This window comes from Pleurodeles waltl, chromosome 4_2, assembly GCF_031143425.1.
Source record: "Pleurodeles waltl isolate 20211129_DDA chromosome 4_2, aPleWal1.hap1.20221129, whole genome shotgun sequence".
In the NCBI taxonomy this organism is placed as follows: domain Eukaryota; kingdom Metazoa; phylum Chordata; class Amphibia; order Caudata; family Salamandridae; genus Pleurodeles; species Pleurodeles waltl.
Window position 1 is genome coordinate 860,685,854 of NC_090443.1, and position 72,089 is coordinate 860,757,942.

Sequence of the window (72,089 nt, forward strand, 5' to 3'; positions counted from 1 at the left end):
AAAGCCAAAACAATCGGACTCCTCCTGAACCAGTCGAAGGTACATCAAAAGAAAATCCTGTAGAACAGAGAGAAGTTACAAGTCCAACACTGAAAAGAGCATTAACAAAAGGTCCACTGAAAGGAGATAAGTGGCCAAAATCACAAGCCAAGAGGAGAGAAGCAATTACAGTGACAACAACTGAAGAAGAAATAGACACAACAAGAAAAGAAGATTTGAGTGATGGAGATCGAAGATTGAGGAGAAAGTGAATTGCAAATAGAAGGTACGCAGGTCCTGAATGAGTGTATGCAACAACAAGTGAATGGCAGAGTGAAATTTTGTCTTTTTGTTTTAATTAAGAAATGCCAGTTCAATATTTTGGCACGTGAAGAAGATCAAGAAACTGAACTTTGTAAAGCTGTAAGCTGAGAAAAAAGAAAAAGAGACTCTTGAAGGTAACCGGAAGAGACTTTCAGATAACCTGATTTGACAAGCTGTTAAACCGATTTTGACAAATTGCGGATTTTGACAAGCTACCTATTTTGGACAAAGGTCCTGAAAGAAAGTCTGAAAGCTGTAAATAGCTGCTAAAGAAGACTGAACATTTTGTTTTGCTTTTTCCTGCATAGCTGTAATTTTTCTCTTCTACTTTCAATTTCTTCATAGATTATGAGTAACCAAAATCAGGAGGTTAAGAAAAATAGGTGCTGTAGATACAAAGGTATTGGTTTGGCGATTGCGTGCATGATACAGTGTTTGGTACTGATTGTGAGTACAACTTTTCTTAACAAGATTGAGGCAAACCATACCTCTGCATTAGAGACAACTACTACACTTACAGAATTAGAGAGGTTTAGAATAGATGAGGAATACCTACATATAGATAGCACCCAAGGAGATCTTTTTTCGAAGGTTTTCTATTGCTTTTTGTGTGAGTATGTTGAGACAATGAATGTGAGAGAATGTTATGTGTGCATGCAGATTCCTTCATCAGAAGAGGAAGGAATTACTTACTATAGTTTACCTTTTACGTATGGAATAAGTTTTACTAACAAGATTATACAACCAGGAATGCATTCAGTATTTTTAGTCAAATCATGATTTAGGGGGTCATTACAACATTGGTGGTAAAAGCCGCTTACCGTCGTGCAGAAGACCGCAGATACACCGCCGCGGCCATGGAAATCCGCCACAGCTATTATGACCCACATCTCGGAATCAGCCGAAATTCAGACACCCACACAAGTCCGCCACACCAAAGGTCAGTGATAAACTGGCGAAAACAAAACCTCCACCGTCACGCCAACAGAAACACACCCATGCTATCACGACCCACGAATCCACGCAGTGGTCTTTCAACCGCGGTATTCCATTGGCGGTACACACTGCCGCACTCAAAATACACACACATCTCCAAAACACCACCACATTGGACAATTCGAAATACACACACCTGATACACATACAAACACCACTCCCACACAATCAATACAATATAAAACACACACCCACATCACCCACAAACCCCTACGACCAAAAATTTTGACGAAGGCTAGAGAGACAGCACAGCATAGACAACCCCACCACACAGAGGCACACAACACCATCACCCACACTACATCCACACACAAAAAACCACACACCACTACATATCACCACACTTATCACCACACACACACCACCCCACACATCACTTACACCACCCCATGGCACTGCAAAGACACCCCAGGTTCTTGGAGGAGGAGCTCAGGGTCATGGTGGAGGAAATCGTACGGGTAGAGCCACAGCTATTTGGATCACAGGTGCAGCACACCTCCATAGCTAGGAAGATGGAGCTATGGTGAAGAATAGTCGACAGGGTCAACGCAGTGGGAGAGCACCCAAGAAATCGGGACGACATCAGGAAGAGGTGGAACGACCTACGGGGGAAGGTGCGTTCCGTGGTCTCCAGGCACAACATTGCGGTACAGCGGGCTGGCGGCGGACCCCCACCTCCTCACCCACAACTAACAACATGGGATGAGCAGGTCTTGACCATTATACATCCTGAGGGCCTCAGAGGAGTCGGTGGAGGAATGGACTCTGGTAAGTCAAATCTTAACTATCATATCCCCCACCCTACCTGCATGCTATCACAGACCCCCACCTTCACCCCCTCCCCTATCACTCCAACTCCTCACATATGTACTACTAACACAAACCACTCATCCCAACACCAAGCCCTGCATGACACAACAAAGCATGGACACCCATCACTAAAGCATGCCCACTGCACATACCCATAAAACCCCCCCAACCATCATCACACAAGTCCCCACATAGGAATGCTACCACTGGGGTACAGAGTCACCCACCCATTGCACACCATGACACACACAGATGCAAAAATCATGCTTTTACACCCCTGCAGGACCACTACCCAACGTCACCAGACAGGAGGGTCCAGACATCTCCACCCCACCAACAGAAGAGGCCCACAGTGATGACAGCAGCTCTGGCCAACTGGATCTAGATGACCAGCCCGGACCATTGTGGGCCTTGGGACAGTCGGTTCCCCACACCCAGTCACAGGCCACCACAGACCTTTCACCCTCTGGTAACACCAGCACAGCACCCACCCAGTGGGCCTATACCTCCGTAACAGGACACGTCAATCAGCTGTGTGTCCACCACTACAGGGAACCCAGGATAACCCACCACCACAACAACAACAGGGACCTGGGGGCAGTGGTAGTGGGCACAAGGTCCAGGGAACGGAGGCCCAGGAACACAGGGGAACTGGGAGGGCTGCTGTGTGACAGGGGGCGGACAGGCCAAGGGAACCCACTCTCCACGAGGCCCTTTCCTCCATCATGGGAGCCTACCACCACTCCCAGGAAACGATGGCGACGGTTCTGGCCAAGTTTCAGGAGACCCAGCCCCTGCAGGAGGAACAGTATTTGGGCTTCAGGGAGGAACTCAGAACCATCAGCTCCGCCCTGGGCACCATCGTAGGGGTGCTGAAGGAGATACTGGACACCAGGAGGGACACTGTGGCACTCCAAGGGGCCCCTGACACTAGCATGGACGATGAACTGCCCACCACCTCTGCCGGCGCTAGTGGACAGGACGCCCCGCCACAGGACCACCACACCAGCACCCCACCCCCTGCAGACGGAGAACCACCCGGCAAGCGGTCCCTGAGATCCAGGAACAGGACAGAGCACGATGGCAAGACCCCACCAAGAAATGAGACCACCCTGATTGTCATCCCACTGTCCCACTTTGTAACCCTGTCCATATTGGAACTGCCCCAGCTCAACTTCCTATGCCCATATGGGCAGTGCACCTGTGAGACTAATAGACTGGACTCTGCCATGACATTCCTCCACCATCACCCCTCACCATTTTACCAACCCCCTCCAATATTTAGCACTGCAATAAACACCCTTGAAGCACAAAACAATCTGGAGTCAGTCTGTGATTTTGAAAATGTATATTAGCAATGACGGTGACAAAATCCGTTCTCAAATGTAATGGCAACATACCTATGTCACACATCTCAACTCCATGAGGAATCTAAGCAGATGACACACGTTGGTAAACACACCTGTGAAACCATAAGGGAAATGTACAACTCAGTTACCATATACAGGTTGAAATTGACAGACAGGATAGAGGTAGAAGTGGGAAAGTACTTAAAGTAGGCAGGAAGGTGTTCTCACCTGTGTGTCATTGGAAATATTGCTGGATAACTGAGTCCCTCTTGTCAATGTCTTCTTCCTCTGCTTCCTCCTCATCACTGTCCACAGGCTCCACAGCTGCCACAACACCGTCATCTGGACCATCCTCCTGCAGAAAAGGCACCTGGCGTTGCAAAGCCAGATTGTGAAGCATGCAGCAGGAGATGATGATCTGGCACACCTTCCTTGGTGAGTAGAATAGGGAACCACCTGTCATATGGAGGCTCCTGAACCTGGCCTTCAGGAGTCCGAAGGTGCGTTCGATCACCCTCCTAGTCCGCCCATGGGCCTCATTGTAGCGTTCCTCTGCTCTGGTCCTGGGATTCCTCACTGGGGTCAGTAGCCATGACAGGTTGGGGTAACCAGAGTCCCCTAATAGCCACACCCGGTGCCTCTGGAATTGATCCATCACATAAGGGATGCTGCTATTCCGCAGGATGTAGTCGTCATGCACAGAGCCAGGGAACATAGCATTTACCTGGGAGATGTACTGGTCTGCCAAACATACCATCTGTACATTCATCGAATGATAACTCTTCCGGTTCCTGTACACCTGTTCACTCCTGTGGGGGGGGACCAGAGCTACATGGGTCCCATCAATGGTACCTATGATGTTAGGGATATGTCCAAGGGCATAGAAGTCACCTTTCACTGTAGCCAAATCCTCCACCTGAGGGAAAACAATGTAGCTCCGCATATGTTTCAGCAGGGCAGACAACACTCTGGACAACACGTTTGAAAACATAGGCTGGGACATCCCTGATGCCATGGCCACTGTTGTTTGAAAAGACCCACTTGCAAGGAAATGGAGCACTGATAGCACCTGCACTTGAGGGGGGATCCCTGTGAGATGGCGGACAGCTGAAATCAGGTCAGGCTCCAACTGGGTACATAGTTCCTGGATTGTGGCACGGTCAAACCTGTAGGTGATGATTAAATGTCGCTCCTCCATTGTCAACAGGTCCACCAGCGGTCGGTACACCGGAGGATTCCGCCATCTTCTCACATGTCCCAGCTGACGGTGCCTAGGAAGGACAACAGTGACCACAGAGTCAAACAACTCAGAGGTATGTACCCACAGTCTACACAGAACACGAAAATGAATCCAAAAAGTTGTCTGTATGTGTGTTGAGTCCAGGCCTAAGTATGTGTGACGCAGTTGAAAATGAAGCCATGTGGGCCCCTGAAATGGGGGCTGCCTGACCTCTAAACTGGGACAATGGGATGTGAGGTAACTGCGCTGGCGTTGTACACCGTTGCGGTAGGCGGACGAAGACCGCGGCGCAATGCTGCATTGGTTAACATTGGACCCTATGGGTCCCAGGAGCCAATGATGAAGTGCGCCGGTGGTGATGATACACACCGCCGCGGACGTCACCGCCATTTTCTATCTGTTCAATCACTCAATACCTGATCTTCGACAGGAGAGGACCTACACTGCTGTGACCTCGGTCTGGAAGAGACAATGGCTTGTGCGTCTGGGGAAAGGGCCCCTGCCTTCACTGCACAGGAGTAGGAGAAGCACGTGGACGGGGTCCTCCCCCAGTACACACTACTCTACGGTCATCCAGACCAACAGGTGAGTACACAGGGAGCTAGTTTTATGGGCTATGCCTGTGTGGAGAGGGCTGGTTGTAAGAAGGAAGGGGCCACAGTTCTGCGTGCATGAAGGACTGTGAATGCATGTGCCACATGGCAAGGGTAGGAATGTGGGCCACTCGCTTTGACGGTGCAGTTGGTAATGACCTCTCTTCTTCCCCTGTACATGTCATGTAGGTCAGAGCCCACCAGAAGAAGGATATTTGGCGTGCCATCGCCAAGGACGTCCGGACCCTGGGGGTCCACCAGAGACGGAGCACCCACTGCAGTAAAAGATGGGAGGACATTCGCCGCTGGAGCAAGAAGACGGCGGAGGCTCAGCTGGTGATGGCCTCCCAACGTGGGAGGGGTGCCTGTCGCACCATGGCCCCCCTGATGGTCAGGATCCTGGGGGGGGCCTACCCTGAGTTGGATGGGCACTTGAGGGCATCACAGCAGACACAAGGGGGTGAGTACCACATCATTATGCGGACTTTGCGCGCAGTGAAGGTGTCTGAGTGGGGGAGGAGGGCTGTGGGTTTCCCTAGGCCAGGGCGAGTTCCGTAGGCTAGGCCCCTCCGTAATGCAGGCCATGTGGCACTCCACCCCACCTCTGTAGAGTGCCAAGTACAGGTATACATGCCCCTGTGTCATCTATGTGTGCTGATGTCCACCATAGCCATGTAGGCCATATCCCAGGAACTGCATCTGTAGAGGCCAACAGCGTGGCGTAGTGCAGGGGGCTGCTGTGTCTGTATTGTCCGCCAACGGTAGCGGTGAGCCATGCACTCAACCTGTCTTTCTTCTGTTGTCATCCCCCCTTTTTGTGCTCTCCCTGTTCTTGTGTGCATCAGCATCATCAGGTGGAGGTACAGTGGCACCGGAGCACGTGGGAGCTGCATCCCACATGGCCATGGAGGGCCGCACCACGAACTCTGAATACACCAGTGGGACCGGGGGACGAGGGGAGCTTCACGGCGGTCACAGGATCAGCAACCAGCGACACGGACTCATCCTCTGATGGGAGCTCCCTTGTGGTGGCAGCAAAATCTGTGCCTCCCACTTCTACAGGTACAGCCGCCACCCCCCCTACCAGCACCGTCCTCCCAGCAGCCCCTCAGCCTTCGCCCCGTACCCGCTCACCCAGGAGGGTGGGCATCACCTTCGCCCCAGGCACCTCAGCCCCTGCCCATGTCACCTCTGCTGCCCTCAGTGAGGAGGCCATTAACCTCCTCAGGTCACTCACTGTTGGGCAGTCTACCATTTTGAATGCCATCCAGGGTGTAGAAAGGGAAATGCAACACACAAATGCATTCCTGGAGGGCATTCATTCTGGTCAGGCTGCCCTTCATCGAACCCTGCAATCTCTGGCCTCAGCACTGATGTCAGCCATTGTCCCTGTGTCTAGCCTTCCACTTCCAACTTCCTCCACCCAGACCCAATCCCCTGTACCCCAGCCTATCCCAAGCACACCTTCAGACCAGCCGGCACACACGTCAACACACAAGGGAAGCTCAGGCAAACATAAGCACCACTCATCCCACAGGCACTGACGCAAGCATCACACACATACAAACATACCAACATCCACTGCCTCCACTGTGTCCCCCTCCTCGTCGGCTCCCTCCCAGTGTCGTCTACACTCTCACCTGCATGCACTACCACTACAGCCACTAGGTCCCGCACCAGCACGCCCACCACCACACCCCGCTCACCTGCACTCACCACCCCCACTACCATTTACACGTCCCCTGTGTCCTCTCCCAGTGTGTCTGTGACGCCCCCTCCCAAAGTACACAAACGCAGGCACACACCCACCCAACAGCCATCCACCTCACGACAGCCTCCAGCGCATGCACCTGCACCCAAAGCCACAAAAGTTACACCTCCTACAACCACCTCCTCTTCCTCCACTCCCAGACCCCCTCCAGCTACCCGTACCAGTGTTCCTGAGAAACTTTTCCTGAGCAAGCCTGACCTCTTTCCCACCACCCCCCCTCCAATTCATAGGTCCCGTACTAGCACCTCAGCCAAAAAATCGCCGGTACCAGTGGTGCCTGTTAGAGGTATGTGGAGTGCACCGGGCACAAGGGCAGCCAGTGTGACACGGAGCCACAGCACAGCCAGTCCCCCCCTGTGAAGCACCAGAAGTTGGACAGTGCCCGGCGGGAGTGGAGGAAGGCTCCAGCCGGCAAAGCCGCTCACAAGGGTCCCGGGGGGAGTGTCCACTCAGCTGTGACTCCTCCCAAGTTGGGGAAGGGGCAGAAGAAATTGCCAAAGTCTGGGAAGAGCAGCACGGCGGAGAAGACCGCCATCATCCCCGCTGCCCAGGAGGCCACCGGCAGCCCCATCGTCACTGGCCAGGAGGCCACAGGCAGCCCCATCGTCACTGGCCAGGAGGCCACCGCCAGAGTCAGTGCCCAGGAGGGCAGCCCCATCGTCACTGGCCAGGAGGCCACCGCCAGAGTCAGTGCCCACGATGGCAGCCCCATCGTCACTGGCCAGGAGGCCACCGCCAGAGTCAGTGCCCAGGATGGCAGCACCATCGTCACTGGCCAGGAGGCCACCGCCAGAGTCAGTGCCCAGGAGGGCCCCGGCAGCCACAGCCCTGCTGGGCAATGAAGGACCGCCAGCCCCAGCCCAGCTGGGCAATGAAGGACCGCCATGGCAAGCACCGCTGAACAGGGCAAGCACCGCTGAACAGGGCAAAGACCGCTGAACAGGGCAAAGAACGCTGAACAGGGCAAAGACCACCATGGCAAGCACCGCTGAACAGGGCAAAGACCGCTGAACAGGGCAAAGACCGCCATGGCAAGCACCGCTGAACAGGGCAAAGACCGCTGAACAGGGCAAAGACCGCCATGGCAAGCACCGCTGAACAGGGCAAAGACTGCTGAACAAGGCAAAGACCGCTGAACAGGGCAAAGACCGCCATGCACCGCTGAACAGGGCAAAGACCACTGAACAGGGCAAAGACCGCGATGGCAAGCACCGCTGAACAGGTCAGTCCTGCAAAGTCAAGCACCGCTAGCCCATGTGCGGCAGTGACGGAACTGGGACCGTCACGGGGAGAGTGATGCACTGTGGGAACCAGTCCCCCTCCAGAACCAGTGGAGAACAGCATCCACTCCGTCTGTCCTTAACAGGATGAAGCACTCTGGGCACCAGTCTCCCTCCAGAACCAGTGGAGAACAGCATCCACTCCGTCTGTCCCTAACAGGATGAAGCACTCTGGGCACCAGTCCCCCTCCAGAACCAGTGGAGACTGTTATCCACTTGAGAGACTGTGGCTTTGCACTCCCCAGGATTGAACAGTGGGTAAACCAACCACTGTAGAGACTTGAGAGACTGTGGCTTTGCACTCCCCAGGATTGAACAGTGGGCAAACCAACCTCTGTAGAGACTTGAGAGACTGTGGCTTTGCACTCCCCAGGATACATCAATGGGCATGGAGCCCCCTCGTGGATCTGGCGTGGTGCACTCATCCGGCTGAGGTACCCCCCCTTCCCTTCCCCCTGAGGTGCCTGTTGTATTTCTATCTGATGCCCCAGCAGTGTTCTCTCCGTTTTGATCAGGTATCTGATGCGGGCCTCGCCAATGCATTTTGGGCCCAGTGGTCCACAGACATTGAATGGTACATTACCTGCAGTACTAATCGTGATGTATATTTTGTTGACTATGTATATTTATCTGTATATATTTGGTTACTGTCTTTTGATATATTACATTGGTTGCACTCATTTTGTTTTGTCTTTGCATTCTTCCGGGGGGTTTGGGGGTTGTTACTGTAATGTTTGGATATGCATTGGTATGTGTTGTAGTGGGTGAGGGTTGGGGTGGGGGTGGGGGTGTTGCGTGTGTGTGTCCCTGACTTTTGCCTCCCCCTCCCCTATGTCGTAGGTGCAGTACTCACCGTTGTCTTCGGCGCCGGTATTGATGATGGTCATACAGGAACAGGAAGACTATATCGCAGGGAGTATTAGGAGTTCCGGTTCCATGGTATCGTCATTCCTCGTGGAGCGTGTAGAGGTGAGCGTTTTCCCTTTGAAATGGCTGTTTCCGCCGTGTTTTTATCCGCGGTGAATCCGCCCCGGAAAAGGTGGCGGATTGGTAGGTTGTGATACTGTGGGTGGTACTTTGTCTTCCGCCTGTCTGTTGGCGGTGACCGCTGCGCTGTTTGTCTGTCCCACTGTGGCGGTCGGAGTGTTAAAGTGGCTGTCTTTGTTGGCGGTTTCCGCCACGGTCATAATTCCCTTTTTTTTTTCGCTGGCCTGTTTGCGGTCTTACCGCCGCTTTAACACCGTCCGCCAGGGTTGTAATGACCACCTTAGTGTTCTCGTTTGTTCCGATAATAAAGTACCTGAGTAGAGTAGCTAAGGAAAATAATATAGAATTAGTGAGAGGATTCTTTGAACCTATATTGACATTTGGCACAGCTTATGCTCACAGAAACAACCTCATATGCTTGTTTGCATCTATAGAAAAGAGTTTCTTAGATCAGACTGATGGCAGGAGAAAAGCATGAAAGGAAAGGTTAGAGAAGGGCTTAGAGAAACTGACCTTTAGAAATTATCATGCATTTAGAGAAATAAAGGCGCAAGGGAAAATAGCTTTGGATGAACACCACATAGGGAAACTTTGAAGGCCGAAATCTAGAACTGACACACTGTTTGTGGGAACGAGTGAATGTAGACATATTTTTGTTTCACAGTGAATGGACGTTCATGTTAAATGGACAAGACCCAGCAATTCCAGAAGTTTATTATATTTGTGGACCAAATGTGTATTACCGTCTTTCAAGAGGATGGTATGGGACATATTACTTGGGGATAGTGTTCTTAAAGATCTACCAACTTGAGAACCTGAATAAAGTACCTAAAATTACTGAATTACATCATGATAGACAAAAACGAGAATCTTATTCTGGCATAGTTGGAGATATATTTGGAGCAATGATTCCTAAAGTGGGAGTTATTCTGAATTCAGTGAAAATTCAAAAGTTGTCTACTATTGTGGATAACATGCTGATAGGTTTTCAGGACCCATGATCCTAATGGATACAGAAATGGCTGAGGTAAGATCTATGACTCTTCAGAATCGCCTTGCGTTAGACATCCTTTTAGCAAAGGAGGGTGGAGTTTGTAAGATGCTGAACTCGCAACATTGTTGCACATTTATAACTAACAATAGTGAAGAAATTAGAGGCCTTATTGAGAATCTGACTAACAATGGCACTGATTTCAGAGTTGAAAGAACCTGGAGTTTGGGAAAAGGTTGGCAAAGGTTTTGCTTCTGTGGGAAATTGGCTGGGCAACCTAGGGAAAGGGCTACTTTTAAAAATAATACAGGTCATTTTGATTGTTGAGATTTGTATAATTGGAGGATAGGGAATTTAGAAATTGTATCATGTGATTAAAATGAGGAAATTGAGAAATGATCAGAGGAAGGAAGAAATTAAAATGGAAATGTTTTTTAGGGAAAATTCAAAAAGAGATAGAAGAAATAAAAGTTGTAGCAAAAGCAAATTTTAGATGAACACAAATTTGTATGAAATGATGCAAGGTGTGATGACATATTTATTTATCAGAGTAGGTACTGTGAATGATGAATTTATTACTAATGATTTTTATTTACTACAGGTTAAGAATTTGCATAGAATTAGACTAATAGAGAAAATAATGTGCGACTTGGAAAAAGTGCCCACTTGAGTGGCCTGCAAAATGCGTAATGCTTTTAGTGAATGCATATTATTAATTAGTTGAAGTGCATGTGTCGAGGAAATCGAAGTAGTGTGTTACATTAATGATTTCATGTTATGTATTTGCTTTATACATTAGAAACCTTAAGTTAGCGAGGTTTGGGCCTAGTCTGCACAACCTCATATTAACCCCTTTGTTGCCAGGCCTTTTCCCCTCCTTTTTGGCTATTTGGGGAAGTTTGCACTTAGGCCCTCATAACTTTTTCTCCACATAAGCTACCCATGCCAAATTTGCGTCCTTTTTTCCAACATCCTAGGGATTCTGGAGGTACCCAGACTTTGTGGGTTTCCCTGAAGGAGACCAAGAAATTAGCCAAAATACAGCGAAAATTTAGTTTTTTTCCAAAAAATGGGAAAAAAGGACTGCAGAAGAAGGCTTGTGGTTTTTTCCCTGAGAATGGCATCAACAAAGGGTTTCCGGTGCTAACATCACCATTTTCCCAGCTTTCAGGAACAGGCAGACTTGAATCACAAAACCCAATTTTTCAACCCAATTTTGTCATTTTAATGGGACATACCCCATTTTTACTATTTGTTGTGCTTTCAGCCTCCTTCCAGTTAGCGACAGAAATGGGTGTGAAACCAATGCTGGATCCCAGAAAGCTAAACAGTTCTGGAAAGTAGACAAAAGTCAGAATTCAGCAAGGGGTCATTTGGGTAGATCCTACAAGGGTTTCCTACAGAAAATAACAGCTGAAATAAAGAAATATTGAAATTGAGGTGAAAAAACAGCAATTTTTCTCCACGCTTTACTCTTTATTTTTTCTTGCAATGTCATATTCTCAAAAGCAATATACAGTTACGTCTGCTGGACTCTTCTGGTTGCGGGGATATATAGGGTTTGTAGGTTCATTAGGAACTCTAGGTACCCAGAGCCAATAAAGGAGCTGCACCTTGCAACAGGTTTTCATTGTATGCCAGGCACACAGCAATTAATTTGGTGAAATATAAAAAGTGAGAAATAGGTATCAAGAAAACCTTTTTATTTCCAAAATGGGCACAAGATAAGGTGTTGAGAAGCAGTGGTTATTTGCACATCTCTGAATTCCAGGGTGCCCATACTAGCATGTGAATTACAGGGCATTTCTCAAATAGATGTCTTTTTTACACACTGTCTTACATTTGGAAGGAAAAAATGTAGAGAAAGACAAGGGGCAATACCACTTGTTTTGCTATTCTGTGTTCCCCCAAGTCTCCAGATAAAAATGGTACCTCATTTGCGTTGGTAGGCCTAATGCTCGCGACAGGAAATGCAACATGGACACATCACATTTTTACATTGAAATCTGATGTGTTTCTTGCAAAGTGCCTAGCTGTAGATTTTGGCATCTAGCTCAGCCAGCACCTACCAAACCTGTGCATTTTTTAAAACTAGAGACCTAGGGGAATCCAAGATGGGGTGACTTGTGGGGCTTTCACCAGGTTCTGTTACCCAGAATCCTTTGCAAACCTCAAAATGTGGCCAAAAAAATACTTTTTCCTCACATTTTGGTGATAGAAAGTTCTGGAATCTGAGAGGAGACACAAATGTCCTTCCACCCAGCGTTCCCCCAAGTCTCCCGGAAAAAAGGTACCTCACTTGTGTGGGTAGCCCCAAAACACAAAGTGGACACATCACATTTTCCCAAAGAAAACAGACCTATTTTTTGCAGAGTGCCTAGCTGTGGATTTTGGCCTCTAGCTCAGCCGGCACCTAGGAAAAGCTACCAAACCTGTGCATTTTTGAAAACTAGACACCTAGGGGAATCCAAGATGCAGTGACTTGTGGGGCTCTCACCAGGTTCTGTTACCCAGAATCCCATGCAAACCTCAAAATGTGGCCAAAAAACACTTTTTCCTCACATTTCGGTGACAGAAAGTTCGGGAATCTCAGAGGAGCCACAAATCTCCTTCCACCCAGCATTCCCCCAAGTCTCCAGATAAAAATGGTTCCTCACTTGTGTGGGTAGGCCTAGTGCTTGTGACAGGATATGCCCCAAAACACAACGTGGACACATCACATTTTCCCAAAGAAAACATACCTGTTTTTTTGCAAAGTGCCCAGCTGTGGATTTTGGCCTCTAGCTTAGCCGGCACCTAGGGGATCCTACCAAACCTGCACATTTTTGAAAACTAGACACCTAGGGGAATCCAAGATGGGGTGACTTGTGGGGCTCTCACCAGGTTCTGTTACCCAGAATCCTTTGCAAACCTCAAAATGTGGCCAAAAAAGCACTTTTTCCTCACATTTCGGTGACAGAAAGTTCTGGAATCTGAGAGGAGCCACAAATTTCCTTCCACCCAGTGTTCCCCCAAGTCTCCCGATAAAAATGGTACCTCACTTGTGTAGGTGGGCCAAATGCTTGTGACAGGGAAGAGCCAAAAACATGTTGAAATTGAGGGGGAACCAAAGAGGGTCCAAAAGGGTAGTTTGAAAAAAAAAAAATTTAGGCTTACAAGTGCAGCAGAATTTTTATCAGCATAGATGAGACAATGCTGGGTGGTAGGAATTTTGTGGATTCCTGCAGATTCCGGAAGGTTCAATCTCAAAAATGTGGGAAAAATGTGTGATTTCCAGCAAAGTTGGAGGTTTGCAGGGCATTGTGGGTAAGAAAATGGTGCATGATTCAAATCAACGGGATACAGAGGCGCCGCGTGTTGATATGAACGCAGCCCTCTAATTATTTGATTTATTTATCGATAGTTGCTTTACCCGCCACGGTGCTTCAGTATTCAACAAACTTTTGTTATGGCCTAATAAGGATACCCAGATTAATTTGATGAGTTGGATCTACTAGCTTTTTTATGAAACTTTATAGAAGCCCTGATGAAGTCTTTGAGAGTGATTATCTCATAGGACGAAACACGTGTTGGCTGTTGTTGTATTTAAGATTTTGGTTCCAAGGACGGCTATTCTATCTTTGCTGGACTTCGTATCTCAAGATTAAATTGAGTGATTTTTCTCACGAATCCCGGGCCGACTGATAATTTGCTACTATTTGAACGAAACGGCAAGCTTGGACTATAAACATATATGAAAGATTTAGTTTTGATTCATGAGTGCCCTGACATCTGTTTTTCACACACATACACACACACCAATCCCTGGTGCCTAAGTGGTTTCTGCCCCACGGGGGCAGATCGGCCTAACAGAAATAGGCTGATCTGCCCCCAAGGGGAGGAGAAATGGCCTAAAATAAATTTGCCCCCCCAGGGGAGCAACCCTTACCTAAGGGGTCGCTCCCCTTGTGTGAAATTGACATAAAAAAATAAAGATCCCTGGTGTCTGGTGGTTTCTGCCTCCCTTGGGGGCAGATTGGAGCAGCAAAAATCGGCCGATCTGCCCCTAAAGGGGGCAGAAATGGCCTAAATACAATTTGCCCTGCCCAGGGGAGCGACCCTTGACTAAGGGGTTGCTCCCCGTCTGTAAAACAACAACAACAAAAAATCCCTGATCGGCGTAATTAAAATAGGCTGATCTGCCCACCGGGGGGCAGAAATGTCCTAAAATAAATTTGCCCCCCAGGGGTACGACCCTTGCCTAAGGGGTCGCTCCCAGTCTGTAAAAAAAAAACAAAAAAAAAACCCTGGTGCCTAGTGGTTTATCGGCCTAATTAAAATAGGCTGACCTGGCCTAAAATAAATTTGCCCCCCAGGAGAGTGACCCTCGCCTAAGGGGTCGCTCCCCTTGCGTGAAATTCGAGTTAGTAAAAAAAACTCCCTGGCGTCTAGTGTTTTCTGCCCCCCTTGGGGGCATATTGGAATCATAAAAATAAGCCATTCTGCCCCCTAGGTGAGCGACCCTTGCGTTAGGGGTCACTCCCCACCTCTAAAAAAAACACACAAAAAAACAACAAAAAAAAAATAAAAATGATCCCTGCCGCCTAGAGGTTTCTGCCCCCCCCCCCCCCGGGGGCGGAAAAGGCCTTGAAAAAAAATGCCCCCCTGGGGAGCGACCCTTGCCCAAGCGGTCGCTCCCCTTATGCCAATTTAAAAAAAATAATATCCCTGGTGTCTAGTGGGCATTTTTGCAGCCGGATTGCTTCCTGATCTGGCTGCTAAAATGCTCTGAGAGACTTCAAAGGGAAGGAAATTCCTTTCCTTCCCTTTGAAGCCTCTCAGGCCCCCATCACATGATCAGAAGAGAAATGCTTTTCCATTTCTCTCCCGATCGCGCTGGAAGCTCAGAGGCAGCCTCTGTGAGGTCAGCGCACGATCGCGTGCTGAAGTCACAGGGGGGACCACGGGGGGCCAGGGGGTGTCGGGGTGAAAAGGGAAGGGCTTCCCCTTCCATCCCTGCCTTGGGGGGTGGGAGGGAACCCCACGGAGGGAGCGCTAGCGCTCCCTCCGGGCCGAGGACGTAATGGTTACGTCCTCGGCACAGGAGCACTGTGCCGCAAGACGTAACCATTACGTCCGCTGCACAGAAGTGGTTAAGCTGCAATGTCTGAATAAAAATCGTGGGAATGTATGTCCAGAGAAATAGTGATGTATTGTTAACACTGTGTTGAACAAACGTTTAGCAGATGTCCTTAACTGTCTCATGAGAACTGCTTGCTAGAATGTCTTGTGCTAGAAGTTGCAACTTTGTAAAGTTTGATGCGTCAGACAGCGGTATTTCCCAGAAGTCAACAATGGATTCACTGACTGGAGTACGGATTGCTACAAGAAAGTTACCTGACGAGTCTAACGATGGAAAGAGAAGAGGAGCTAGTCATCAATGCGTGAAAGACAGTTTAGATATATCTTAGATTTGGGGTTTAATTTATATTGGATTAACTTTAGACATATGATTTTCTGACCAGTGGTAACGTGGGAAGTTTGTTAGGAGATTTTAAGTTAGCCCGACTGCACAGAGGAGAAGCAGTGCTTTTTCTATTCTGTTTTTGCCTGTAGAGGTTCTGTTGCAGGAGCTGAACAGTTCCTGATAACTTTATTTATAACTTTGACTTTACTGCTTAATTGTTAACAGTAGATGCTGACCCTTAGAGATTGCTTCTTAAATGGTCCAGATTACTTAGAGTCCCCTGTTTCTGAGTCATTCCCTTTCATTGCCCATTGCTGAAGCTAACCAGATGGATGTCCAACTGACGAAGGAAATCACAGTTTGCTGATCTATCTGAGGAGAGTTATAACAAAATGTTATTGTCTTGGTTTGTAGATTTGTGTTCTTTGTTTCTAGGTACCAACTGCTATTTCGATAGAGCCATAGTTAGATGTGTTCCAAATTGACTTTGACTCATTTGTTTTGCATGAAGTCCAAACATGCTACTCTAATCAGAAGGTTAGTTAGGGAGACCCAGGAAATGTTAACATATTTCAATTAATAAAGAATTGATATTGTTCATATGCTGAATCTAGATGTATTTTATTTCTATCACACAGTTGTTTCTGTTATTATTTTGTACTGTGATTCTTGAATGTTTAACAGTGAATGCACTAATTAAATTAAGAATCTTTAGAAGATTTGGTCAACCGTTGTTATTTGTGTATGTTTATCAATTGGTTTTGAGACAAATTTACGTGATATTAGCATTGTTAATCTAGGGAAATAAACATTTCACATTTTACTAAAAGGTGTGGTTATTTATGGCCAAATGAGTCATGGTATGCAAAGATTATTGATTCCAAAAGTATATGATGATATTTATTGATAAAGGTGTTGTATTTTCAGTAAACTTATGACTTATGGTAGAATCACTCTAAGCGTAGTCAAAAGGTCCGTCGAACCTCTAACATGTACCCTTATAAATGAAACTGACCAAATAAGGACTGACACGCTAACACTTCTGAGAGGGATAAAGTGTTGTGTTTAGCTGTCAGGTGCCTCCAGTGGACGTCCCATTGAAAAGAGGAAAGAGAGCCACCTGGAGACAGGTGCTGTTCCACACTGCACTCTCTTTCAGTGGGATCTCTACTCTCCTTTCAAATGAAGGCTTTGTTGCTGCATGCACAGTGAAAGGATGACTAGCAGCTTGATATAGCAGGTACACCTTTCACCAATGCGCTCTCCTCAGTGCAGGCACACTTGTCTCAGCTGCCCTTGGGACAGCGCATTTGCTATAATGAAGTCCACTGTCCTGGTCTGGGCAGGTGCACTCTACTAAAGGTGTGCAATGCGCAAACAGGAACACTGAACTCTCTGTGTAATAAAGGCATTGGAAGGCATGTTCAGTTGATGAATTTCATAGCTCTCTGTATCTCCAGCCATTCATTCGTTAAGTATTAGTTTGTGGCTTTCTGATCACGAAAGGGCAAAATAAGCAAGTACCCCATATGTAGAGCAGGACCAGTTGTTACACAAAACAGAAATACACTCATATATCATGTAAGAAAAATATTTATTAATTTCAATTTGAGTCACATTCAAACTCATCAGACATCTTCCAGCCCACCAACATACGAGAAGTGGTGGAAGAGAATGCTCAAAATCATTGAAGTTAAGGCAACTCTGGGGATTCCTCAACTGAGCTGACTCTACTCAGCCACCAGGGTCAAGATAACTCTGATATCATTGGGCCAGATAACATACAGCCATGCTAAGATATTGGGCCTTATTATAACCTTGACAAAGGGGTTTCCTCCATCACAAATGTGACCGATATCGCGTCCGCCCTATTATGATCTCCACTGAATATAATGGGATCATAATACGGCGAGCGGGATATCCGCCACATTTGTGATGGAGAAAACCCCCTCTGTCAGTGTTGTAATAAGGTCCATAATCTGTTTGAATCAAGTTTTAGGGATAGGACTGTTGTGAACCTTCAATGTTTGTAATGTAACCTCTTTTATATTGCCTAGCAATGCTTTTTTGAACTGTATTTTCTGATCATAAAAAATAATAATAATAAAGAAATCTCACATGTAGAATTCTCTCCCTTAAACAGTCCTGCTGCCAAATGGCAAAGTTAGAAACAGGTGTCACACCAGCACCAATCCATTTTCCACAAATGTTCTGAATACTGCCTTAAGAGCCTGGGTACATGACTTCACAACAGGTTCCAAAGATGTAATGGCTTCTCTCTCTCCTGTGAGTAAGGATAAAGGCTGGATACTCCAGTTAATTATCATAGTACAAGCAAGGATTAGCATTACATGTTATACCAGATACTTTATGGATGCATTTCAGGTAAAACCACATTTCAGCTAAAGGATATTTTGAAAAACTGCAATTGTACATTTATTTTGATTAAGAAGATGAATATCTGTATCACCTTTTGGTGCTTTATTTAAACTTTCATTTATGCTGGCATTCAAATATTATCTCAATTCAATTGATCAATCTGGGTCATTGCCCACACACATTTATTGATAAATAAGGCTATTTGATTAGTTAAGGTAACAACACGGGGAGTTGCATATAGTCGACTATTTGTGGGTACAGTGAAATTGAACTAGACCAGTGAAAACTTGCATTTCTATATGATGACTGTTAGACTTGGAATCATTGGTGTGGTCTCCCCTAACTTTTTGCCTCTGTTTACCAGGTTGTTGATGTGTGCTGGACTCTATTTTTGCTGTTTTTGTTACTCTGGGCACTTTACCACTGCTATCCAGTGCTAAAGTGCAAGTGCTCCTGTATAAAATGTGTATGTAATTGGCTTTCCATGATTGGCATATTTGATTTACTGGTAAGTCCCTACTACAGTGCACTAGAGGTGCCTCAGGTCTGTAAATCAAATACTAGTGGGCCTGCAGCACTGGTTATGCCACACACAATAGTAGCCCTGTAAACATGACTCAGACCTGCCACTGGAGTGTCTTTATGTGCAGATTTTAACTGCCAATTTGACTTGGCAAGTGTACCCTCGTGCCAGGCCTAAACGTTCCCTTTTCTTACATGTAAGACACCCCTAAGGTAGGCCCCCGGTAGCCCCAAGGGCAGGGTGCAGTGTATGGTTAAGGTAGGACATATAGGGGGTCATTCTGACCTCGGCGGTAAAAGGCCCTTACCGCCGGTCAGAAGTCCGCCATTCTACCGCCGCGGCCGCGGTAAACCGCCACGGTCATTCTGACCACCAACTGTGAAACCGCCAACAATCCGACATCCAAGGAAGGCCGCCTCATCAGCGGGCCGCGGAAAACTGGAGATGACCAAACCTCCACCGTCACGCCAACACAAACACGCCCATGCCATTCTGACCCACCAATCCACGCGGCGGTCTTTCAACCGCGGTATTCCATTGGCGGTACACACCGCCGCGCTCAAAATACACACACAGCTCCAAAACACAGCCACATTGGACAATTTGAAATACACACACCTGAGACACATACAAACAACACTCCCATACATCCAATCAACTATAAAACACACAGCCACATCACCCACAAACCCCCACAAGTTGGAAATCGGAGAGAAGGCGAGAGAGATACAGATAGAGAGAGCGAGCACAGCAATAGAAAACCCCAACACACACAGGAACCCAACTGCATCACCCACACCACATCTACGCACACATCATCACATATCACCACGCACATCACCACAAACACCACCCCACACCTCATCCACACCACCCCATGGCACCCCAAAGACACCCCAGGTTCTCGGACCAAGAACTCCAGGTCATGGTGGAGGAAATTATAAGGGTTGAGCCCCAGCTCTTCGGCACACAGGTGCAGCACACCACTATAGCAAGGAAGGCTGAGCTATGGCAAAGGATCGTAGACAGGGTCAACGCTGTGGGACAGCATCCCAGAAATCGGGAAGATATCAGAAAGCAATGGAACGACCTACAGGGGAAGGTGCGCTCGATGGTGTCGCGACACAACATCGCTGTGCAGAAGACTGGCGGCGGACCCCCACCCACTCCACCCCAATTCACAGCATGGGAGCAAGAGGTGGTAAACATCCTGCATCCTGATGGCCTCGCTGGAGTACACGGAGGAATGGACTCTGGTAAGTCAAATCTCAACTACTTCACCCCCCCCAACCACCAGCATGCCAACCCCCCCCCCCTTACCCTCAATCTCAACCCCCCAGCACACAACCTCCCTGCCAATGTCTCACCAGCACAACCCACCCTAAACAACACCAACCCCTGAATGCCAAAACAAACCATAGACAGCCACCACCAAAGCATGACCATTGCACATACCCATACACCCCCCCCCACCACCCTCACAACACCTCCCACAAGGGAATGCCAGCACTGGGGGACAAGGGCACTCAAAATGCACGCCATGGCACACACCGAAACAATAACCATACTCCTTTACCCCTGCAGGGCCCGAACGCCAACACACCGCCACGGAGGGTCCAGATTTGTCCATCCCACCCCCAGAACAGGCCCCCAGCGAGGACAGCAGCTCTGTCGACCTAGAACCTGATGACCAGCCCGGACCATCGGGGACCTCTGGACAGTCGGTTCCCCACACACAGACACAGGCCACAGCAGACCCAACCCCCTCTGGGAACACAAGCACAGCTCCCACCCAGCGGGCCCATGCCTCTGTCTCGCGGACGCGTCAATCAGCGGTGTGTCCGCCACTACAGGGCACCCAGGCTGACCCAACACCCCAACAACAACAGGGACCTGGGGGCAGTGGTAGTGGGCACACCTTCCAGGGGACAGAGGCCCGGGGAAACAGGGCAACTGGGAGGGCTGCTGTGCGACAGGGGGGGGGAGGACAGGCCCAGGGAACCGACTCTCCAAGAGGCCCTCACCACCATCATGGGAGCATACCATCACTCCCAGGAGACGATGGCGACGGTACTGGCCAGGTTCACCGAGATACAGGCACAGCAGGAGGAACGGTACATGGGGTTCAGCAATGAACTCCGGAACATCGCTACCGCTATGGGGACCATAGTCCAGGCCCTCAACCGTATAGAAACCACATTGCGGGACCATGTGGCACCACAAAGGGCCCCTGTCACTAGCCAGGAACAGCCTACCACCTCTGCCGGCGCTAGTGGTCAGGAGGCCCCCACAGAACGACGGGCCACCAGAACCCCACCTCCTGCTGAAGAACAACCACCCGCAAGAGGAACCTGAGATCTCAAAGGAAGACAGAGTAGGATGCCAAGACCCCCGCCAGCCTAATATCCCCCCGGATGTCATTCCACTGTCCCACAGTGTCACCCTGTCCAACCTTGAACTGCCCCTGCTCCATCCTTCCACAGGCATATGGACAATGCACCTGTGCGACCGAGAACTGGACTCTGCCATGGACATAACTCCACCCTCACCCATCACCGTTTTAATATCATGTACCAATATCTAGCACTAAAAATAAATCACTCATTGCACTGAAATCATTCTGGAGTCAGCCTGTATTATTTACAAATGTATAACACATTACTTATCAATAATGTTCTGTTATTTATGTGATTACAACATACCGATGTCAATAAGCATTAGTCCATGGGCTAACCAAGCAGAAGTCACGCAGTGGGTCATACAGCACTGAAAAGGGAAGGGAAAATCAAACATCAGTTTAAAAGAACTGGGGGGAAATACACAAAGTAAAGATGCAGGGGGCTTTCAGTAAATGTTAAATGGCGTGGGTGATTCCTACCTGTGTGCTACTGAAAATACTGTTGGATAACTCTGTCCCTGTTGTCTGGGTCGTCCTCTTCGTCTTCCTCCTCTTCACTCTCTGCAGGCTCCACAGCTGCTTCAACACCACCATCTGGACCATCCTCCTGCAGGAAAGGCACCTGACGTCGCAATGCCAGATTGTGAAGCATACAGCAGGCCACGATGATCTGGCACACCTCCTTTGGTGAGTACATCAGGGATCCCCCTGTCATATGCAGGCACCTAAACCTGGCCTTCAGGAGGCCAAAGGTTCTTTCAATGATCCTCCTAGTTCGCCCATGGGCCTCATTGTACCGTTCCTCTGCCCTGGTCCGGGGATTCCTCACTGGGGTCAATAGCCCAGGCAGGTTGGGGTAACCAGAGTCACCAATTAGCCACACACGTTGTCTCTGTAGCTGTTCCATCACATAAGGGATGTTGCTATTTCCCATCACATACGCGTCATGCACTGACCCAGGGAACTTGGCATTCACATGGGAGATGTACTGGTCAGCCAAACAGACCACCTGGACGTTCATCGAATGGTAACTTTTCCTGTTTCTGAACACCTGCTCATCGTCTTTTGGGGGTACTAAAGCCACATGGGTCCCATCAATGGCACCAATTATGTTGGGGATATGTCCAAGGGCATAAAAATCACCCTTCACAGTGGCCAAATCAACCTCCTCAGGGAATACAATGTAGCGCTGCATGTGTTTCGTCAGGGCAGACAACACTCTAGACAAGATTTTTGAAAACATAGGCTGAGACATTCCAGATGACATGGCCACTGTTGTCTGGAATGAGCCACTTGCCAAAAAATGGAGGACTGACAGAACCTGCACTAGAGGGGGAATTCCTGTGGGTTGGCGGATGGGAGACATCAGGGCTGGCTCCAGCTGGGCACACAGTTCATGTATAGTGGCTCGGTCAAGTCGGTATCGTAGTATGATATGGCGTTCTTCCATTGTCGACAGGTCCACCAGCGGTCGGTACACGCGAGGATTCATCCTTCTCCTCGCAAGTCCCAGCGGACGGTGCCTAGGAAGGACAACATGGAGCACAGAGTCAAGCAAATCACAGGTACGTTCACCACTGCATGCATAGCACACGATTATCTATGTATTGAAAGGCGTGTATGTGTGGCAATGCAAGGCCTAGGCCTGTGTGACGCAGTACAAATTATGCCATGTGGGCCCTTGAAATGGCGGCTGCCTGACCTGTGAAGTGGGACAATGGGATGTGAGGTCAAAGCGCTGGCGTGGCACACCGTGGCGGTAGGCGGTCGAAGACCGCTATACGAAGCCGCATTGACTAACATTGAGGCCTATGGGTTTCAGGAGCCAATGACGAGGTGCGCCGGCGGTCGCGGTACACACCGCCGCGGTACGCACCGCCGCGGGCGTGACCGCCATTTTCTATCTGCTTAATCACTCGAGACCTGATCATCCACAGGAGAGGACCTATACTGCAAGTGCTGCTGTGACCTCGGTCTGGAAGTGACAATGGCTGCTGCGACTGGGGAAAGGGCCCCTGCCTTCACGTCTGAGGAGTTGGAGAAACTTGTGGATGGGGTCCTCCCCCAGTATGCGTTACTCTACGGTCCTCCAGACCAACAGGTAAGTACACTGGGTGCACATTGAATGGGCTATGCCTGTGTGGAGTGGGGTGGATGTAAGTTGGTGGGGTGGGGTGCGAATGAGGAGTGCAACGCACGACAGATGAGAGCATGTGCCATATGGCAAGGTTGGGGAGGGGGGGCCAATCGCATCTAACATGCAGAAAATTGATGATTTTTCCTTCCCACCCTGTACATGTCAAATAGGTCAGCGCCCATCAGAAAGTGGACATTTGGCGTGCCATCGCCAAGGAAGTCCGGGCCCTGGGGGTCCACGTCAGACGGGGCACCCACTGCCGCAAGAGGTGGGAGGATATCCGCCGCGGGACCAGGAAGACCGCCGAGTCACTGCTGGGGATGGCCTCCCAACCTAGGAGGGGTGCCAGTCGTACCCTGACCCCCCTGATGTCCCGGATCCTGGCGGTGGCCTACCCTGATTTGGATGGGCGCTTGAGGACATCACAGCAGACAAAAGGGGGTGAGTATCAGCACATTCTGCTATCTCTCTGCGCAGTGGAGGCGTCTGGGTGGGGGAGGAGGGTTGTGGGTGACATTAGGCCAGGGCGCTTTCTGTAGTGTAGTCCTCTCCTTTAGGCATGGCCCTGTGCTCCCGGCCCCCACCTCTGTAGGGTGACAAGTACAGCTATCGATGGTCCAGCATCACACATGTGCGCCTTTGTCGTCTCTAGACCTGTTGTCCTAGTCAGAAGTACTGAATAGTGTACCCCGAATGCGCGGCTTAGTGCATGAGGCTCCTGTGTCTGTCCTCTCCGCCAACGGTGTTGACATTGCATGCACTCAACCTGGTCTTCGTTTTTCTCCCCCCACCCTTCTTCTTCATCTTCTTGTGCATGTGTGCATTAGCATCATCAGGCGGAGGAGAATTGGCACCGGAGCACGAGGGAGCTGCAAGTCACAAGGCCCCGGTGGGACCAGGAACAGACACCGAGGGCACCAGTGATCCGGAGGGCGAGGGGAGCACCACAACGGGGACCGGTGGTGACACCAGCGACAGCGACACGTCCTCGGATGGGAGCTCCCTAGCGGTGGCGGCAACATCCGGGCCCCCCGCCTCTACAGGTACAGCCGCCACCCAGCGCACCAGCCCCGCCCTCCCAGCAGCCCCTCAGCCTACGCTCCGTGCCCGCTCGCCCAGGAAGGCGGGCGTCTCCTTTGCCCCAGGCACCTCAGCCCCTGCCCCTGTTACCCCTGCTGCCCTCAGTGAGGAGGTCATTGACCTCCAGAGGACCATCATTGTTGGGCAGACTACCCTTTTGAATACCATCCAGGGGGTAGAAAGGGAGGTGCATCGGAGCAATGCCTACCTGGATGGCATTCATTCGGGTCAGGCTGCCCATCAACGATCGTTCAATGCTCAGCACTGACGGCAGCCATTATCCCTGTTTCCAGCCTCCCTCTTCTGACTGCCTCCAGCCTGTCTCTGTCTCCTGTTCCTCAGCCTATCCCATCCACACCATCAGACTAGCTTGCACACACCTCAACACCCAAGGGCAGCTCATACAGACACAAGCACCACAGAACCCACAAGCATTCACGCAAGCAACACCCAGATGCAGACATTCCAACAGTCACTACCACCTCTGTGTCCCCCTCCTCCTCGTCTCCCTCTTCCCTCCCTGTGACGTCTACACTCACACCTGCATGCACACCACCATCAGCCAGTGCTTCCATCACCAGCACACCCTCCAGTCCAGTCCACACACGTGCAGTCACCACCCCCACTACCATTTACACGTCCCCTGTGTCCTCTCCCACTGTGTCTGTCACCCCCTCTTCCAAGACACACAAACGCAGGCAGACACCCACCCAACAGCCATCCACCTCACGACAGCCTCCAGCACAAGCAGCTGCACCCAAAGACAGCACACCTGACTCTCCTACAACCACATCCTCTTCCTCCACTCCCATCACCACTTCTCCTACCTTTTACCTTGGTCCTAAGAAAGTTTTCCTCGCTAATCTTGACCTCTTTCCCTCCACTGACCCACCCCCTCCATCTGCAAAGAGTCCCAAGAGCACCTCAGCCACCACCAGCCCAGCTTCGAGTGTCACTGTGGTGCATGGGTTCTGGAGTCCACCCTTTGCCAGCAGTGACACTTCAATCAGCAGCAAGGGGACAGCCAGCCCCCCCCAGGCAAGAGGACCCGGAAACTAAAGGGCCGCCGTGAGAGGACTGACACGGCTGCCCCCAAGGAGCCAAGTTCGCCCACTTCACCAGCCACAACAGCTAGGGGAGGCAAGGGCCCGAGAGCCCCATCTAAGGAGCGAAAGGGCAGCAGGGCGGAGAAGTCAGCCAGCAGGAGCGCTGAGCAGGAGGGGCCCACAAGCCCCATCCCGGGTGTTAGGGAGAACACCAAAGGGCCCAGGACTCCGTCACCGAAGGGTCCAGCAACAGCACGGTCGGAGGGCGACTGAGCAGGGAGTCCAGGCCAGGTCTGGCTCCCTTGACTTACTGGACGAGCACCGCTGAACAGGGCCCCGCCGTGCAGAAGAGCACTGCTGAACAGGGCCCCGCCGTGCAGAAGAGCACCGCTGAAGAGGGCCCCGCCGTGCAGAAGAGCACCGCTGAAGAGGGCCCCGACGTGCAGAAGAGCACCGCTGAACAGGGCCCCGCCGTGCAGAAGAGCACTGCTGAAGAGGGCCCCGCCGTGCAGAAGAGCACCGCTGAAGAGGGCCCGCCGTGCAGAAGAGCACCGCTGAAGAGGGCCCCGCCGTGCAGAAGAGCACCGCTGAACAGGGCCCCGCCGTCTCAAGCACCGCTCCGCTGGGCCCCGCCGTCTCAAGCACCGCTCCGCTGGGCCCCGCCGTCTCAAGCACCGCTCCGCTGGGCCCTTCCTGTCAAGCACCGCTCCGCTGGGCCCCGCAGTCTCAAGCACCGCTCCGCTGGGACCCGCAGTCTCAAGCACCGCTCCGCTGGGCCCCGCCATCTCAAGCACCGCTCCGCTGGGCCCTTCCTGTCAAGCACCGCTCCGCTGGGCCCTTCCTGTCAAGCACCGCTCTGCTGGGCCCCGCAGTCTCAAGCACCGCTCCACTGGGCCCTTCCTGTCAAGCACCGCTCCGCTGGGCCCCGCCGTCTCAAGTACCGCTCCGCTGGGCCCTTCCTGTCAAGCACCGCTCCGCTGGGCCCCGCCGTCTCAAGCACCGCTCCGCTGGGCCCTTCCTGCATGCACTGTTAACGGTTCACTGTGCCAGCCATGCCTCCTCCTTGACCAGTGGAGACTGTAATCCACTTGAGAGACTGTGGCTTTGCACTCCCCAGGATGGCACAGTGGGCAAGCCACCCACTTGTGAGACTTGAGAGACTGTGGCTTTGCACTCCCCAGGATAGCACAGTGGGCAACCCACCTACTGTAGAGACTTGAGAGACTGTGGCTTTGCACTCCCCAGGATGGCACAGTGGGCAACCCACCCACTTGTGAGACTTGAGAGACTGTGGCTTTGCACTCCCCAGGATGGCACAGTGGGCAATCCACCCACTGTAGAGACTTGAGAGACTGTGGCTTTGTACTCCCCAGGATAGCACAGTGGGCAACCCACCTACTGTAGAGACTTGAGAGACTGTGGCTTTGCACTCCCCAGGATGGCACAGTGGGCAACCCACCCACTTGTGAGACTTGAGAGACTGTGGCTTTGCACTCCCCAGGATGGCACAGTGGGCAATCCACCCACTGTAGAGACTTGAGAGACTGTGGCTTTGCACTCCCCAGGATGGCACAGTAGGCATGGTGGCCCCTTCGTGGTTCTGGCGTCGTGGACTCATGTGGCTGTGGTGCCCCCCCCTTCCCTTCCCCCTGAGGTGCCTGTAGTTTTTTCATCAGATGCCCCTGCAGTGTTCTCTCCAGAGGACTCAGGTCTCCTGTGTGGGCTTTGCCCTTGTGTTGTTACACTTTGGCCCACGGACACTTCGATTTTCTTTTGATGTGCAGGACTAATTGCCTCGGTTATCCATTGCACTGTATATAGACTTATTTTGATATTGATTTTTTGGCTAGTTGACCATAACTTTTCAGAGCCTATTTTGTACATAAATTTTTATTCACAATTTAATTATGTCTTTGCATTTATCAGGGGGGTTTGGGTGGTGTCACTGTGACTTGTTGCTCTGCATTGGTGTGTACATAGTTTGGGGGGTGGGGGTCGCATATGTGTGTGCCCGTAAGCTTTCCTCCTCCCCCCTCCCGTGTGTCGTAGGTGCAGTACTCACCGTTGTCGTCTGCGCCGGCGTTCGTACTCGTGGTAGATGAGCAGGTAGACGAGAGCAGGTACTATGTTTAATTCGGGTTCCATGCTGTCCTCCTTCCTCGTGGAGTGTGTAGAGGTGAGCGTTTTCCCATTCGTAGCCTGTTTCCGCCGTGTTTTTATCGGCGGGGCTCCTGCCCCGGAAAAGGTGGCGGATTGGTGAGTTGTGATAGGGTGGGCGGTACATTGTCTGCCGCCTGCCTGTTGGCGGTGACCGCCGCGCTGTTTATCTGTACCGCCGCAGCGGGCGGAGTGTTAATGTGGCGGGCTGTGTTGGCGGTTCCCGCCAGGGTCAGAATTCCATTTTTTGGACCGCCGGCCTGTTGGCGGGTTGGCCGCCGCTTTATCACCGACCCCAGGGTTAGAATCACCCCCATAGTAATGTGTTTTATATGTCCTGACAGTGAAATATTGCTAAATTCGTTTTTCACTGTTGCAAGGCCTGTCCTTCTCATAGGTTAACATGGGGGCTACCTTTAAATCTGACTAAAGTGTAGATTCCCTTTGGGAGGGGATGGACATGTGGAGTTAGGGGTCTCTGAGCTCACAATTTAAAAATACATCTTTTAGTAAAGTTGATTTTAAGATTGTGCGTTTGAAAATGCCACTTTTAGAAAGTGAGCATTTTCTTGCTTATACTATTTCTGTGACTCTGCCTGTTTGTGGATTCCCTGCCTGGGTCAGTTTTACAGTTGGGCTGGTTGCACCTCACACTAGACAGTGACACAAAAGGAGCTTAGGTGTAGTCTGCATTTCCTGATGAGCCATCTGTGCTAGGAGGGAGGGGAGGAGTGGTCACTTACACCTGAAAGGGCTGTGCCTGTCCTCACACAATGCCGTCTCCGACCCCCTGGTGAGTGTCTGGGGCCTGGCCTGGGAAAGGCTGGATTTCACATTCAAAAGAGACTTTACTTTGAAGTAGGCCTACTTCAAAGGAGAAATTGGGTATAAGAAGGGCACCCAAAACCACAGTCTTTAGATCACTTCTGGACATCAAGAGGAACCTCTGGCTGGAGAAGAGCTGAAGAGCTGAGGAGAAGTGCTGCCCTGCCTGTGCTTTGTGGAGCTATCCTGCAGTTGCTGCTTCTGCCAGAGTAAGAGGGCAAAGACTGGACTTTGTGTGCCTTCCATCTTGTGAAGAAATCTCCAAGAGCTTGATTTAGAGCTTGCCTCCTGTTGTTTGAAGTCTCAGGGACAGCAAAGACTTCTCTCTGCTAGCACCTGGAGTCTCTGGAGAGACTCCTGCTCTGACAAGTGGTGCCCTATCCAGTCCCTGGGCCCTTGAAAGGAAAGCTGGTGGAAATCCAAGGAAATCGACTTCAGACAACTTCAGACCGACGCCGCTGCTGAATCCGGTGACGCCGCCTCCACCCAACTCTGTGATCTTTGCTGGAACGCGACGACCTTCGCAGGCCCAACGCTGCTGCTGCCCCGCTGAAGTCTGCGACTCCGTGGAAGTCGCCGCACCATGTCGGGACCGATGCCGCTCGAAGTGCGCAGATTCAACGTTTCCCACAGATGCCGCGATCCCCAACTTCGCGCATCGGCTTGTTTTCACTCTTCACCAAAGGTACTGTACTTGGGGGTCTACGCGACTGTGTGTCCGGCGCCGCTGGTGTCGGCTTGTTGGGAACGACTCCGTCACGATGCCGTTTTAACACCTCATTGAAGCATTTTGTGTTTCTAAGCGCTATTTTTGAGTTTAATCTTTAAAAAATCATAACTTGACTTGTGTATGTCAGATTTTGTTGTTTTGGTCTTGTTTTGTTTAGATAAATATTTCCTATTTTTCTAAACTGCTGTTGTGTCATTTTGTAGTGTTTTCATTAAGTTACTGTGTGTTTTGGATCAAATACTTTACACCCAGCACTCTGAAGTTAAGCCTACTGCTCTACCAAGCTACCAAGGGGTTAAGCTGGGGTTAGCTGAGGGTGATTCTCTTTTACCCTGACTAGAGTGAGGGTCCTTGCTTGAACAGGGGGTAACCTGACTTTCAACCAAAGACCCCATTTCTAATAGTATTTTTTCTTGAAAACCCAAAGCAGTTAATTGCAATAATCCAGAATCAATAAACAAAATACACATAAAGTATCCGTGTTTAGCCCAGGTCACTTAATTACATTGATAGTTCATGGTCTCTAGTGAACATTATACATGTAGTTTGGAAGTCCACTGAGAATAGGGGGCCGACACACTGTGCAAAAAAGGGAAACATTTTGGAGAGCTAGGACCAACCTGCTGCATAGAAGATTGGTCATGGGGCAAAGGAATTTCATGATAGCTTGTAATGCTTGATTAAACTTCTGTGAGGTTTAAGATCTGAAAGCTGTAATAGCTTAATGCATCCATAATTTGCATTAGTAGTAATGTAAAGTTGACATTTAAATTGTGAAGATAGGTTACAATGGAGAGTTGCTGTACCTGTACGAAACTGTATACAGACTTGTTCTCTATGCGTCTGAAGGTAAATCCCAGTCAGTCTTAAAATGACAGAGGCTGTGTCAGATAACTAAGGTTGTTAGCAGTCTTGTTATGGGAACTTAAGACAGTTAGCCTTTCAATGGGGTTTGGTTCAGGATTTTTATGGTGTAGTTTATCAGCAAATTCACACCTTGTCTCACTGATGGGCCAACGGGATGGGGCAGACGGGAGCAGTTGATCAACGTCTGAGATTTGTGGATTGTGATGGGGGAGACTGGGTGAAAAGTGGGATGACAATTAGTCAGTGATGACAAATGGGAGTCAGCATTGAAGGTTATTGAGCTTGTGATTTAGGTTTAAATGATTGAGGTATAGGTGCGTCTGTTTTTCATTCATTATTCTTTTAGGTAGTCCAGGTAGGTAGATTTCTGTCCAGATATTGGTAAGTAGCTGAGGGCATTAAGCCTGAGCCTTCCCAAGCTTATCATTAACACTGAATGGATGCTCTTTAGGGGGGTAGCCTGATGGGCAGGGTGCATTGTATGTTTAAGGTAGGACACATACTAATGTCTTTTATATGTCCTGACAGTGAAATACTGCCAAATTCGGTTTTCACTGTTGCAAGGCCTATCTCTCTCATAGGTTAACATGATTAAAACATAGATTCCCTTCGGGAGCAGATAGACATGTGTAGTTTGGGGTCTCTGAACTCACAATTTAAAAATACATATTTTATTAAAGTTGGTTTTTCTATTGCATGTTTGAAAATGCCACTTTTAGAAAGTAGGCATTTTCTTGCTTAAACCATTCTGTGACTCTGCCTGTTTGTGGATTCCCTGTCTGTGTCAGTTTGACAGTTGGACTGTTTGCACCTCTCTCTAGACAGTGACACAAAGGGGGCTGGGGTGTAGCCTGCATATCCTGATGAGCCATCTGTGCTAGAAGGGAGAGGAGGAGTGGTCACTTACATCTGAATGGCCTATGCGTGCCTCACACAATGCAGTCTCCAACCCCCTGGTGTGTGTCTGGGACCTGGCCTGGGCAAGGCAGGATCTCACAAACAAGAGAGACTTTCCTTTGAAGTAGGCCTACTTCAAAGGCCAAAATGGGTATATGAAGAGCACCCAAACCCCTGAAAAATTTGATCACTTATGGACATCAAGAAGAACTGAAGAGCTGAGGAGAAGTGCTGCCCTGCCTGTGACTGTGCTTTGTGGAGCTATCCTGTGGTTGCTGCTTCTGCCTGTGCAAGGGGACAAAGACTGGATTTTGTTGTGCATTCCTGCTTGTGAAGAAATCTCCAAGGGCTTGTCCTGAGCTTGCCTCCTGTTGTTGAAGTCTCAGGGCCATCAAAGACTTCTCCTGCCAGCACCTGGCCTCTCTGCTGACACTCCTGCCCAGCCAAGTGGTGCCCTATCCACTTTCTGGGGCCTTGGAAGGTGAAGCTGGCAAACCAAGACTGAAAATCCACGCACAGACTGCTATGAGGGGAAAATATTGATGCAACTTCCAAGACACGGCTGAAAAACGATGCGCCACCAGCTTCGCGGCTGAAATCTATGCTCCACCTGCATCGTGGCTGGAACATCAACGCACGCAGCTGGAGAAACGATGCGCAACACCCGCTGATGGAGGCTGATAACGTTGCAACCCACATTGCACAGTTTTGCTGATATCAGGTGGCAGGATTTTTGACGCAAACTTTGCTGGGCATGGAAAAACTACGCAACGCTTGCCCGGACCCGAGTGCTTGCCCGGATCGAAGCATTGGTCTCCGGGGGAGAGGAAAAACGATGCACGCCGACCAGAGAAGGAGACGCATGGTCTCGCTTGCGGGTGAGAAATCGACGCATTGCTATCCTTTTTCGACGCACATTAACCTGTGCGTGTTATTTTGACGATACACACATACTTTTTAATGCTAACATTAATTTTACTGTTTACTAAAGGATTTAAGACTCTTTTGCTTTTAAACTTAATAAGTTGACTCGTGTATGTTGGATTTTTGTCATTTTGGTCTTGTTTTGTTTAGATAAATATTTACTATTGTTCTAAACCTGTGTTGTGTCATTTTGTGGTGTTCTCACTGAGTTACTGTGTGTGTTGGTAAAAATACTTTACACCTAGACTCTGAAGTCAAGCCTGCCTGCTTCTGCCAAGCTATCAAGGGGGTGAGTGGGGGTTAACCGAGGGTGATTCTCCTTTACCCTGGCTAGGTTGAGGGTCATTGCTTGGACAGGGGGTAACCTGACTGCCAACCCCATTTCCAACATTAATTGAGCACATATTCAATACGTGCTGAGTAATCTTTTGGAAATGCAAGCTTTCATGATCGTATCTTGTCCTCGTTCGCTTAGTCACTCATACTTATAGTTATGTTTCAACATGTGTCTTTCAAGTCTACTTAGCATATAACTTTTTAAATACTATTCCCTGAGCTTGCTAAATGTAGTATACATTGTCCTTTGAGATTTAAAAATTTACCCATAGTTGATTAACTACTCATTATAGTAGCCCTGTATCCCACGTACATATTGTGCTCATTGTGCCTATGTGTGCACAGGGGTCTAGCTTCAATTGGTGCAGCAGGTGCTGTGGCACAGGGGCCCATAAGCATGATGGGCCCACTGAATCCTGACTATTGCTGATTTATCATTTCAAACAGGAGCTAGGCGGCCCATTTCCTTCCTGCTGTTGGAGCGATTTCATCCTTCACAGGAATCAATGCTCAACAAGGTCAATGGATCTTTGGACCCTGCATGGCATGTGATATAACCATACAACAAAATTTCAATACAAACCAATTAAATTAAGCAGTATGAGCAATGTGGCCAGACAAGGAAAACTTCAATCAGGAATAACGTTAAGGGATTTATTGCAAACTTAAGCTCAGAGTCATGTAGACAATTCGCAGATACAGAATCACCAAGGGTTGACCAAGGCAACAAAATAAGTTCAGGCAAACTAACATTAGGAGAACTAAGTACTCAACAACAACAATACAAAACATCAATAAGATAATTTAATGATTGGAAAACAAATGTTGCTCAGTTTTAACAAGTGTCAACGCAGTTCAAATCATCAAAGTTCAATTTAGCTGGGTACAGGGAAATCTCTAGCCAATCAGGAGAAAATGCGTGGGGTGGAACACATGTGGGCAAAAGACAAAAAGAACAAAAAGGACAAAAATTATTTCGAAAAAGGTAATCTCGCACAAGTTACTAACTCAGGTGGGGAAAAAGTAGGTAAAACGGGAAAGTGTTGGCAAAGTGTCACCCTTACAGAAGGGTCTTCTGTAAGGGTTAGGAAGTAAATCTCTAAGTCTCAGTAAGGCATTTCAAAGGGGTAAAGGCAGAGAGGAAATACTTCTCCAAGGGCCTCAGCATGTGGGGCAAAAGGTTTCTTCTCGGATCTCCAAGGATTCTGACAGGATACTGCCTGTATTTTGATCGAAGTCCAGCTGGGCATTGACATATTAAAGTTCATAAAGCAATATGATTTGTCAAAGCAACAGTTCATTTGACGTTAAAGGGACAACATCCAATAGAAATTGATGATATCACTCCAACTTCAAACACCTCCAAACTTTCCCAAGTCTGTCATGAGAACAGTGTCCATCCGTATAGTTCCACTCAATCGCTAGTCCACAGTCCAGGATATTCTACATCCTAGATCAGATTCTTACAATTCTCAATATGTAAAACAATAGGCGTCTATTACAAAACTAGTCTTCTCATGGGAATCAAGTCTGAAAGAAAGGAACATGTGTAGCAAGATGACTTGACATTTTCTGCACCGTCACGAAAAATGGGGCCTAGAAGGCCTTAGGTAATCTAATGTGAGCAATTTAATTCAGCACATTAATACATTCAAATAAAACACATCTTAGTATGCAAACTATACAGTCTGCATTAATAAATCTTCATTAGCATTCACGTTATAGGGGCTGTTTTACAATATAACTCTGCCAATACATTTTAGTCAGTATAACACAGAACTGCATTTCTTCATGTTAACACATATATTCAGAAAACTAATGATTAGAAATTCAATATATTTGCAATACAGACTATTGGTTTATACTCTAAACATAGTGTCAATTTAAACCTTCAAGCACCTATGTTGAGGTCTATAATCTAAACGAATGCACAATAAAATGGCTTCTCAGTGTATCACTCTACAGTCAAACTGTTAGTGCATAGTGAATAAATTGGCACATATAGATGATGACTGTGACATGAGGGACAGCACTAATGTTTCTGCTACATCACTACCTTGTATTAGGGCCCACAATACACTGGCTACACCACCGTGTGTGGCTGACGCAGACCGACACAGAATGTGCTATTCACACCAGCGGTGCACTGATAGTTCTTGTATGCACTGGGCAATTGGTGAAAGAAAGAGTCACTGTTTAGTGTATAGTGTCACCCACCACAGGAACATATACCTTTCCCACAATTTTGTTACCTTTAAATGCAATGGTGGCATCAAAATACCCCTTTAACTTTATAGGTTTTCCACCATAGCTGTAACGTCTGGATCCAGAAGAGATACATTTCCCTGGAAGTTCCTCTCATAGTCAACTTGAAACACCAAAGTTAATTTCGCACCATCATCATACGGATATCGATGCCATTCAGTTCCACTACACCCGAAGGATAATCACACCTAATGCTAGATACGCAGTTCACATCATTAACCACTTGCAAAATGAAATCTTGCTCATTATCACCATCGCACTCAACTTCATTTACTCTCATTTTAACTTTACCTACAGACTTACAGCAATTTGCAAAATGACCCCTCTTTCCCCACTTGTTACAAGTAACATTGAGGGCAGGACACTCTTTGCTATTGGCCAAGTGTGATGGTGAACTACACCTAAAACATAACAGTTTATACTTGAAGCTAGCATTAGTTTTGTTTTTGGGTTTGATATATGAGGCCTGGACCATGTTCACAATCCCTTTGGATTTTCTCAAATTTTCAATACAAGACTCAGAGTGTTCAATTTGTTTAGCAATCATCAACACTTCATGCAACGTAGGGTCACCCTTCGACCAAAGGGCTTCACTGATTTTGTCAGTTTTACAATCCAACATGAACTGATCACAAATGCGTTCATCCATACTTTCACCAAAATTGCATTGTGCTGCCAGTTTATGTAAGTTCGTAACAAAGTCCTCAATAGATTCCGAGTCATTCTGTTTACATTTGCCAAAATAGAAGCGTTGAAGTATGATGGAAATTTTAGGTAAATAATGTCTATCCAATTTTAGCAAAATTGTCTCAAATTTGTTCAACGAAGAGTCTCCTTCTGCACCCTCGGAAAAACTGATGGTAGGTAACGTTTCCAACACTTCCTGACCTTCCGCTCCCAAACAATGATGAAGTAGAGACGCCTTCACTCCATATTTTACTGGAGGTGATCTGGCTTGTATTTGAAAAGGGGGGATGCTTTAAGGTCTCGAGAAGCCTGGCGCCGCCCGCCCAAGAGGTACATATAGTGTCACAATGACTCTTATTAAACATGTCCCAATGCCCATTAAAAAAAAATAACATTCAGTTCACAAATTGAGGAAACCCATCTTGGAGTGGTAAATTAAAAAAGTGAAAACGTTCTTTTTAAAGAAAGGAGTACATTGTAGAAGATTGCAGCTAGCACACCCTCCAAAAATAAAAATGAAAAAACGGACAAGAGAGCAGCTCAATGCCTCCAAATGGCAGTGAGCAAGAAGGGGTATGAAAGTAATAGACTAGGTGGGGGAGCATTTTAAAGGAAAAAAATGTAACAGCCAAGAGTAGTCAGGGAAGCAGCAGAGATGCTGGGGGTGAGGGAGCAACAAGAAGCATGTAAGGGGTGGAAATGTGAGGGTAACAGCAGCACACACAGGGTTGGATAACATTACCACTCATGCCTTTACCATGCATCCATTACAATGCAATGCCTTTACCATACATTGCTTTTACCACGCATATGCCTTTACCAAGCATGCCTTTACAATGCAAGACAAATTTATGTAAAATAAGTGAAAACCCTACATATATACATGTGAGTATGTATTTGTATGTGTGTGTATGTGTGTGTATATTGATAGATAGATAGATAGATAGATAGATAGATAGATAGATAGATAGATAGATAGCTAGATAGATAGATAGATAGATAGATAGATAGATAGATAGATAGATAGATAGATAGATAGATAGATAGATAGATAGATAGATAGATAGATAGATAGATAGATATTTTTCTGAAAAAAACTAAGGCTAAAGGAACATTATAGTTAGGTGAAAATCTCAGTTAAAACATAACATTTTAAACTAAGAAAGCCACTAAAAAGAACCAGACTCAAGTAACTCAAGTAACTATAACTTGTGCCCTAAAGTAACTATAGCTCACATCCTCACCATGCACTGCCTCTACCATCACTACTACATCACTCATGCCGTGTTCAGTGACTTCATTGATGACATCTCTGATGATATCTGAAATTACATTATTGATAACAATATGCATGGTCAGGGAGAAAGTTATAGTTACTTTAGTGCACAAGTCATCATTACCCGGCCTAAATATCACTTGTGAATTTCAGTGATTTTGCTAGTTTAAAACATAAAAGGGCCATATTTACAAGATGTGTAACTTTTCTTGTGGCCCCCTTGTATCCACTAACACCACCATGGTAGCGCAGGTTAGGGGCAATTGCATCACTTTTTTTGATGCTATTGTAACACTATACTGTATTAGAAAAAGAAATGACGCTAATCCAGTATAGAGTTAAGAGGGACATTAAAAGCAATGGGAGACTCATTTTAACTCCTGCTTCAAGCAGGCATTAAAAATGGCGCTAGAAACTGTGCAATTGAATCTTGTAGATATCAAGGAGGCATTAGCAGTCAAATTAATGAAGAAAAAACTGTGCAAGGCGGGGGCGCAAGTTATAGTTACCTTAGGGCGCAAGTTATAGTTACTTGAAATAACTCTAACTATAACTGCTGAATTTCTAAGGTTTTGTACGAGAAAATTCAGAACCTAACTATAACGTCCCTTTAACCTTAGATTTTTTTAAGTGAATGTATTTAAATAAATATATATATATAGCTAACTATATATATATATGACTGAAAAAGTAACAATGTTGTTAGGTGTGATAAAAAGATCTGCTTTGGTTTAAAAAAACATTAGAAAATCACTGAAAAAACAAAGGTTAAAGTAATGTTGTATTTAGGTGAATATGTCAGTGACAAGATGTTTTGACATGAAAAAAACACAGAAATTTACCAGTTATTGTTAGCAGAGCTAACTGTAACTTGCAGCCTGGCATGCACGGCTTATGACTTCACTTAGTACATCACTCATGACATGTCCTATGGCATTATTAATAATATCACTGATGGCACCTCAAATGGCATAATTGATGGCATCACTGATGACATCATCTAAGCTTCTTTTGTACACCTTACTCTATAAAAGAGTACGGCATTAGAGGTCTGAAAGTAAGTTACAAATAGCTCAGAATAATGTAAGGCATCAGTAATGCCATCACCCATACAAATCCTTGAGGTGCAGGAAGTTTACATAAATATATATACATACATACATACATACATATATAAACACCCTATCTTTACCTATCCCTAAACCCTAAAAATACCCTAATCCCTAATAGATATATGCATTTGCACACAATTACCTTATACAAACTTACCATTTTGTGTAAAGGCATGCATTGTAAAGGCATATGTGTGGTAAAAACGTGGGTAAATGCATATTAAAGGCACTGCATGGTAATGGAGGCATGGTAAAGGCATTACACTGTAATACCTGCATGGTAAAGGCTGTTTCCCAAACAGAGGAGAGAGCAGTATCAAGGAGTGCTCAAAGAAAACATACGTTTCCTAAATGGACTCAGTGGAAGGATAGAAATCATCCAAACAGAGGTATGGTAAAGAAGCTACACAAGAAAATCAAGGAAAGACATTGAATAAGAAGCAAGGAAATTAGATTAACAAGAACATCAAGTGACAATAAACAATGTGCTTACTTGGAGCCCACTGTAAGTATTGGTCTTGTACACAATAAATCTTTGACAAGAGATAGCTAAGAGCAGTCTGTAGTCAATACCTAAAAATCTGCCATTATGGGTGGAGGCTCGAACAGTGGGAATCCCTCATCAACACCAATTCTTACCTGCCCCTAAAACTGGTTTGGGCCTCATTTCCATTGGGTATTCATATGCAAATTAGGTCTCACTCTTTTCTGGAAAGCGATCCTGTATAATGTTGGCAATGACAAGACCTTCATTGCCCAAGACCCAGCTTTCTCGGATTTGAACTTCTATAGTATATTTTGTAAGCAGTAGCAGGTCTCTTCGAGACCCTGTGATACGTATAGGTGTCCAGTGGCACCCCATTTACCTTCCCAGGGGAAGTCACAGAGGCCTTTCAAGGCACAAACAGGCCAAATAGTCGACTCAAACCTTTCTCCCACTCACTTGGGTAGAAGGGATTTTTTTTTTTAATGACTCTCCACCCAGACATTACCACCTGGCAACAAAAATAACATCAGACCATGACAGTGGTATTTCTTCTGTAATGAGAGTTTTGTTATTTCTTACGAATCCTTCAAGCAAGAGCTGTTTAGAATCCCACCACTTGATAGGCTGCGTGTCAGCTCTTCTCCAAAGAGGGTAAATTGATTACAACAAGTATACTGTCAATCAATAGTTGATGCTGCATGGTGGTTGGAATGTTTTTGCAGTGTAGTCAGAGTATAAACTCATTGGGTCTGATTTAGATCTCGGCGGATGGCTTACTCCATCACAATGGTAACAGAAATCCCATCCACCTAAATATAAATCCCATTGGATATAATGGGATTTATGTTTCGGCCGATGTGATATCCATCACCGTTGTGATGGGGATGCTGAGATCTAAATCAGGCCCATTGTGTCCTGGACTCTTGAAAGATAGCTCCTAGATAACAAGTACCCCTGGTACCTTAAAATTGATCCAGTTGTGGTCATAGTGTTTGCTATATTCATATTCAAACCTGAAATCAAGACTATTATGGTCTTGAGGTCACTACAAAGTCAAATCAGAAAGTCTCCATGAAATAAATCAGACTAACTGTGGCATATTGGTGCATGCTTTAATCAATAGAAATAGTGGTTTAGTAATAGTCTAATGCTTCTGGTGTCCAAGTGGGATATGTGGGCTGCCTGCTAAACATCTTCAGAACAGTAGTGAAGTTATTCCTTCCCCAAACAACTGAAAAGAAAGTTCATACACACTTGCAAGACAATGTGGTCTTCTACTTAGTTCCAGGGTTTCCAGGGTTGGTGTGAGCATGTTTGTTCTGCACTGCTATCAAGGCTTTCCCAGTAAAGAATACCATAGGGGCATTCTACTTTCCTTTAGAAATAACAAAAGCTAGATCCCTCAACTAGTTAATCTACGAGAGGCAGGCCTGCCTTGATTTTGAGTTGTAAAAGAGTACAAAAATTAAACAAAGTTCTACAATTCTGTTTTGGAGACAGATTTACAAAACCTGATTAAAAATTAGAAAATGTTGCCATATTTAAAAGTTATGTCAATCTGTGCTATTTTTAATCTCCTGCCACCATACTGTTTTAATTCACAAAGTTACCATTGTTACAAATTTCTTTGCAAAACATTGGGTCAAACAAGAGGTGCCACACTATGCAGGAACTTTAATGCGTCTGCATAGGCTGACAGCATACTGCTTTGCAGTCACTTACCTTTTTCCTGACTTCCACATTTCCAGGGCAGGACATTTGGCAAAGATGATAATGACACACAAGCAGTGGCTCTTGTTCTTCTCTACTGTCACCCAAGTGACAGTGGAGAAACCCGTTTCCCTGCAGTCTCATATCATGTCCATGGATAGAATCTCCTGCTATAGGGAAATGGTAAGTGGCTATAGTTAGGCCGGCATAAGTAGAGCTTCACCCCCCTACACTTAATGCTGTACGATCTAATGAGTGGCATTGACATTGCTTTTGGACCCATCCAGAATTCTCTACCTCCTTTTCAAAGTGAACAAAATGTACTATTGATTAACATGGGACAGAAACAGGGAGACCTCTAGCTACAGTCACACATGACCAAAGGGGTAGCAGAGATGAAACCAGGGAAAGGAAGACACAGAGAGTAAAGCTTTGTTGTTACAACAAAATAAGATTTCCCTCATAAAACAGGATCAGAAAGATTTTTTAAAGGTATTCATAATAATACAATTATAATGCAACCGAATTTGTACAGGATAAATTGTGCTAGTATAGAAGAGGACTAAAATAATTAGCATGAACCCTAAGTCACCGAAAAGATTCAACAACTTGCTAAAGAAAATTACTTGGTATGATATAAGAGATAAAGTACACTCTGTCTAATGTATTGATATTGAAAACCACCATGGAGTTCCATAACCATATAGAGGAACAGGGCTGAAGGTCAAGTTCCTTTAACAGGTTATGGAACTCTGGGGTGACTTGCAATATCCTTATCATGTACACCAGGGTGTAATTTATCCCATTTAATACTTGGTCACACCATCACCTTTTTTTCACAACCTACTTAAAACCTTGGTGTGTGGCTCTTTTATATGAAAGAGCAAGCAAGTTTGCAAATATGAAGAATAAAAATAATGCCTCTAGTGTAAAATTAAATACATCAAAACATGCTAGATATTCTTGCAAACAGATAATAGAAACTTAGCAATGCAAGTAAGTTTCTTTTAAAACAATAAAAAAGTTGCACTAGCTCAGAATGTGTAGAAACATGCAGAAATATTCTAGCTTTTCTCTAACTATCTAGAGAGTGCAACAAATAAATATGTTCTCCTAGTTGTCATTGTAAGCCAGAAAAATAGAGGAGAAAAAAGAATAGCAATGTACGGTTTCCATTGCTTTAAACAACTGCTTCAATTATGCTCTTTTACCTGACCTGCCTTTCACCTCGGCTGCTTTCTTTGGCAAGATGCATTGTGACATCAGAATTCGACTGTAATAACTTATAATTTTCGAGTTCTGACATCTCTTCTTTATGAGTTGCAACTGGGTGTGTCACAAGTAACACATTATAAAGAAATTAGAGACTGGTTACAGAATCCAATGTATTAGAGGTGTGTGGACAATGTCTGTTAGCCACATGTAAAAGAAACAAATCATTTAATAAATAAAAAAGTAAGTGGATTTTGGATTAATTTAGACTTGGGTTATAACATAACGTTGTCTGATTGGTGGAGGAAGTGCTTAATGCAGTGGATACTCTACCAGCAGAGGTTTCTCCACCTTCCTATCTATCCTCCTGGATTTAGGATTTACTGCTAACTCCAACTAAGGATCTAATTGAGTCCTGTCTTATTGACAGAAGTGGAGGTGTGATTTACACCTCAGGAATGGTGATTTGACGAACCTTGGATTCAAGCGCATTTGTCACATTGCAAACCATGCCCCATTAACCATCTTAGTGAAGGGGCATAGCTATCGGTAGTGCTGCAGGTTCAGTAGCAGCAGGGAACAAATGATTAAGGTCCCAACTCTACTCCAATTATTGCTGTTTTTTAACTACAAACCAGGGAATGGGAGCCATGTTTGTTGCTTACATTAGGGCTCGTAGTGTCATTACGCTACTTCCTGCGTGCCCTGCACCTGGTCACGTGAGGAGCAGGTGATGTGAGACACAGCAGTGGAAACGGCCCAACCCACCTTTAAAGAGGTCAAATGGTGAATGATGTCACAATACTTCTCAAAACTCAAGCCGACATCATCAAACGAAGCAACATCCTAGGATGCTTATTGTTGGTCATTGTTAGTGATGCGGGACGTGGTAAAGGTAACTGTTTTTCTCATAACAGTACCTATAACACCTAAAAAAATATATAAACATAGGCCTTCTTTTTATCAGAATATTTCTTGCTCATTTTTTTGTTTTTTATCTCAGTGTATATATTTCACCGTTTAGTGCACAGGCTATTGAATTAGAGAAAGCTTTTGTTAAGTGTCACATTCTGGGGCTAACATGCACTGGGCAATTTAAAATGTGATGGGGCATAAAACACTGGGCCTTTTGTGCTCCATAAGTTTGATTCCATAAATTTATGAGTTTTCCTTTCGCACAGCTTTTATAATGCTCCTTCATTTTCCAAACCTTTGTTCTTAGGAAAAGCAATTTTCCAGCCTTCTTGGATGTAAAGTCTCCACTTGCCAAGTTTCCAGCCCTTCACCCGTATCCTGCAAGAATTATGTATTTGTGACTTCGTGCGATACAATCACATTTAATTATTTTAAAGACAGTGGATTCATGTTTTTCAAAGTCTACAGAACAACTTGGAATGCATTAATGAGACGTTTGCAAGGTTTTAATGAGCAACTGAGTCCTTTCTCACTTTCTTCTCTTTTTGGCAAGAAATACAGGTGCTACAGAAGCATCGTTAAACTAGTAATGTCAAGGGAAATGTTTAGAGGGTATCGGCTGCTGTGCAACAACGTTTATAACTTTATCACAAGCAACCAGCCACAAGAAAAAGAGAACAATATTGCTTTGTCTGGGAGAGTTCATGTGCACAAAACCACATCCTTACCCGTAATGCCTGGGCCCCTGGCAAGGAAGCTTTTCAAAGGACAACAAGCACCGTATCCTTTAAATCCAGGGATTATTATCTCATTTAAAAAGCCCTATGTAGCATGGCAAGAAGAATAACACAGCATCGCTTTACATGGATTTCCAAAGCCTCATTTCACTTTCCGGAAACAAATTCGTCTTAAGATTCTTGAACCACAATGATGTGGATCTTGAACTGCTTGGGGGTCTGTTTTAGAGGTAATCATAGGCCCCTGACCCAAAGCAGTTTTTTATTTGATACTGTAGCTTTCCGCAGTAATATGTGCTGAATAATAACTCTTGACATCCACTTCCAGCCCCAGTCTTAATCTACAAGTGAAAAATAAATCTGTCACACTACGGAAGTTCTCAGTCAAAATCTGTTATTTGTTGGACATGGGGCAAAGCTGAAAATTAATGTATTTTGACAGAACTCTATGATATTTGTAGAAAATTGATTTTGAAGATTTTGGAGGTAGATCTTTCCAAAATGGCAGGGATGGTAATTGGCCAAAGTTTCCTCTATATAAAGCAATATGATGTTGAAAGGCAGTAGCTTGGCTGTGCCGCTTAGTCTTTGAGGAAAGAATGTGAATGGGTGGTGGTCATTTTCTGATGGTCACAATTTGGTGGTCATATTTTGTGTAATATTTAATATGATTTGTATAATTTCTGCACTGCAAACCATATGAGTGGAGTGCATCTTTGGATATAACATGTAATTAATGTTTTATAAATATCTATTTGAGACTAACGTTTTAAAAGTATTATTCTGCATAATTATTTTGTATATTTTTATATGTAGTGCTTAGAATTCATTTAATCTGGAAGCGTATTCGTATTTTAGTAACTTGGCTGGAGTGAAGGTAATTTTCGTTTTAGAGATAGCTTTCATTGTGGAGTTGTTTTTCTTAAATGTTTCTTTCGAGATGCTGGTGTTAGGGGCAGAGACAGAGTCAACAAGAAGCTTATTGCGTATGAGAGATAAGAAAGTCTGAGATGAACTATGCAAGGACAAAGAGAGGAGATCTCTGGACTATTGGCAGTTGTAACTCTTTTGAAATTGCTGAGACCGAAGAGTATCAAGATTGGATGTTCCAGGGGTTTGAAAATTTTAACTTCCAATTAAATTCAATTAGCTTTGACTGTGATTTAAGAAAAGTTTAGTTAGTAGAGATTCAGACCCTTTCCCATTCTTAGAGGTGAATGGACCCTTCTGAGATACAAACCTCAAATTTTCTATGTGGCTTTATGCCATTACACCTCTCTAGAGAGAATATTCTACTGAATTTCTGTTTGCAGACCTTTCTCAATTACTCTTTAGAATTAGAATAGTCAAGTTTTAGTTTAAATGTTTAGGCAGAAGAACTTAGGCCCATATTTATACCTTTTTAGTGCTGCATTTGCGTCATTTTTTTATGCAAAAGCGGCGCAAACTTGCAAAATACAACTGTATTTTAGATGTTTGTGCCATTTTTGCATCAAAACGCGGCGCTAATGCGGCGCTAAAACAGTATAAATATGGGCCTTAGTTCTGGTGACCAAATGCCACATGTTGTTTTCTGATTTTCTGCAGTGTGGCAACGATGCTTCAATTGTCCTTTGGCAATTTTATATATTTACACTATGGTTTAGAGACTCATTTATGTAACATTGACATTGAGTCTATAATAAAACCCTTTTAACCCTATGAATCAACTCTGAATGTTATTCTGTGACATTTGGGTTGTACAGAAATCGTTCAGTGAATTTGGAAACTGCTACTCTTCACCCCTCAAAACTGAGAAGCAAAGATTCATAAGACACCAGACTTAGTGAAAGAGCCTCAGGCTCTATCAGATGGTAGCAGTAATGGATGGTTCTCTTTCCAAAGTGGAGAGAACTGGAACCATGCTCTATAGTTGGCAGTCCTCAGAGCCCAATTTCTAGTGTCCATGCCCAGAGGCAGAGGAAGGGGGGGGGGGCGGTTACCGCTCAAAAAGCCATATCTTGAGGTGCTTTCTGAAAGTTAGGAGGTCCTGGGTCTTGCGTGGGTTGGTGGGGAGGGAGTTCCAGGTCTTGGCGGCGAGGTGGGAGAAGGATCTGCCACCGGAGGTAGTGCGTTGGATGCGGGGGACTGTAGCGAGGGCGAGGTCAATGGAGGTCAATGGAGTGGAGCTGTCGAGTTGGTATGTGGAAGTTTACTCGTTCGTTGAGGTAGGCTGGTCCAGTGTCATGGAGGGCTTTGTGAGCGTGGACGAGGACTTTGAAGAGGATTCTTTTGCTGATGGGCAGCCAGTGTAGGGATCTGAGGTGGGTGGATATGTTTTTGTGGTGAGGGAGGTTGAGGATGAGACGTGCAGCTGCGTTTTGAATATGCTGAGTTTTCATTGAAGTTTGGCTGTGGTCCCTGCGTAGAGGGCGTTGCCGTAGTCCAGTCTGCTGCTGATGAGGGCATGGGTGACCGTTCTTCTTGTTTCTAAAGGAATCCATTTGAAAGTCTTGCGTAGCATGCAAAGGGTGTTGAAGCAGAAGGACGATATGGTGTTGATTTGCTGGGTCATGGAGAGAGCTGAGTGTAGAACGATGCCAAGGTTGGGTGCGTGGGTGGTGGGTGTTGGGGGTGGTCCGAGGCCAGTGGGACACCAGGAGTTGTCCCAGGCTGTCTTGTTGGGGCCGAAGATGATGATTTCTGTTTTGTTTGAGCTAAGTTTGAGGTGTCTTGTTGTCATCCATTTGGCGATGTCGAGGAGTCCGGCGTGCAGGTTTATCTTGGTGGTGGCTGGGTTCCTGGTGAGGGAGATGAAGAGCTGGGTGTCGTCTGCATAAGAGATGATGGTGATTCTGTGGGGGTGGAGGATGTTGGTGAGGGGGGCCATGTAGATGTTGAAGAGGGTGGGGCTGAGGGAGGATCCTTGGGGGACCCCGCAGATGATCTTGGTGGCTGGAGACCAGAGGGGAGGGAGGCAAACTCTTTGGGTTCTTTCAGAGAGGAAGGAGGTGAGCCAGTCCAGGGCCTTGTGTTGAATTCCGGCATCAAAAAGGCGTGCGCGGAGGGTCTGATGGCATACAGTGTCGAAAGCTACAGAGAGGTCTAGGAGGATGAGGGTCTCGCCCTTGTCCACTCTGGTCCTGATGTCGTCTGTGCAGGCGATGAGGGCGCTCTCAGTGCAGTGGTTCTTGCGGAATCCAGACAGGGAGGCGTCAAGTATGTTGCTTTCTTTTAAGAAGTGAGACATTTGGGCGCTGACTGTCTTCTCAGCGACATTTGCGGAGAAGGGGAGAAGAGAGATGGGACGGTAGTTTGTGAGGTCTTCCGGGTCTGCGTTGGGTTTTTTGAGGAGCGCATTGATTTCAGCGTGCTTCCAAACGTCTGTGAAGGTTGCGATGTCGAAGGAGCTGTTGATGATGGCGCGGAGCTGAGGAGCGATGATTTGGCTGGCCTTGTTGAAAATGTGGTGGGCACAGGGGTCTGTGGGGAGCCTGAGTGGATGGAGGTCATGTTTTTTTGCAATTTCTTCATTGTTGGTGGGTGTCCAGGTGTGTAGTTGGTTGGGGTGGGAGGGCGTGTTGTTGGTCATGTCGGTGGTGGTGATGGTGGGTGCTGATGCTGTGAAGCTGTTGTGTATGTCTGCGATTTTGATGTGAGTAGTTGGAGAGGGAGTTGCAGAGGTTTTGGGTGTGTGGAGGGTCGATGGTGCTGGATTTGGGTTTGGTGAGTTCTTTGACGATGGCAAAGAGTTCTTTGCTGTTGTGTGTGTTGTAGCCTATGCGTTTTTTGTAGAAGGGCCGTTTGGTTGTCCGGATGAATTGGTGGTGTTTGGGCATGGCTGTTTTGAGGCCGGATAAATTGCTCATTGAGGGTTCTTGGCGCCAGGCTTTCTCAATTTTACAGCATTCTCGTTTGGAAGCTTGGAGTTCTGTGGTGAACCAGGGGGCGGTCATGGCGGTGCGGGTGTTGTTGTTTCTTTTCAATGGGGTGAGGGGGTCTGCGCAGGTTGTTAGCCATTATGTCAGGTTGTGGGCGGCAGTGTTGGGGTCGTTGGTGATGGGAGGTGGAGCTTATGTGAGGTTGGCGATCAGGTGTTCTTTGGAGATCTTGTTTCACTTGCGGCAGGGTGTAGTGTGTTGGTGGTGGGTGGGGGGTTTCATGAAAGATAAGTGGAGGTGGTCAATCCAGTGGAGTTCGGTGGTATGGGTGAAGGTGATGTAGCTGCTGGAGGTGAAAATTGCATCAAGCGTGTGTCCTGCTGAGTGAGTGGGTGAGGTGGCCAGTTGCTTGAGGCCGACATTCATGAGTTAGTCCAGCAGGGTTGTGGAGTTGCAGTCGTGGGTGCTTTCCAGGTGAAAGTTGAGGTCACCAAGGAGTATGTAGTCTGCGGAGGGGAGGGCGTGGGAGCTAATAGTATCTGCGATGGCGTCGCAAAATGTGGGGCGGGGTCCTGGTGGTCTGTAAATGAGGGTTCCTCTAAGGGTGGTGTTGGCGTTGATGTGTATTAGAAAGTGTAGGTGTTCTGCGCTTTCTAGGGTGTCGTTGGCGTTAGTGGAGATTTTGATGGTGTTTTTGTGTATGATGGTGATACCTTCTCCTGGCTTGTTTATGTGGTCTCTAGGGTGATTTTGTAAGCTTCTGGGATGGCTATGGCTATGTCGGGTTCTGATGAGCGGTGCATCCATGTTTCCGTGAGTAAGGCGACGTCAGAGGAGTATGTTGTGAGCAGTATGTTTAAAGGTGCAGAAGACACCTGCTGAAGATTTGCGGTCTTTGTGGGACGTAAGATTGGCCAGGTTAAATTAGAAGTTCACTTTTTGTGAATGTGAGGGAATTTGTATAGTGAATCTTACTGTTCTGATGTTACCCTGCAGGTCGAGGTCTCATCAGAAGTGATTGTAAAAATTCTTGTGTGATTGAAACCGTTTATTCTAAAGCAGACAAAGGTTAATTGTATTGTATTTTGTATGTGTGTGTTGCTTGGAGAAAGGGTGCATGCAGATTGTAAAGGAGGGGGAATTGCTGCTAGGAGCGAGGTCTACATCACAGTGTGCCGTTGGCTTGTGTGGTAGTGGGTTCCCATTGGTGGGCAACATCATAGGGTGACACACTGTGATTGGTGGTTGTGGTAGAGTAACGGATTGTGGATACGGCACTATTCCGAATTGAATTATTGCAACAAGTTTTGAAAAAATGAAATGTTGTAAAGTAATACAAGATATGTTTAGAGGAGATGTTTATATCTTTAGTAGGTAGGGAGGGAGAAGTGGCTTGGGAAAGTGCTGCTCATGCGAAAGAAAGAGAGAAATACCAAGGTAGGGTAAAGAAAGTTGTGCAGAGGTATGCAGATGTTAGATGGGATGCTGATAAATATGGTGAACAGACATGATAGAGGGAATGAAGCTGAATCCAGCTTTGCCTACTGATGTGACTGAGGGAGAGGGGTAAAGGAAAACAACATGAAAACCGAAAGCCTGATGACATGTATGTGGATAGTGATAGGGATTCTGGAGAAAGACTTTTGGACATGTTACTTTCAGAACGTCCACCCTCTCATACTGCAAATAGAGATGAAAGTGGAAATCAGAATGTTTGTGGTAGTGGTCCAGTTGCTATTGCGACTGCCCCAACAATTCGACCCCTGGCACGGTAGGAGTGTCTCCTACTGGGATACCTTGTGGGTCTCAGATAGGAGGACAGGGAGAATGTGTTCCCATTGATTCTACATTGAGTACTGTGGATGCTCTTAGAGTTCCAGTCACTATTGGTCCAGTGGTTCCTATGTACAAGACAGAAGGTCCTGGGAGAAATATGTATAATCTGAATGTGCCTGGTAATGCTGAAAGATAGAGAAGAGTCTCAAATGTTTCCAGTGCCAGGGATTTTGTTCCTTTAATTCTAACTCATGCTAGTACGCTACGTGGGGCAAACACAGATACGACAATGAACATCTCAGGATGTGATTCCATAGGGTCATATCAAAAGATGCCTACTCATACTACTCCCATCTGGGAAACCACCATTGAATCAAGGAAACAAGTCCATCTAAAAAATTCCTGTAGTTACTTACGTGATCTATTAGTGCCAAGGAGATAGATGAATGGGTACAATTCTTTAATGAAAATATTCCATCTAAGGAAAGTACGAGTACAGAGGTGAGCGAGTGAATGCTGTCACTACCCCCAAAGGAGAGAATTTTAGATGTGACAAAAATAGTGATATAGCTGGACGTGATGATTGTTGGAAATCTTTGGTTGGAGAGGCTAAAAACATATCAAGAAGATGAGTTTGCCTTCACATGTAGGGACATTACCAAACAAGCGAGCCAAGTTCATGATAAGTTGGCAGAATTGGCACACAATTATGAGGTAGATCTAAACAAAACAAAAAAACTTGCAAAGAACCTATCAGGTGTGTTGTAGTGACAAAGATATCTCTGAGATGAGGACGTCAGGATTAAAGGCCCAGATTAAGGAACTGATTCATAACATTAGTAAATGGAATGATTGGATAAGTAGGAGACCAAATGGGCGAAAAAGAAAGAAGTGAAGAAACTTTCATGTGAACCACATCCGGTTAGATCAGAGGGAAGTGTTGAAGCTTTGCTTTTGAGAGAGGTGACGGCAGAGGTTATGTTCATGTGCCATAGAGCAGGAGTGATCTTGCATCATTTACCAATGACTTCTCAAAATTGCGAGCAGAGACATTTTAACAGGCTGAAAGGTTTGTGAAGATTTCATTGGTGTTGTGGGTTGATTTTAACACATTATTTGACATTGTTGTTCCAAGTGATTTATGGGAGGAATGTAAGATAGCTATATGCTGGCCTGAGAAGGAAGCATCTAGGAATCTAACTAAGGGTTCCTCACCATTGGTTATGAAGAACTACCAGGAGATCATAACATTTCCAAAAAGGAAAGTGCCCCCTAGGGATGCTGTCTGGAAAAAAAATGGCAGGACAACTCAAGAACCAAAGGAGTCGATACATGCCTATTATGGGAGATTGTTGCAGTCATTCAAACAGTATAGTGGACTGGAGACTTTAGAGGCGAAGGATATGGGACATTTTGTGTTGAGGTTTGTGATGGGGTTGAGATCAGAGATTAGTTTGATGATTCAGCAGCATTCGATCTGCTGGCAGAATAAGTCCATTGATGAGATTTTGTGTTATGCAAAATACTGCCACGACAAAATAGAAATGAAGCAGAAAAGGCTCAAAGAGAAGTTGATGCTTGCTCAAATGAAAGCTGCTTAGAGAACTACCCAGATGTCCAAGCTGTGAGTAATGCAAGTGCAATGCAAGGTGTGCATCAACAGTCACAGAATCCAACACAAGTTAGAGGATGAGGTTTCCCAATAGATCCTAGTACAGGAATGTATGTAAATAGTTTAAAAAGGTCAACCCCTTGTCATGTTTGCAAGAAACTGGGGCACTGCAAATGTTGTTTAAATCCTGCTAATCAAGCTAAAAATACAGGGATGTACCTTCGCAGAATAATAATTGTAACCACATGCAGGAAGTTCAAAAGCAAAGGAATCAAAATTTCAATGTGCCTCAAGCCCAACCATTCAGGTCCCTCAACCGCTAATGGTTGAAAATGCTACTGGCATGTACCAACATCCAAATCAAGGTTTGAGGATGAATCTAAATGGAACGCAGAATGGAAATTTGTTCCAACAATATCCTTTGATTGGCACGGGTGAAGGAAATGGCCTCTGTTGGTGCCTAAGAGGGGAGGAAGACTGAGCACTTGGTGCAGCCTTAGAGGTAGACCAGAGTAGGCCATTCATATATAGAGAAGAGGAGGGCCACCCCATGTCATTGTTGGTTGACACTGGTGCTACCCGCTCTACTTTGAGAACAGTGGAAGTCCCAAACCTACCCCTCTCGTGAAAAAAATTCAAGTTGTTGGTGTGCAAAATAAACAGATGACAGTTCAGTAAACTGTCCCAGTTTTAGTCAAAATAGGATATTTTGAAGACAAGCACAAGTTCATATTATGTGATCGTAATCCAGTAAATCTCTTGGGAAGAGAATTCCTAGCAAAATTGTGTCATTTGTTGTACCCCAGCAGGACTAGAGGTTCATACTCAAGATGAAGATGCTGCCTTTAAGTTCATGAAAAGTGAAGTATTGCACGTTACTGACTCTTTTAACAGTTGATGATCTGTCCTTGGACTTGAGGGAAGCTGCTAAGCATGAAGTGTGGGATTTTTCAGGAAAATAAATTGGACTGATAAAAGGTGTAGAACCTGTCCGAATCACTGTCAAAACAAATGTTGAGTTTCCAAAGACTCCGCACTATAACTTGACTCCTGAGACGATTGCTGGAATAACTCCTGTAATTGAGTCAATGATTCAGCAGGGAATTCTGAAGGAGACAATGGGAAGTCTTTGTAATTCTCCCATCATGGGTCTTCAGAAACCAAATGAGAAGCACAAGATTGTACAAGATTTGAGAAAAATAAACAATATTTCCTGTTGCCCTGTGGTACCGAATGCAGCTATGATATTGTTTCGGATTATTTGAGGCTGAATGGTTCACTGTCATTGAGATGTGTCAAGCCTTCTTTTCGATACTGTTGCATGAGGACAGCCAGTCCCTTTTTGCATTCTGGCTCGGAAACAGGGCCTTAACATAGTGTTGTGTCCCACAAGGGTATATTGAGTCTCCATTAATCTTTAATCAGATTCTAAAGAAAAATCTGGAATCTCTGATTATACCTTGCAACTCAGTTTTGATTCAGTACAACAACGACCTTATGATGGCGTCCAATAATCAAGAAGCATGCAAACAGGATACTATTGCATTGTTGAACCACCTGGCTGAGAATGGACATAAAGGCCCTCATTCTAACCCCGGCGGTCTCAGACCGCCGGGGCCAGGGTCGGCGGGAGCACCGCCGACAGACCGGCGGTGCCCCGCAGGGCATTCTGACCGTGGCGGTTTGGCCGCGGTCAGAAAGGGTAAACCGGCGGTCTCCCGCCGGTTTACCGCTGCCCTTAGAATCCCCCATGGCGGCGCAGCTTGCTGCGCCGCCATGGGGGATTCTGACACCCCCTACCGCCATCCTGTTCCTGGCGGTTCGCCCGCCAGGAACAGGATGGCGGTAGGGGGTGCCGCGGGGCCCCTGGGGGCCCCTGCCGTGCCCATGCCAATGGCATGGGCACGGCAGGGGCCCCTGTAAGAGGGCCCCACAAAGTATTTCAGTGTCTGCCTAGCAGACACTGAAATACGCGACGGGTGCAACTGCACCCGTCGCACCTTCCCACTCCGCCGGCTCAATTCTGAGCCGGCATCTTAGTGGGAAGGTTGATTTGCCCTGGGCTGGCGGGCGGCCTTTTGGCGGCCGCCCGCCAGCCCAGGGCAAATCCCAAAATACCCTCAGCGGTCTTTCGACCGCGGAGCGGTATTTTGGTGGGGGAACTTCGGCGGGCAGCCTCCGCCGCCCGCCGAAGTTAGAATCACCCCCAAAGTGTTCCCTGGGAAATTCCAGTAATGTCAAAAACAGGTTCAGTACCTTGGACATTAAATTGAGAAAGAAGTGAGAAAGGTGTCACAAGAGAGGATCTCAGCTATACTGAAAATGGGTCCACCAGCTACACAGAGAGAGGCCAGGATGTTTTTTGGGGTGAGGGCTACTGTAGACAGTGGATACTCAACTTTTCCCTAGTTGCCAAACCTTTACAGAGGCTGGCACACAAGGATGTGCCTGTTCCAGTACCATTGGACGAGTGCCTTGTCGCATTACTTGAGCTGAGATAATCTCTCAAACATGCCACAGTCCTGAGGATGCCCGATCATAACAAATCTTTTCTGCAGTGAGAGGGAGGGGTGTGCTCTCTCAGTGCTGACACAAACGCATGGAAATGCCAAGAGACCAGTGGCATATTTTTCCGCTATGTTGAATCCTGTTGTGTCTGCTTTGCCTGGTTGCCTTAAAGCTAGTACTGCAATTGAGAGGTGTGAAAATATTGTTGTGGGTCATCCATTCATTGTGCACATGTCTCATTCAGTTCAGAGCTCTTATTGACGAGGACACACACTCAATATTTTACCAGTAGTAGACTTACAAAGTATGAGAAGGTGATTTTAGCCTTTGAAAATGTAACAGTCAAGCGATGTGGAATTCTGAATCCTGCTGCCTTATTGCCAATAATGAGTCAAAGATTAGATGAAGATTGTGACGGAGACGACGATTGCCATGATGTCACTGAATTATGTACCGAACCCAGACATACGAGATGAACTATTGCCCAAATCTGATTATGTTCTTTATGTTGATGGTTTGTGTTTGAGAGACAGAGGAGGACGTTTGAGAGCAGCCTACGCTGTCTTTACTCTGTCTGGAATTGTTGAAGAGTCTTGGCTTCAAGGAATATTTTCGGCCCAAGTGGCTGAGCTGATTGCTCTTACAAGACCATGCTGTGTTTTTGATCAATTTAAAGTGATGATCTTTACCAATATTCAGTATGGCTTCCGTGTCATTCATGACTTCGGGCAACTGTGGTCTCAGCGAGGATTTATGATATCCTCTCGATTGAACAGGTGAAAAATCTCCTTGACGCACTCCAATTGCCTGAACAGGTTGCGGTGGTCAAGTGTCCTGCATACCGCCCTGGAGATGATCATGTGACTTTGGGAATCAGTACACTGACAAGATTGCAGAGTGTTGTGCACACAATGTTTGAACATTTAATTGAGAATTTACAAACGAGGGAATGGATGAGACTAACTTTAACCTCTTGTTGACAACAGCTGACACCTGGGATGATGTGAAAAGGTTTCAGGAAGAGGTGTCTGAGGAAGAACAACAAGGTTGGGTTAGAGCAGGTTGTGTCAAAAGAGATGATGACGTTTGGGTTTCAATGGATGGAAGGCCAGTGTTGTCAGCTAGTTTGTTACCACCTGTGTCTCGATATTTCCATGGCCCTGCTTATATTGCCATGGATGCTATGGTGAGGTAGTTCAGGTGCACCTGGTTCAATCCTAAATTCAGAATGATGGCTGAAGCTTTATATCACAGGTGTGTTATATGTCTTCAGAACAACGTTGGGAAGAGGACTGCAGTTACTTCGAGCCACATAGGGAGATCGGGAGGACTTTTTAACAGAATTCAGATGGATTTCATTGAGATGCCTGTGTGTAATGATTTGAGGTATGTTTTGGTCATTGTATGTACCTTTACCCAATTGGGTTGAAGCATACTCGACTAGGCGAAATGATAGTCTCACTGTGGCAAAACTGTTGTTGAAAGTACTTATTCCGAGGTTTGGCTTCCAAACATCTTTGGAATCAGATGGAGGAATTAATTTCAACAATGCACTGCAGCTATAGACCTGAGACTTCGGGTCTTGTTGAAGAAGTGAATAGCAGGCTGAAATTGAGATTGGCAAAGGTGTGTGCTTCAACGTCTCTGAAGTGGCCTGATGCTTTGCCTCTTGTGTTGATGAGTTTTCCGAGTGTACCTGGTCAAAAGACTGGGTTATCCTGATGGGAAGGGCGATGAGACTGCAGGCGATTCCTGCTATTGCACTTGTGAATATAACTGATGACATGGTCCTTGATTATTGCAAGGGACTAGCTGATGTGATCCGATCTGGGTCTCATCTGGTGGAACAGTTACAGCCTCCCCACAACAAAACAGTGCCATGACCTCAGTCCCGGTGACGGGGTCTTGGTGATGAAACAAGTCAGGAAGACGTGTCTGGATCCTCATTGGCATGGGCCTTATCAGGTGATCCTGGTGACAACGACTGGTGTCAATTGTGGCAGTCTCCCCAACTGGATCCATGCTTCTCACACTTGCAGGGTGGAGTGTCCCCTTGATGAAAAAGCACCTGTCCCGGAAGAGCCAGAAGTGTGTTAAAGACAACCGGAGCAGGTCAAACAAACTGTCAGAGACCAAACTGAGCCTGAACTAGCACTAGATCAAGGAGAAGAGGGTCTGGAGCAAATCACATCTGATTCTGAAACAGAGCTGATTGAAGTTTGTCCTGAGGTGCAGGAGTCAGACTCAGAATCAGCTGGAGACCAATGGGTTAGATGGCAGGAGCATGAAGGAGTGAAGTTACCTAAAGAGCATGTGCCATCAACAGTTTCTGAGGAAACAGAGAATTCCAACCTGAGTGAAAGTGAAGACGAAAGTGTAAAATGGAGAAAGTCAAAAAGAACAAGGGTACCAATCATAGGGACCCTTCACCTGAATGGACCTACTTCTGTGAACTGACATTGTGATTGAGCTGTCTCTGGAACTTTCATTGTCATCTGGAAGCGTAGTTTGTGCACATATTGGAGACATCTATATTGATCAGGATAGAGAACTTAGGAAAACACCAAAGCCCCAGTAGAAGAAAGATTGCTGTTATTTAGAACACGGAGAAGGGTAAGGAAGCCTCAAGAAGATTTATATGTATTGATACTGAATGAACTTCTGAGCTTTATTTCCCGGATTGCATTCATACAAACAACAAAGAGACACTTAGTGCTGCCATATTTTGCTTGATAATAGATCTTATTCTAAAAACGTAATGGAGATAAATCAAAGAAATAGATGTAGATGCATAGTGAGTGCTTCACTGCTTGTTTTGCTCATCATAATATTAACATTGCTAGTAGGAGTGTTTTCTCAACTAATCCTGTAGAGGGAGGGACTTCTTCTGATATTCCTTCCCAATATATTAGTCCTAGGGAGGGCAATAGGTTAGGTGAGAAAGAATTATACGTAGATACATCTAGAGGAGAATATTCTGCAAATGTGAATGTCCACCTGCTATATGAATATGTAGAGACCATTAAGGCAAGGGACTGCTATGTATATATTCAGTTGCCTTCATCTGCTGCAGAAGGAATTATTTATCACCACCTCCATGTGATGTACGGGATTGTAGTCTGCTGTTGAGTTTATTTTACGGGACAGGACATTATCAGTATTATTTTTCCAGCTATGATATGGTTCTTTCAGAAATTCCTATAGTTGAACATTTGCATAGACATCCAGCCCCATTGGAAACAAACATAATTGCACGATTTTTCAAACCCCTTTTCACCTTAGATATTGTATATGCACATAGACACAACTGAACTTGTCTTTTATCAGATGTAGAAAAGATGTTCTTGAATTTAGTTGAAGACAAGAGAGATTTGGAAATCGGATCACAGACAGATGAGTTATTTCGAAGTCAGAATAGATGGACAAAGGAAGAAATAAAACACCAGTTAGCTGGAAACTTAGCTGCTTTAGCTTTAGATTGGGAACATAAAGGGAGATTGTGCATCTGGATGGAAAGGTCCACCACTGACAATGTGTTTGTGGGAAACAGTGAATGTGAGCACACATTTGAAGTTTGTGGAAATTTCAAAATGATTTTTATCATTTCTGCACTGCAAAGCATATTAGTGGAGTGCATCTTTGGATATAACATTTAAACAAAGTTTTATGAATATTTATTTGAGACTAACCTTTGAAAAGTATCACTTTGCATAATTAGTTTGTATATTCCTATATGTAGTGTTTAGAATTCATTTAATCTGGAAGTATATTCATGTTTGATTAACTTGGCTGGAGTGAAGGTTTGCACATATTTGTTTTTACAGTTAACTTTCAACGTGGAGTTGTTTTTCTTAAATGATTCTTTCAAGATGCAGGTGTTAGGAGCAGAGACGGAGTCAACAAGAAGCTTATTGCGCATGAGAGATAAGAAAGCCCGGGACGAGCTATGCAACGATGAAGAAGCTGGAAGCTTCGCAGTCGTAACTCTTTTAAAATTGCTGAGACGGAACAGTATCAAGATTGGATGTACCAGGGTTTTGGAAAATGTAACTTCCAATCAAATTTAATTAGGGTTTCAATCGAGAAGCTTTGACTATGATGTCTTTGTCTTGGGAAACTGTGATTTACCGAAGGTTTAGTTAGTGAGAGACTCAGATCATTTCTTATCCTTAGAGCTGAATGGAACCTTGTGAGGTGCAGACCTCTTATATTCTATGTGGCTTCATTCCATCACACCTCTCTTGGCTCACCGAGTGTCATGGGTGAGCTGCTCTCAGCTTGCATCTTAACTGTCAAGCACTCATCTGGTCCCAACCACAGAGACAACTCTGGAGCTGGTGCTGGACCTCCACTCCCTCTCAGGATGATGCAAGATCCAGGAACGGTACTCCTAGATCCTGCACCATCCCGAAGAGGGAGAGGGCATGGGGCAAAATAAGAAAAAGAAGCTTGCGTTCTGAATCTGCACAGCAATAGTACTAATCTGCTTAACAGGATACATCGCTCCTGAGACCTTCTGGGTATGCAAAGGTGGACGTTTACGGGACCAGCACCTCTGGTTTCATGAAGACAGAACACACTGGAAACCACAAGAAGAGGCTATTACCATCAATGCGTAGTAAGCCTCTACATCATTTACAATACGCTGCTTCAATAACTAACACTCACAGGTTTCTTCAAAATCATGGATTCTGACTCTCAAGGAAGAACATGAAATACTGATTGGCGCCTCTGACACTCCCAGGGTAAACTCAGAACATAGATCAGAGTTACTGGCACTCCCAAGATTACACTCAATGCATGGATTGGAGTTAGGAACACTCCCAAGGCATACTAGATAAGAGGTTACACTCGGAACAAGGTTGGAGTTACTGGCACTCTAAAGGTTACACTCAGCACATAAGTTGGAGTTCATGACACTCCTTAGGTATGCTAGAAACACAGACTGGAGGTTACAAGGTTCATACAATTATCAATCGCTTCTAAAAGAATATTCTTCTTGACACTTTTGTTCAATAGATAAACACAGAATTAAGTGTCTGGTCCATGAGCAAAAACAGTTCATGTACCAAGGTTGGAGAGAGGGTCCAGAGTAAGGACCAGCAAGGAGCACTGGAGGAAAATTACGGAGAAAGAACTGGAGACAAGTTTAGAGTTTTGAAGAGGCTGATAGTCAGGCCTGCTTCCTGCTATAAAGGATTAGTGCACACTAACCTGAAGAGAAAGTACATATCCCTAACTAATACCTTAACTGGAATCCAAAGACGGCAGGAGGCTCAGAGTAAGAAGCTCAAGGGGAGATGGAACCATAGCTAATGAAGGAAGACACAAGAAGTGTTGCAGAAGCCAGGGTAATGGGATCATCAGGACGGCTTGGAAGACTTGACCGCTGGTAGTTCTGGGCAACTCCAGAGTTGAGTGCTGGGACAAAACTTGCACAAGGCTGGAATGCAGGAAGATTCAGGCGACACAAGGAGGTGAGTGCAGGGACAATGCTTGCACAGGACAGGAATGCTGGAAGAACCGGGCAAACTCTGGAGGGGAGTGCAGGGACAATGTTTGCGCAGGATGGGAACAAGGCCAAATGCCGATGCAGGTTCAGAGGTGGTATTTATATTGGAAGTAAAGAGTGTTCCAGAAAGGCACGTGCCCCACGTGGCATTGTGGAAACTTCCAATGAACCTAGGGTAAATCACATGTTAAGCACAACAGATATAAGGGCTACCAGGTGCACACAGTAAATGGAAACAACTAACAAGTATAGCAGAACCCTAATGTGTGATGGGACAGTTGAATGGGTCACCAAGGAAGCATACTTATCCTAAAAAGACATGTGAAAATGTGGAGGTGCAAACACACTAAACTTGCTTAGCAACAGAACAGGAGGGTCAATGATTCAGATTTCCTGGGAGGGGAATCATTCAGTTCTTGGGACACGAAGGCACCACTCGATAAGGTTGACTTGGAATGCTAGGGGCAGGTAGGCGCCACAAGGGATGGGTGACATGAGCCTGACGAGTAAAAACGATAGCACATAAGGCACAAGATGGAGTTGTGATGCCTTGGAAGTATCCTAGGTGTCAAAAAAAGGAGCTATAGGTTAATTATAGCCTCAAACAAATAGCAGAATTTAATATCCATCCAAACCTGGCAGTGCTGGCTCATCAGTACACTATAGGCACATGTAATAAATATTCAATTTCCCCCGTATTCTGGGTTCAGTGAATGAATTAGAACAAATATACTGAGCTAGAGTTTGGCAGATGGGTTACTCTGTCACAAACATGAGGGATATCCCTTCTGCCGCATTACTATCTCCATAGGCTATAACAGGATTGTAATACGGTAGGCAGGATATCTGTTATGCTTGTGACAGAATAACCCCTTTCACCAAACTCTAAATCAGGCCCTAGCACTCCAGAAATCACGATATGAAAGTGATATTGTTTCCACAATTTTGAGGTTCAAATTGAGGTATTAAAAGAAGCATAAATTGCAGTTAATTTTATCATATGACGATAGCGTGTATTAGCAAATATAACAGAATATTATATTTAGAGATACAGAAAAACCAACAACTACAGAAACCAGAGCAAAGAAAGCAATGCTCTAAGACATGGAAATTACCTTCAGCACAAAATACCATTTCATAAGAGCAAATGGAGAAAGCAGAAGATGTTAGCAACAGGGTAGTTCCAACACTGTCCAAGACGAATGCAAAGTTACAGAAAACCAAGTCAAATATGTTGAATTCAAAACAATAGTCAGACAGTTGCTGCACAACGAACCACAACCCAAAACGAACCACAACCCACTGCTGCTACTAAACTAGACAACCCTGCCCTAAAAAGATATACACAACTTCAATACCCTTCTCCCTCAGCTCACTGCTCCCCTCAAAATGGTTCATCTATCTATGCATTTGACCTATATCCCTGAGGTTAACGTTCTGCTGCAACCTAACTCTTTTGTAAATCAATTATGAGAAAGCAACTTCTAAATTATGCTCACAACCTTATCTGACACTACAACATTCCTGGATCAATGATGTTGAGGAAACCAAACCATGAAACAGAGTCTCTCTCGTCCTCAGCCCAGCTATACACTCCACCTCTCCTTTACCCAAGAATGAACAAGGGGAACAAAATACTCATATTGCTGAGTTGGGGGTTCCCTACTTCACACACACCACCTCTGCTGCTGTTCCTACAGCCATTGCCCAACAGTGTATTCCTCCCTTCCCTCATGACCCCCCACTAAAGAGCATCCATTCAGTGTTAATGATAAGCTTGGGAAGGCTCAGTCTTAATGCCCTCAGCTGCTTACCAATATCTGGACAGAAATCTACCTACCTGGACTACCTAAAAGAATAATGAAGGAAAAATAGACGCAACTATACCTCAGTCATTTAAACCTAAATAACAAGCTCAATAACCTTCAAAGCTGACTCCCATTTGTCATCACTGACTAATTGTCATCCCACTTTTCACCCAGTCTTCCCCCTCACAATCCACAAATCTCAGATGTTGATCAACTGCTCCCGTCTGCCCCATCCCGTTGGCCCATCAGTGAGACAAGGTTTGAATTTGCTGATAAACTACACCATAAAAATCCTGAACCAAACCCCATTGAAAGGCTAACTGTCTTAAGTTCCCATAACAAGACTGCTAACAACCTTAGTTATCTGACACAGCCTCTGTCATTTTAAGACTGACTGGGATTTACCTTCAGACGCATAGAGAACAAGTCTGTATGTGTGGATAGTTTCGTACAGGTACAGCAACTCTCCATTGTAACCTATCTTCGCAATGGAAATGTCAACTTTACATTACTATTAATGCAAATTATGGATGCATTAAGCTATTACAGCTTTCAGATCTTAAACCTCACAGAAGTTTAATCAAGCATTACAGGCTATCATGAAATCCCTTTGCCCCATAACCAATCTTCTACGCAGCGTTTTGGTCCTAGCTCTCCAAAATGTTTCCCTTTTTTGCACAGTGTGTCGGCCCCCTATTCTCAGTGGACTTCCAAACTACATGTATAATGTTCACTAGAGACCATGAACTATCAATGTAATTAAGTGACCTGGGCTAAACACGGATACTTTATGTGTATTTTGTTTATTGATTCTGGATTATTGCAATTAACTGCCTTGGGTTTTCAAGAAAAAATACTGTTAGAAATGGGGTCTTTGGTTGACAGTCAGGTTACCCCCTGTTCAAGCAAGGACCCTCACTCTAGTCAGGGTAAAAGAGAATCACCCTCAGCTAACCCCTGCTTAACCCCTTGGTAGCTTGGCAGAGCAGTAGGCTTAACTTCAGAGTGCTAGGTGTAAAGTATTTGATCCAAAACACACAGTAACTTAATGAAAACACAAAAAAATGACACAACACCAGTTTAGAAAAATAGGAACTATTTATCTAAACAAAACAAGACCAAAACGACAATAATCCAACATACACAAGTCAAGTTATGAATTTTTAAAGATTAAACTAAAAAATAGCGCCTAGAAACACAAAATGCTTCGATGAGGTGTTAACACGGATTCGTGACGGAGTCGTTCCCAAAAAAGCTGACACCAGCAGCGCCGGACACACAGTCGCATAGACCCCCAAGTACAGTACCTTTGGTGAAGAGTGAAAACAAGCCGATGCGCGAAGTCGGGGATCGCGGCATCTGTGGGAAACATTGAATCTGCGCACTTCGAGCGGCATCGGTCACGACATGGTGCGGCGACTTCCACGGAGTCGCAGACTTCAGCGGGGCAGCAGCGGCTGGGCGAGGGCCTGCGAAGGTTGTCGCGTTCCAGCGAAGATCACAGAGTCGGGTGGAGGCGGCGTCACCGGATTCAGCAGCAGCGTCGGTCTGAAGTCGTCCAAAGTCGATTTCCTTGGATTTCCACCAGCTTTCCTTTCAAGGGCCCTGGGACTGGATAGGGCACCACTTGTCAGAGCAGGAGTCTCTCCAGAGACTCCAGGTGCTGGCAGAGTGAAGTCTTTGCTGTCCCTGAGACTTCAAACAACAGGAGGCAAGCTCTAAATCAAGCTCTTGGAGATTTCTTCACAAGATGAAAGGCACAAAAAGTCCAGTCTTTGCCCTCTTACTCTGGCAGAAGCAGCAACTGCAGGATAGCTCCACAAAGCACAGTCACAGGCAGGGCAGCACTTCTCCCCAGCTCTTCAGCTCTTCTCCAGGCAGAGGTTCCTCTTGATGTCCAGAAGTGATCTAAAGTCTGTGGTTTTGGGTGCCCTTCTTATACCCAATTTCTCTTTTGAAGTAGGCCTACTTCAAAGTAAAGTCTCTTTTGAATGTGAAATCCTGCCTTTCCCAGGCCAGGCCCCAGACACTCACCAGGGGGTCGGAGACGGCATTGTGTGAGGACAGGCACAGCCCTGTCAGGTGTAAGTGACCACTCCTCCCCTCCCTCCTAGCACAGATGGCTCATCAGGCAATGCAGACTACACCCCAGCTCCTTTTGTGTCACTGTCTAGTGTGAGGTGCAACCAGCCCAATTGTCAAACTGACCCAGACAGGGAATCCACAAATAGGCAGAGTCACAGAAATGGTATAAGCAAGAAAATGCTCACTTTCTGAAAGTGGCATTTTCAAACGCACAATCTTAAAATCAACTTTACTAAAAGATGTATTTTTAAATTGTGAGCTCAGAGACCCCAAACTCCACATGTCCATCCTCTCCCAAAGGGAATCTACACTTTAATCAGATTTAAAGGTCGCCACCATGTTAACCTATGAGAGGGAGAGGCCTTGCAACAGTGATAAACGAATTTAGCAATATTTCACTGTCAGGACATAAAAAACACATTACTATATGTCCTAGCTTAACCATACACTGCACCCTGCCCTTGGGGCTACCGAGGGCCTACCTTAGGGGTGTCTGACATGTAAGAAAAGGGAAGGTTTGGGCCTGGCAAGTGGGTACACTTGCCAAGTCGAATTTACTGTTAAAACTGCACACACAGACACTGCAGTGGCAGGTCTGAGACATGATTACAGAGCTACTTATGTGGGTGGCACAACCAGTGCTGCAGGCCCACTAGTAGCATTTGATTTACAGGCCCTGGCACCTCTAGTGCACTTTACTAGGGACTTACTAGTAAATCAAATATGCCAATCATGGATAAACCAATCACATATAATTTACACAGAGAGCATATGCACTTTAGCACTGGTTAGCAGTGGTAAAGTGCTCAGAGTTCAAAAACCAACAGCAACCGGTCAGAAAAAAATAGGAGGCAGGAGGCAAAAAGATTGGGGATGACCCCACATAAGCAAAAAAGTCCAACAAATACCAACATCAGACTGAGTGCAGATGAAAGGCTGATTACAGTCACCTTCAGTAAACCAATATTTAGGGTTACCATTAGTTGACTGCAAATATCTATTTAGTCTAGAATGGTGTGTGCACGATGGAGGATAGTGCTGTAAACAGAGAAGCAACATGGACATCCTCAAACCCTACTTCTTCTTTTCCCAGCTCCTTTGTTTTCAGGTTCTGTGAAGTTAGAAACTGCATTCTTACAGAGTGAGAAAGCAACCAGGCGCTTGATAACCTTACAGGTATCCGCCATACTGTGTGCTTTCCAAGCTTTCACATACTCTTGGATAATGCAGATGTGACGACAGACACAATTGCATGTGAGTTCTGCTTCCTTTTCTCATTGGCTGCCCTATCATGCCTTTATTAAATTGACAGACAACCTTCGATTTGAGCTGATGCTTGTACCTACTTGGCCTTGAGAAAGTAAGGTGCATGCCAATGAAATTATTCCCTATTTGTGGATTGATGGACGTTGAGTGCAGTAAAAGTTAAGGCAGATTCTAAGGAACGTGGCACATTATGGGCCGTATTTATACAGCTCTAACGCCACAGGAGCATCACTTTATGTGACGCTCCCGTGGCGCTAAGCACAGCGCCGTATTTACAAGGTGGCATCAAGCCACTTTTTGTGCCTTAACGCCACTCTGTAAATACGGCCCCTTCCCATGCAGCACTGTGCGTGGAAGGGGCATGCAATGGGTGTTACTGTGGGCATGCCACAGCAACACCCATTGCATTTTGACGCTGCCTCAGATTTATGAAATCACGTAAACCTGAGGCAGCGCCAAAATCTAACGCCACCCCAGGGGTGGTGTTAGCAGGGCGCAACAAGGAGGAATACTTTTATTCTGCCTCGTTTTTTGCTTTTTCTATGTGTGCTGCATTCTGCTGCACGCATAGAAAAAGCAAAATGCCAGAAATTATTGTTTATGTGCAGGAAGGGACACCTTCCCGCACATAAACAATCATACCCCTCAACACAGACATCCTTGCACGATGATGCAAGGGTGCCTGTGTTTGCACTGGCAGCTAAATTTAGTGCCAGCGCAGGGGGAAACTAAGGGGTGAGCTGTATTCACTAAAATACAGCGCATCCCTGCGTTTCTAAAGTGACGCAACGCAGTGCTACCAATTTTGGCACCACTTTTCAATAAATCTGACCCTTCGTTTTTTGTGTGAAGGCCCTCTGATCTCTTGCGTTTGTTAAAAGAACTCGACTCAGTTTTATGTGACAAGGACAATGCGCTCAGAGACTCGCTATCATGATGTATGTAGAACTTTCTTAATTTTTTATAAGAGCGTTGTATTCTGTGTGGTGCAATTTAAATAACTTTTCATCCTTTTTAGATAGAACCTTTTTTGGCAAAATCTGAAAATGAAGTAGCAGATAAACTGTGTGGATCCATATTTGCACAGACAACGTTGTAGCAACACAATCACTTTTTTCCCAGTGGCCTGGCTTATAGTCTTAAATTAAATATACAGTAGGACTAGGAGGCGTACAAGTACCAAAATGCAAAGAAAAATACTGAAATGGATGAGTTACTCGCATATAGAAATGAGACACTTGAGTGATTCGTCTGCAGCACATTGAGTCTTCCTTACAAATGCATGTAGTACACAAATAATGCAACTGGATGAGAAGCAACCCACGAGCTCTTGGTCTTTTATGGGGAGTGTGTCCAAAATACACGTTGATTGGTGGAGGCCCCTGCACTAAGATGGCTGCCAATACTTAAGTTGCGGAGTTGCACACCTGATAATGTATTTAATGTAAAAACTTTGTCACTCAGTGGTTTACATAAATATAATCAATAGGCATCCATAGGAATGAAGTGTTCCAAATTATTCCCTTTTAATTTTTGTCTGTCAATTAGTGCTTTAAAGTCAAGGTGATTTTGTGTTAGCAAAAAAAAAAGTCAGACACTTTCCCAGTGAGGCGCCTCGCGAGGGCATTGGCCCATTTGTACCTTATTTGCTGATTGGGATCAGCCCTAGCATTTAATTGAAGTGACACCAGCGCTAATTGGTCTCTTAATGTCCCTGCGACCAGCAAATCTGCGATGACAGCGCCACAGAATTCTCCTGCACTCCCTGTAATAACTGTGCTCATAAAATGTTTGACGTCAAACACTGAAAGCGTTGACCTTATCGCAGGTCGAGCTCAGGAACTGGATTCGCATGAGTTAGCAATCATGTGTGCTCGGCAGGCTAACCGGGTGCTTAGTAAAAACTACAAACTCCCTATTCTTCTCCGGCATTTTAATTAAATGACCGGGGGAGGGCTGCCATGAAAAGCTGGGGATGTTTGAAGAAGGGCTCCTCAGCTAAGACAGACGCTTCGTACTTATTACAGAGCCAGTGTAATTGGTTCCCTCCCAGCTCAGAACGCCTAATCATTGTTTAATTTGCTGAAAAAGCAGTGTCTTTAGCAAGCTTTTGTAGTAAACGCTGTGCGGCGATCCCACATCGGGGCAGCCAGCGAAACAAAGCAAAACAGATACAAAAATATTCTTTTCCTAAAGCGAGAACTAGACAGTTTCTGCATGGATTCTTTGGCAAAGTTATGACCTACGCTGACATGTCCCTTTGAAAGAATCCTGTCGGCCAAGCTAATATAAACTGCAAGTGATCTTCTAGCTAAGGCATTGTTTCTGATGGCATGAGTTTTGAGTCAAAGAGACACTTCCCACTGAAGCACTGAGTGATTTGGGGAAAATACTTTCATCTACTTTTGCCTCAAATTGGAATTCTGCTTTCTAAGATGACTTCCAATGTAGAGTTTAAGACTCTAGAGTTAGTCAATTAGACTCAATGATAAAGATGTTTCGATTTCTTGTGAAACTGAGATTGCTAATACTCTAAGATTACATTAGTTTGGTGACTTCGGGCTGGTTTACACCCTTGTGCTGTACTGTAAAAATGAACACTTTTTTCTACCTCCAGATACCTACAACCTACACTGCATAATTAGGCAGAAAGTCTAATGTCTGTTGAATCCCTCACTTTGAGGCATCCAGCCACTAAGTTAATGGATCTTGTGGCTACATAGGGTTCACCAGACATCTTTGCACATATGGCCTCTGTGAAATAAATAGCCATCTAATATAATTCATCACCCAAAGACTAATAAGGATACCCTTGTGGGTGTGCTTTACAAACACACGTAACATAACATCTATGCTGGCAGTATGAGGCACACTAAGGGTGAAGACCATAGTGTCATTGCTGGTCAACTTAATTGTTGGCTAATTATGCTAAAATATCATACATTGAAAACCATTGCCACTGGAGTGTGGCTTCACTATTAGCAAGAAGGCAGATGCTCTGTGAAGTACTCCAGTGCCCCACTGAATGACTTCGACTCCCAACAGTGAGCAGTTCTGACATCCAAACTACCAGTAGGGCAGCATTGTGGGATGCTTCAATGCTGTAATGAGCACCAAATAGGCCCTCCTGGAGCTATTGCAGTTTATGAGAAGGTTCCATGAGCAATACGACCTTGAAAAACTATTGGAAAACCTTTGATTTGGGAGCTATGGATACCTCTCACACCGTAGGTCACACTGTCTTTCATCTTGCAGCCTGTGCTCAAGCAAATGAGTTGGGGGTCAGATGTGTTCTACTCGGCGAAGGACAGAAACAGATTAATGTTGGACTGTCCTTTCAGGCACTCTGGCGCTGCCAGACGGGACAACTTGAAAAGGCCAGTGTGTAACCCATTTTTATTTGGCCCATAGGCTTGAGGATTGATAGTTTTCTGGAAAATGCAGCACGTCTTGACAGATCACAGGATTTTCATCAATTGATTATTTTCACCTTGGACCCTCTCTATATTTAAACTGCTAAATTCTCATATATTTTTATATTTAGGTTGGCTTGTTTGCATTTTATCTTTTTATTACCGTACTTGTTATGGCTATACTTCGTGCCATGGGCTGTACCTGGTTTATGTGATTTAACCTGTTATCCAAAGTGGCTTTATTTATGTCTCAGTTGTTGCCTAGCTCCTTGACATATATTTCCTCTGTCACTGTTATCTCACAAGTGTTTTTCCCTTATCCTTTCAGCCATGCTAAACACAGGCCTCTATTTCATTTTTCATCTCTTCTACTCTTAAACTCCCTTCTTTGATTTCAAATCCACTTTTTCTCAAATCAATATGCATTCCACCCCTCTGGCCAGTAGCAAGTGTACCGGGGTGCATGTGCAGGATGCCTGTCTGGCTGAGGTCTGAGCTACAATCTAACTAGGACTCCCCTGACAGGTACTCGTCTGCCTCTGAGAGCCTTCAAGATACTGAGGGACTTGGGACATGATTCCTGCTCAACATTTGGTGCATCGCTACTGCTTATGTCACCAATTCCCATAATTGTCTTTTTGATTTTTTTTTGCCATCTGGTATTTTCCCTGCCTGGAGCACATTGCTATATGCATTACAGGGACTTCTCTGATTACCCACTTTTGTGGTGTGGGGGAATAGGAATCTCTCTGCTCTTGTAACCAAGCTGGTTAGTCCCCATTAAAATTATAATTTGCGAGCCTATCGCTCACATATTATCACCCATCATACCAGCAGGCACTGTGTTCCATAACACAATAACCACACCTCAGTGGTCATCAAGCGCAACATGAAATAGTTCATATACAGGCTCAAAACAACAACACTCTACCAACCACACACTCTACGCAATGTAGCTTACTATCCAATTGGGTAAGCTCTTGGTTTGGTAGTATAGAAAAGCTATTATTGGGGTACAGCTGCCCCCTACACAACAGGGACTTTTCTGAGCTCTTGACAGAACGGGTCTTTGCCTCTATATTATATTTTGCATGAGCTAGCCTCATTGAATGCTCAGCAGTCACTGAATGGCCCTCAGCTTTGTCTTTCTGCACTCACTGCATCCTCCACTGTTTTGCTTATCTTGCATAGATCTGAAGTTCTTTTTTTGGTTGTCCATTTATGTAGAATTCCCTCTCCCTTCTGCCCTTAATGAGGTCACTTCTATTTGAGTTTCTGAGCACCATCTTTAAATATGAAAGTAGTGTTCTAATTCATCTTTGTAATTACTTTTATTATAAGCACATGGGCAGTTTCCACACATTAGTTTGTCCAATCCGACTTCTATTATGCACAATGAATCTGTTCCCATATGAATTATCAAAGTTCTTTTCCTGGTATTTATACACATGGATCACACTGTTCTTAGTTTTTAAAGTACTCTGTAGTTGCATCATGAGATGAGGATGTGTTGTTCCAGCTGCAGGCTACTGCATCCTACTGCTTACTGACCACTTTACTGCTCCTGCCCATCTGCCTACAACACATTATAATAAAGGATGGTTCAGTGGCCCAGTCCATCATTGTTTTGCCCACTGCTCCACTCCAGAGAGGTGGATTAGCTGAAAAGAGAAAGAAAATTACACCAACAGATCGGTTAACTGTGGCTTCCATGGTGCTAAAAGCAAAGCTGAGCTATATGAATGCCAGACAGGGAGAAGAAAATAAGTAGAAAATGAAAAATCTTTTTTGATGTACTGAACTAAAAATACGTTTTTCTCTTTATGTGTTTCTTTGAAGTTAAGTTCAATCTCATTCCTGCAACACATCCTCGATGCATTCTGTAGCTACCGATCCTTGACCGTCCCCACCTTCGTACCCGTCTTCAGTCACTGGGATCAGTGTGCACTGCAGAGAGGAAAGGGGTTGCTACAGGTGCAGAAACCAAGCACACAAAGTAAGGTGTAGGATTGGGAGAGGCACAGAGAATGATGCATCAACACAACTACAAATACTGTTACTGCTACATATCTTCCTTTTACATTGCACAGAGACTCTGATAGATATCCTGGGGACAGGTTTCAACCTCAGGAGGTTGCTGTATTCCTGAGGCTAAATGTATCTTGTGTTTAAGCAGTTTTGTTTGGGGACACAGCATCAGTGGGATCATCAGTTCTTCTGAAATTAAGGTAGTCAATCATGTATTGTTTAAGTCAACTCCATGGTATGGTCTTACTGGACGAAGAGGGACATACCGTTCAAACAATACCACCAACAATTAAATATGACAGTGAAAAAATGTGTGTTAACCTAGATCTACCACTCCAGAAAAAAAACATGTTGGACAGCCCTAACCTTGCACTTTGGATACAATGGGAGCCCTTTTCCATCAAGCATCACCCCCACTAAAAACTCTCAGCCTAGTATTTCTACAACTGCTGAGTTTCCACTCTCCTGGCAAAGACGCCACAATCGTAAAATTACTAGTAGTAAAATTACACTTGTAGTTGGTGAGTACCAAAACAGTAGTAAACTTAATACAAAGTGTTAGGTTTACCTTTGTGAAGCCGGCCCTCTGAACGTCTTACATATTGTCTATCTCATGTGTAAATCCAATGCCATCAAAGAAATACATTTTGTGTTCCAAATAAAACAACCCTTAATACTTCAACAAACCCCCTAAGACAAATGTTCAAAAACAGAAATAGTCCAGAACCATACTTCTCTGTATTCCAAAACCTCCCCAACATCCTTCAAGGAAAGGATTTGTACTTTACAACAGAAATCTTGAATTCATGTAGGAAGAGTATGATTGCCAGACAAGGACACCGTGAGATACTGGGAAGGCATATCCAATATGGCTGCTGCCATTCTCAAATAACCTGAGAGTTTGGAGACTACTGGTAAATTTAGTTTGGAATCAGGCCGTATTGTGTTATCCACAAATGCCAAGCCCCACACCAGGCAAATCCGACAATCTGTGGAGGCCACATATGACTGTATGTCAGATTATTGATACCAAAAAATTATCTGACATAAATATCATGAACTAATTATAGTCTTGAATAGAGGATGATGTCTTGTTTTGCTAAAAAAGGAGTGTTTCTTTTCCTTTTACACTTCATGAACAGATTCCTTCATCGGGGTACTAAGAACTATTGAAAATGCATTAATCTAGCTGTTATATTCCACAAGAAGCCTGTTTACTATTGTTTAAGAATAACCATCACCACCAATGCAACTGCTGGCAAAACCAATATCCTTGCTCTATCAAACCCTAGAGGGAAGAAATCTAGTCAGTCTTTCCATTGCCCCCTGTTAAGTGGAGGATTGTGCACCCTTTATCAAGGGGCCCCGAAATCTGATAAGAGTGAATGTTCAATATCAATCATGTATCAATCATATAGGTGCTTGAACCAAGCACTAGTTGTGATCCTACACCTTCCAGTCAATGCGATCACGTAGTACTGCTTCCTTATGATTCATCTTTCAAGCATGTTTACACTGCATGCTGACCATAGTAGCAAGACAATTAGCTTTACCACATCACCAAATTACTGCACACCTTATCTGTGTGTATTATAGTGCCTTTAAACTGGTTATTCCTTATGTCATGCTCAAAACCAAAATTAATCCATACGCAGACATGGTTGGCTGAACCCAGCATGGCCATACCCATCAAGAATTCCAGCTTACCTAAATCTGTACTGTGTTACTTCTGTGTAAACTGGCTCGCATACGTTCATGTTAATCCAATTACGGCAAAGCCTAGCCTATTCAACCTTTCGATATCTCTATTGACTCCTCTGAAATTCTTCCATAGAGCGTATAATGACCAATGACTTTGGTACCACATCTGTCCCAATGCACTCTTTAATCACCCTGCTTCCCAGCGGGAGGACACAGAGGTTGTGAAGTATTACCAAACCCACCAGAGTTCACATGCACCTATGCTTTTCTCCCTGGATAGTTACAATAAAAACAAGAACGTTTTTGAGATCCCTGAGTCCTCTTGTAGCACACATATGGCATGCCTGAGGAGGCCATCACAGAAGTCTGATTGGGGTCTAGGAATTTCTGCCTCAAGTTTGTATTCCCTCTAAAATGCAACATGTGGAAATAAAGGTTTACAGGGTCCTACAGGGTCCTTGTGGTCAATTGTTTCCGGAGTGCTGTCACAAATGTCAGGGGCTAATTTCAGCAGGAATGAGGGTGTGCAGGACACACAAGCACACATACACACTGATTGACACCTATGCAATCACGCATACGCACACACACCCATTCACAACACTCACTCCTAAGTATTCATACATACACACATGTGCACACCAAACGGTTAAAGAACATTACACTTGACTTGTTGCAGCTCTCAGAGAAGGAAGCCTCAGAGGGCCCAGGAGGGTTGGGACTGCCACCTTCTCTCACTGGCTGACCTAATTGTCTTCGGTCAGCCAATTCAAGGAGGAAGAGGTCCCCTAGTGTTGGATGGGTCAGTGAAAGTTGCTGACTCCTTCCCACTCTGTGCACGGTGTCAGTAATAGACACTCAACCCTGGGAACTTCAGGGTTTAAAATTGAAGCACGCTGGCCAGAGGCTATCAATGATGCTCCCCCTTGTGACAAGGGGAGGTACTTGAGATGCTTTGACAGGCTGAAGAGGTCACGCTCACAGCAGTGGCGTAACAAAACTTGAGCGGGCCACCCTGCAAAGAACCTTGAGGGGGCCCCCTCCTCCCTGGCCCCAGTCAGTGGCCTGCTGCCCATGCACAGTGTACTGTGCTGAGGGGGCCCCCGAGAACGCGGGGTCACCCCCTGCTCCATGGGGGCCATTATTTTCTTACACCACTGAGCTGTGACATTTTCAGCCTGGCAAAGTTCAACTCAGGCAGCCAGGAGCCTGCACATTGAGCACATGTCTAGGTGCTGGCTGCTTGACCTGAAGAAGCATGTCTGTCAGGCTGACCTGTGCATAGCCTGACAGACACTCTTCTTGTTGAGGAGAAAGGATGGGGGGCATGCCTCCTCCGCCCGTAAGAGGGGACCGCAGCTGGCTGTCACACATGCATTTGGAATTTGCACAGGGACTTCTCACTTTGAAAACATTTGTGTATGATGATCGCCCAGATTAGGTACTTGTTGATGCATTCAGCATTTCTTTGTGTTAGTTGGCCATGGGCAAAGGTCTGAAGGTGAAACTGAGCCTAAAGATCGTATCATTTCTAGTATTTGACATGTGTCGTTTAGATGTCAGCTCGTGAAAATGTCGCACTGACTTTTCTAATGCAAAACTAGAAGTGTTCATAGTGGCGAACTAATTGTTGCACATTTTAACATTCTGCGCCCATGTTTCCCGTTACATCGCACCATTCACCACATGCACGACAACATTATTCACAAAGGGGTTAACTACATACATTAGCATACCATACATAGTAGCACCATGTCATCAAGGGGATATTCGGCCAATTCCGTTTTTTCAGGAAACAGAGCTCAGCATGCTGGGGCTTGTAGGCCAATATTTGTAATGCGACAAGAAGAAACGGCATGTCCCAGCATGCATAGTATAGCAACCTGAAAAGGCAAGAACTGGCTAAATGTTGCTTTCAGAACACGGACCTAGCTGACGCTTAGGTAACGATGTTAAAGGCTGTTGATGCTATCGACTTTCAGCATGAACATTATGCCCGTGCGTGTTATCATTGTGCATAAATAATGTCATTCGCTCTGTGATGTATCGCTCAT